This window comes from Phaseolus vulgaris, chromosome 10 (assembly GCF_051622355.1).
Source record: "Phaseolus vulgaris cultivar YP4 chromosome 10, ASM5162235v1, whole genome shotgun sequence".
NCBI classification, from domain to species: domain Eukaryota; kingdom Viridiplantae; phylum Streptophyta; class Magnoliopsida; order Fabales; family Fabaceae; genus Phaseolus; species Phaseolus vulgaris.
The window spans coordinates 7230527-7301591 of record NC_143507.1 but is presented as its reverse complement, the minus strand read 5'-3'; the positions used below and the strand labels follow the sequence as shown (position 1 = coordinate 7301591).

The 71065-nt window shown below is 32.9% G+C and overlaps 6 protein-coding genes and 1 pseudogene across 22 annotated transcripts in view; 3 read left to right on the top strand and 4 right to left on the bottom strand.

Moving 5' to 3' along the window:
- LOC137818985 (alpha/beta-Hydrolases superfamily protein) overlaps positions 1-7323 on the bottom strand; it is a 9473-nt gene extending 2150 nt beyond the window's left edge. Inside the window, exons 1-12 of one of the 4 annotated variants that reach the window (XR_016516370.1) lie at positions 6945-7293; positions 6810-6864; positions 6638-6693; positions 5718-5818; positions 5397-5466; positions 3806-3875; positions 3249-3305; positions 3071-3138; positions 2892-2972; positions 2507-2577; positions 2242-2397; positions 624-776 (exon numbers count right to left, since the gene is read on the bottom strand). Coding sequence is in view for 1 of the 4 variants with exons in the window: in XM_068622666.2 (XP_068478767.1) it covers positions 624-776; positions 2242-2397; positions 2507-2584; positions 2892-2972; positions 3071-3138; positions 3249-3305; positions 3806-3875; positions 5397-5466; positions 5718-5818; positions 6638-6693; positions 6810-6864; positions 6945-7118 (1119 nt within the window). In the remaining 3 variants the exon portion in view is untranslated. Of the gene's footprint in view, positions 1-623; positions 777-2241; positions 2398-2506; positions 2585-2891; positions 2973-3070; positions 3139-3248; positions 3306-3805; positions 3876-5396; positions 5467-5717; positions 5819-6637; positions 6694-6809; positions 6865-6944 lie in introns of those variants that run through there. The other 3 variants (XR_016516371.1, XM_068622666.2, XR_016516372.1) reach the window with 3 other exon arrangements.
- A 1034-nt stretch (positions 7324-8357) lies between these two features.
- Positions 8358-14397, top strand: LOC137818765 (bacterial hemolysin-like protein). Of its 2 annotated transcripts, none has more exons than XM_068622367.2 (9): positions 8358-8585; positions 9995-10076; positions 11185-11264; positions 11546-11648; positions 11743-11899; positions 12041-12169; positions 12401-12487; positions 12930-12974; positions 14027-14397. In XM_068622367.2, exons 1-9 carry the CDS (start codon positions 8477-8479, stop codon positions 14174-14176), a joined length of 942 nt encoding a protein of 313 aa, XP_068478468.1. In that variant the 5' UTR covers positions 8358-8476; the 3' UTR covers positions 14177-14397. The 2 variants fall into 2 exon arrangements, with proteins under 2 accessions (XP_068478468.1, XP_090152830.1); XM_090296704.1 differs by having other exon boundaries at positions 8391-8585; positions 11546-11640.
- Positions 14398-14984: 587 nt separating this feature from the next.
- On the bottom strand, positions 14985-18415 carry ATG10 (autophagocytosis-associated family protein). Its single transcript, XM_068622368.1, has 7 exons — positions 17994-18415; positions 17367-17542; positions 17239-17292; positions 17071-17158; positions 16886-16978; positions 15936-16033; positions 14985-15458 (listed from the first exon to the last, which is right to left on the bottom strand). Exons 2-7 carry the CDS (start codon positions 17538-17540, stop codon positions 15246-15248), a joined length of 720 nt encoding a protein of 239 aa, XP_068478469.1. The 5' UTR covers positions 17541-17542; positions 17994-18415; the 3' UTR covers positions 14985-15245.
- Positions 18416-23169: 4754 nt separating this feature from the next.
- LOC150024190 (uncharacterized) lies at positions 23170-25552 on the top strand (annotated as a pseudogene).
- A 13432-nt stretch (positions 25553-38984) lies between these two features.
- On the top strand, positions 38985-41816 carry LOC137818814 (2-oxoglutarate (2OG) and Fe(II)-dependent oxygenase superfamily protein). The gene is made up of 2 exons (XM_068622430.2): positions 38985-39506; positions 40993-41816. Exons 1-2 carry the CDS (start codon positions 39025-39027, stop codon positions 41573-41575), a joined length of 1065 nt encoding a protein of 354 aa, XP_068478531.1. The 5' UTR covers positions 38985-39024; the 3' UTR covers positions 41576-41816.
- Positions 41817-42458: 642 nt separating this feature from the next.
- LOC137819484 (uncharacterized) lies at positions 42459-46278 on the bottom strand. 10 transcript variants are annotated; one of them, XM_090296202.1, is made up of 9 exons: positions 46083-46271; positions 45906-45991; positions 45621-45655; positions 45350-45413; positions 45242-45254; positions 45017-45123; positions 44725-44922; positions 44236-44363; positions 42459-42664 (listed from the first exon to the last, which is right to left on the bottom strand). In XM_090296202.1, the coding sequence occupies exons 1-7, from the start codon at positions 46092-46094 to the stop codon at positions 44919-44921; spliced, it is 321 nt and encodes a 106-aa protein (XP_090152328.1). In that variant the 5' UTR covers positions 46095-46271; the 3' UTR covers positions 42459-42664; positions 44236-44363; positions 44725-44918. The 10 variants fall into 10 exon arrangements, 8 of the variants coding, with proteins under 8 accessions (XP_090152328.1, XP_090152327.1, XP_090152329.1 ...); XM_090296203.1 differs by lacking the exon at positions 42459-42664 and adding an exon at positions 43882-44038 and having other exon boundaries at positions 45108-45123; XM_090296201.1 differs by having other exon boundaries at positions 45017-45254; positions 46083-46278.
- A 15621-nt stretch (positions 46279-61899) lies between these two features.
- On the bottom strand, positions 61900-68326 carry LOC137818279 (FRIGIDA-like protein 3). Of its 4 annotated transcripts, none has more exons than XM_068621597.2 (6): positions 68087-68326; positions 67898-68003; positions 67655-67703; positions 65317-66380; positions 64464-64636; positions 61900-62491 (listed from the first exon to the last, which is right to left on the bottom strand). In XM_068621597.2, exons 4-6 carry the CDS (start codon positions 66368-66370, stop codon positions 62072-62074), a joined length of 1647 nt encoding a protein of 548 aa, XP_068477698.1. In that variant the 5' UTR covers positions 66371-66380; positions 67655-67703; positions 67898-68003; positions 68087-68326; the 3' UTR covers positions 61900-62071. The 4 variants fall into 4 exon arrangements, with proteins under 4 accessions (XP_068477698.1, XP_068477701.1, XP_068477700.1 ...); XM_068621600.2 differs by having other exon boundaries at positions 67901-68003; positions 68087-68258; XM_068621599.2 differs by having other exon boundaries at positions 67891-68003; positions 68087-68235.
- Between the last annotated feature and the right edge of the window lie 2739 nt (positions 68327-71065).

The window sequence follows — 71065 nt, the reverse complement described above, 5'->3', positions numbered from 1 at the left end:
GTGCAAATCAACATTGTCCTCCAATTTACCATGTGAGAAGCCATTATAAATGCCTATTAAATGAAGACTTTATGTGTTTTGGACCTTCAAGCTCCCTTTTGTTCTCTCCTTAGTTCTCAACTGCTATATATTTAATCTCTGCTTCCTATCATGCATTAATTTTCAAGTTTTCTTCCAACTTATGCTAAATGAACAACACTAAGAATGTACACATAAGCACAAACTTAAATACAATTCATTTAATATTTTTAATGCAAAGATTACAGTCAAGCTAAAACTGAAATTAAATTGTTGACTTGCTGAAATAAAATACCAAAATATCAGATGGAGATCCTTTTTGATGGGGTATTAAATGATTTTGAATATGAAGAGAATACAAGAATCCACACAACATTTCCCATCAATATGGATGCTCTAGAAGTAAGATTTTACAAACATTTATGGATGCATGCTACTTGGCTTTTAAACAAAATAATAGGTTATCAAGCAAATATTTTACAAATATATGCTCACAAAATGTAGCTCACTATACGTAATCATGGAAAAAAAATGTCATCCAATGGCAACAAATGAAAAAAAAAACTAGACAAAGTCAGGCATGTACAAATGAATAGTGTAATTACCGTAGGAACTTCAATGAGTTTATGGTTGGAATCCTTGCTGAAATCCTCCACTCCATCATAGCTCAACCAGCGGTCTCTTTGGCCCCAACATATTGTGGTTTGAACTTTCCAATTTTTGTCCTTAAGTATTCTATGCATATCCTCCACATATCTCTAAAGGAAAAAAGTGAATCAAGCAAACACCACAATCTTATTAAATAGCATAAAAGCAACTATTATTTTATATTTATATTCTATGCACTAGGAATGTAACTTATTACTTGAGTTACTAAGACACTAGAAAAGCTTGGGAAAGTATTTTGGACAGTGCAGTACAATGATCTTTGCATTTGTGAATTTTGAACAAAACTAGTGTAAAATCTCTGCCAGACACAAAGGTCTTGAATCCGTATCATGTAGCTGGTTTTTCATTGATAAATCATCTTAAGTATTAAGTATTGTTGAATTGAACGTAACGGACTTATTCCATAGTTTATGTTATTCTGTTATTCCGTTATTGATTCTGTTATTATTTTTATCTATAAATAAACACCCGTATGTGTGTATTTTATACTATGGATATCAATCTTATATTTACTTTCTTCATTCTTAATATGGTATCTAAAGTCTTGGGTTAGGATTCAATTTTCTTTGGGTGTTCACTGTCAGGCGTCGCCCCACCACCTTGAACTCAATGAGATCAATTGAGACATGTTGCTAGAAATGAGTCAAGCTTGGTTCAACTTGATTCGAGTTTGATATGAGCCTTGTTCAAACTTGATTCGATTTAAGCTTGTGAATGACTCATCCAAAGTTGTTCATTTATTCTTTTAATTAATAAATCAATATGAAATTAGTTATGAAATATAATAATATAAAGTGTATTAATATATATATGGAGCTAGTTCATGAACCTATCCATCGATCAAGTTTACCTCAGTAGGAGCTCAAATTTTCACTCGAATTTAGCTTATTTGGTTCATGAACTTATGAGGTAATCATGGAATTGAGTTTCAAACTTGTTTGAGTTGGTTCAGTTGTCTCCATTCAGTAGAGAGAAAGATACTGCCATATGCATTTGAGGTCTGCTATATCAGACAACATAAGCATAAAGTTTTTAATTTCATTATGAGAAGGTCTATGATGGTATGTATGAGTAGGTACTTTTCTAGATAAGGTTAAGTAAAGGGTATCAAGAAGATGAGCCTGCCAAAAAACATTAGCTTCCATATATATAGGGTATCCAAATTCTGAACTCCTGAGAAAAACCAAACCAAAGAATAAAATTGTTTTAAAACCCAGTGACAGTAAATTTAAAGTGTTAACAAACTTTTAACAGGTTATAGAATTTAGATCCAATCAAAACCTAATGAACACAGAAAGTTATTGCTCTGAAAAGGTAGTTATAGAAATGACCTTATACTTTTCTAGTACTTCATTTCGGCAATTGTTGGTAAAAACTAACAGAAATTAGGGCCAAAGGAATAAAATAAAGCTATACTAATAGAGATGAATATGTTCATTCAATTTAGTGTCAACTAGTTTCCAAACATACCCTTATTCGATGACCATTGTTTCAATACGTTAGAGAAAATACATGTGAATCACTAGAACCGATTCAATAAATGTAAATTTTCACCTTGAGGTCTTTAGACATGTTCCTGCTAATTGCATTTAGTGCAAAGCCTGAGGAACCAGATGTGAGATAGGGACGTCTATAGACCATTGCATCTTCTTCTTTCATTTTATAGGGACCACAGCTTGTTAGAGCTTTGTCACTTGCCCTTAATGGATCCTGATTATGCACAGACTATGTCATTAAAACCTTTAAGGACGAACCAAAATCTTAATTCAAGTAAAAGGCTCATATTAAAACTTCAACAAGATCTATACAGATTTTATACCTGTGAAAATATTTCACCTAGCAGAAAGTTGCTGAATATGGACAATGTTGATGGGAGCTTGGCATGTTGAGCTGTTAGCTTATAAAATAAGAAGGAATTCAAGGTGATAACTGTTAAGAAGTATTTAGGAAGGAACTTCAGATAGATACTGATATAAATAATAGAGTGAAAATGTAAAAGTCGAGAAACAAGTTCCTTTTACAAGACAAAACTAGTACAAAATATAATTGAATTTACAAGTACAAGATTATGTGAAGTTTTTAGAATATGGCAAAAATGAGTTTGTATACACTAAAATAAGAGAAAATTGTCATTTGATTCATGATAACATGGTAGAATGAGTTTTGTAAGACAAAGTTGAATTTGACAGTTAAAACAAACATACAGGTGGATTAAGGAGTATTAAGTTGCTGAGCTTGTCCTGGTGAATGCTGGCATACTTAACTACAACAGGCGAAAAATATCCCTGTGAGCAAAGAAGATTAAAGAACTTCCTATCACATGTCAAAGAACAGATAATTTTGGCAAGAAGATTGATACTTTTTTCAACTATGGCAAACTTACCTGGACAACAAGTGAGACTTTAGTAACAGCCAGTTCATCAATAAGTGACTCCAATGATGACACATATTCTGCAGGGAAGAACAAAAACAACACATTCTAGACACTTTTTTTTGTCAAAACAAGAATTTTCATTAACAGCCAATTCCTATTTGAGATTGTTTGGGACACAAGCAATTACCATCTAGTGTGTAGTCAAACCCATATCTGGGTTGAGGCTTATCAGAAAACCCGAATCCTGAGAGAAAAGAAAGAATTAATGGAGTGATCATTTCCAATGCTGCAGTGGTGAATGAATAAGCTAAGGAAATTTTGGTAAGAATGTTAAAAAGAATGAGAAAAACATGAATCCATCTAATGATAAATTGGTTGAGTAAAAATTTGTAAATGAGATCAGTCATTACGCACAGATTGAAGCACAAGTCTGCTAGTTTAGGGTTAAATCAAAGGCTCCTCATTATGGATAATGACATAATTGAATGGGGAACACATACCAAACAAAATGTAGCCGTCAATAGTTGTTTTTGAAAGAGATTGCATTAGTTGCAATGAAGAGGAGATTTATTAAGGCATTTTTGTGAAATCCTTTCATGATGCTTAACATAAATTAATTTGGTATGTGTAATTAAAAATCCATAGAGTAATCAATGACAAAGCATTTCAGAATGTCACAGAAAGAACCCAACAGATAAAGTAAGAACAATTTTAAATTCAATAAAAAAGAAACTGTGATCTTACCTAGCCAGTCAAAGGCTATGGCATGATAGTCCTTGGAGAGTACTGGAAGAACTTTGCGATAAGAATATGCCTGGCAGCATCATCAATTTGCCAGTAAAAAAATTGAGGTTTCTCAATATATATAACATGTTTGGATAAAATAACTCATGACTCGGATATTAACATTTCCAACCATATGAAAGTGATATATACCCATTCACTTTTATTGGAAAACACATTCCATGAGTACAAACAATCCCATTTTCTGTATGGCAAGAGTTCATCCAGTACAAGAGCTAATCAAGGACTAATTACAGGGGTAATAATGAGTTATGTAAAATAAAGTCATAACTATTAATATTGTAACATGTTTTAGTGAATCCAAACTACTATGCTAATGAATCAGATTATTATTCTGACACTCACCCTCAAGATGATACTTGTTAAGCTTTCAGGATGTTACAAATAAACTCACAGATATATAACAGAGAACATCAAACAAAATATCAACCTATCTCAAACAAAGAACTTTCACTGAATAACACCACTTTCAAGCATGTAATTGACCATTCCATAGGTCTTCAATCTTCCCCCCTAACCTTAAACTACTTCCAACTTCAACCCACATACCAAAGCAGAAAGTACATGCCACTTGTTTAGTAGTCTCAACCTCTAAGCTGGCCCTCACAACCTATGAGTCTCAACTCCTTTTACCCAATTAACAACATAATACATATCACCAAACCAGAACACAATCACCTCTATGATCACTCTATGAATCTCTTTCACTAAGAAAGAATCTTATAACACCTAATAGCAGAAGTTTTATCTCAGAACCAGGGAAAACAAGAAAGAAAAGATGGAAAGGAATAATGGTTTGCCCTGACACAACACAGCATCCCTGTTTGTTGCCATTGCAGCAAATTGCAATAAGTGTCACAATATTACCTCAACTGCAGCTCAACATCATGAGATAACAGTGTTTAGTTCATCTCCTTTATTAATCCATCTCAGAAGCAACCACAACTAACCTCCAAAGTTTAAATATCATATCATAGTCTGACAATGTCGAAAACCAAGGAAACAAGAAGGACAAGGGGCTTTAGCAGATAATTCCAAAGACTAAGACAAACATTTTCCAATTCTGGAAACAATCATAATGTACAACCGCTTAAGGTTTGTAACAGCTATTAACTAAAATCATAACCGTAGTTTACAGATATTCTAACATTTGCTAATGAATCAAGATTGGTCTTGTGATGAATAGACTTTTATTAAAACCACTATTTAATAGCATAAAACACATTCAGGAAGAATTTGTCTATGGCTTTTAGTGTTTGCAGCTTTTCTTTACAATTGTTTCACGCACCTATAGATCATGAACATGCCTTCGATTTCTGATAGAATTCAAATCAGATTATTGTTTGTGGACACAACACAAGCATGCCTGGATTAGAACTATCAGTTAAAAAAATGACCAAGAAAATAAAGCAACCTAATCTGATTCTCATATCATTATAATTTAAAATTAAGAAAGCACGGATTCAAATTTCATATAATAACACAATTCTAGAGGTCCTCTGTTACATTAGTGCTAATTAATGATGCTCACCTGTGAAGGAAAACCATGGATTAGTACCACTGGTGGATTATCCGCACTTCCACTTTCAACACAAAACCATCTATCATTTAAAATGATATTGACAAAACGTGGTTAAATTAGTATTCCAGAAAATAATACAATTTCTCATTTCTACTTGCAACAAAGTCCTACAAATTAAAATAAGTCTTTAGCATTATGTGTTTACTATTATATATTCATGTTACATATCATTTATCAGCCATCTGTTTTCCCATTTGTTTTTTCTTTAATTCTCCTGGTTCTTCAACAAGAAGATGGAAAATCATTGGACCTGTAAAGATAAATCTTTACCTAAACCGATCGCCAGTAGCTTGAGAACCAGCACCCATTGCAAGTCCGAAAATTGGATCTTTTGCCTTTTCACCAGTGCCAGGAATTGAATAGGCTTTAACCTGATAATATAACAGAAACTGATGGTAAATCCACAAGAGTGGCTTTAAAATAACAACAATGCAACCTCAAGGAAGCGAAGCTGAAATAACATAACGAGAATTTCCTCCATATCAGATTGTGTTAGCTCACAATCAATGTAATCATGTTTGAATGAATGTATTCTTGGAAGTAACTGACATTATACTTTGTTGGAGTAATGTGAGTTACACTCACATTGGATGAAATTGAGCAAGAAGAGCAACATATAAGAAGAAAAGACCCACAAATCCAATGATTTAAAGTTCTGGGCCGAAAATAATGTTTTTATGAGTTTGCTCAGGATTTATATGTCCCGAATTTTCCCAAATTGACCAAGCAGACTAACATCTAAGGAGAGAAGACCCACAAACTTATTTTCTTAAACGACTAAACCTTTATTTTCACCATCCAAATATACAAACACAACCACTTTGATCCTCATGATTTTGTCACAAATGGTGTAACACCAGATGTCTTCACTTTGGTTCTTCAAATATTTTGTCATCAATTTAGTCCCAAAAGCAAGCAAAAATGCCATCAAACCAATTCCTAAATTAGGGTTCATTACACTCATTGCTTTCACTCCAGAAAAGTGTGACCAAATCATGACACTTCACATAACTAAGGATTGAATAGATAACATTTCTTTTTTCAAGAAACAAAATAATGATCCTTGAGGTAAGAGAGGTCACTCTAAAAAATAAAATGCATAACATTGTGCTGTAGAATATTACTGTAACCCCCTTTAAGAGAAATTTCGAAATAAAAAAGAAAAGGGTGAAAAATTAATTGATAATTACCATTTTCCCTTGCTTAAACCATTCATCACTTGGACTTGGCCCTTCTGAATACTTTCCTGTCAGAATAGAAGAAACCACAAAACTCAAACAAAATTGTCAGAACCACAGAAGGTATAAGCCTGTGATCTAAAAAGTTTTCCACACATCCATACTCCACCCATTTCTTTTTTACCTCCACTGAAAGAGAATCCATCACCAACAGAAACTGGAGCATCCAGAAGATAATCCTGCACTAGAGCTAACAAACAGTTTGAAACAAAGTTTCAAGAGGCAAATTTGGGAAACCCCATTAACACAAAAAGCATACTTGGCCATCATTGTTGCCACTTGAACTACAATTCAATTTGAGAGATTTTCTTGAAGGGCATGATTGGAACCTCCTTGCAGCAAGGAATGGTGGAGATGCAGTGATGGAAGAAGAAGAGTGATGAAGGTGGGAATGGAAACAACATGCAGAGCCATAAAAAGCTTGAAGGGCCATAAGAATGATAGCATGAAGTAGGTGCAGTGTAGTGGTTGGTCTTGGTTGGAGAATGAAGAAAGAAAAATAACTAACTCAAAGACAGTTAGTAGTTTTGATGCCAACATAAAAATGAAACATAATTTGTTTTGTTTTGTCCATAAATTTAGGAAGAGATAGGGATTCTCTGGTCCTCACTCCACACAACTTCTTTCTGGTCTTAAATAATGTTTGCTAACACCAACTAATTTCTTTAATAGATTAGTAAAAACAATCACATTATTAATCAATTAAAAAAATAATTATTACAAAATATTTATATATTATAAGACATGATTGATGACTAGAAAAGATTTGTATGTTATTGATCAATTCAAATTATTATTATTTTCTTACAAATGTTCAGCAAATTGGAAATAGAATATTCTAGAAAACTAAGAACAATGCCACTAGAAGTAAGAAAAAACCAAATAGTTTAAGGGATCAAAATATTATATTCCCAACAATGATGCTTTTCTCTTTCAAAAGAAAATATCTCATCTTTATTTATTTATATACTAATGGAGACTAAATAAAATGTATAATCAAGAAATTAATTATTTCAAATAAAAATTACTAAAATTTATATTCAAGTATAAAAAATATTTATAATTTTGTGGATGTTTGCAGAGATAATAAAATTAATAAAGTAAAGTTGATTGAGTTTAAAAAGAAGAGTAAAATTGTAAAGAAATATGTAAAAACATATAAAAAAAATCTCTTTATCAATAGTATAAAAAAAATGTACAAAAAATAATTATTAAGATAAATTATTTTTATTAATTTCCATAATCTCGTAATCTATCCAGAGACAGTAAAATTAATAAAGTAAAATTGATTGAGTTTAAAAGAGTAATTTTTTTAAAAAAAAAATACATAAACAAACACTTGACATAGAAAATTAAATTGTATGGCAATCAGCAAAAAAAAAAAAATCAGCTGGAGAGATGATCCTATAATATAGAATTACGAATGTAATAAACCACTTCTATTAAAGAATTTCTATAGCAAAAAATTTAGAGTGGTTTTTATTAAAAAGAAATAACAATAACTAAAAAGTGTATGATTAAATTATACATATATAAATAAATATCTTAAGAAAATGAAATTATCATAAATTTGATTTTCTTATAAGTAGTAAATTTAATATAAAATAAAATAAAAGAAAAATAAGAATGGAGATAGTGAAAATAAAAATGTGTGTAAGTATGTGATAAAATTAGAAAAGACATGCTATTGGTTCCTTCAAGTCCCACATCTTCTAGAATATAAAATCAAAATCTTGAAGCGAAGTAACCACTGTCGCTAGTGAAAGCTTCATTTCATTCATCAGAGAAAACATGGCTTTGCAGTTTCTGAAGCACCCTGTAACCATTTCACGAGGTTTTCACAATGAAACAACGTTAGCTTTTCTTTCTCGGCTTCGAATTCCGAAGCGCCAATTCTTAGGTACACTCTCTATCGGATAACTTCTCAAATTATTGCTGTTGTAATTAGGTCAAAATATAAATTTATTCCCACATCTCTGTTCACTTCATAAGCTCTTTTGAAAGGGAAAATGAATGAAATCTGTAAGTTAAAATTAGTTCATGGATGGATTTTTTATTTTTTAAAATTTGAGTTTTTAACTAGGAGATAAGCTAATTTAATACTCTTAATTTTAGCTTATTGAATCGCCCATTTCATTTTTGTCGTCTTAGTTTTTCTTCTAAAAGTGATTATGGAGAAATTATTCCGAAAATGTCCTAAATTTAATAAGTTTTACTCTCTTCTCTTGAAGTGGGAAGAATGAATTAGATTGGTCCCTTCATCAAAATGGTCTTCCAAAATTTAAGAATTTTAGTTGATTTGTGGCAAATGTCCATATGATGACGTTAGGAAGTTTACAAGGAAAGACCAATTTGGTCCAATAGAGCCATTTTAAGAGATTAAAGAGAACTTGAGGACCCGAATTGAAATTAAGAAAATATAGATGAAGGACCGAAGTTATATTTTAGCTTTAAAGGAGTGTTAGGAACACTCTGTGTGAAGAGAGATGTAGGAGAAAACCATAAATTTCAGCAAATAGTTGGTATTTCTCTTTAGCCTTATTTTTATTAGCAGAAAGACAGACATTTTTTGTGTGTATTTGTTTGGATTTTCATTTATTTTTTTACAACTAAAGGGGAATGGAAGTAATTGATTTATAGCGTACCACTGCTTCAAAAAAATTGAAATAGGGTGTATGAATGGCAGTTAAAGGGTGAAATAAACCATGAAAAGTGTTGTCTTTATATATTCTTATAAAATTATTACTAGTGGAAAGAGACTATGTTCTTGATTTTTATTTTTTTTAAATCTATCACCCGGTGATACTAGTTGATGATGACGACAAATCAATTGATAATTGATGAATGATTAAAAATACAGTTTTAAAAAAAATTACTTATGACTACCTGTCAGATGGCATGGCAGGTCACTGAACTGTCAAAATTGCTGATATAGATGGGAAGGACAAAAAATGTTATCGGAGAGGAAGTTCAGAGACTGAGACCAACTTTTTTATTTCTTATTATAAGATTTGGAGAATGAAAAAAATTAATCTGTAGCGTAACACTACTTTAAAAAGGACGTTAAAATTAAAGAGTGTACAATTACAATGCATCAATAAGACAATAACAAATGAAAGGTAAAATAAGCAAAAATGTGTACACTAAAAGTTGGTATCATGTTATATTGTTGTACATAAATGGGATGCTTCTGTGTTTGTGGACACATTAATTTTGTACAGGATTCACTCTAAATAATAATCATGTATATTGTGAAAAATGTATGGTGCACTGATACTTAACTGTTATTTTTCACGAAATTAACTTTAGTGAGATGGGGCAGAGCTCAGATTCCAACTTCTTTCAGGAGTTATGCTACTGTAAAATCTGGAAAGGTTTTATCAGTGAAGAAGTAAGCTTTCGTATCCAGTTCATTATGTTGATTTTTACGTAATTTGCCTGTTTCCAGAGTCATTTATTAGAACAAAATAGTGTCAGGTTCTAACGATGCTGATGGTTACATCATTATGTCATGGTGTTTGGAATTAACCAAAATGTTAGAGCAAATAACGCAAATTATTTTTGCAGTTATATATTGGTTCCTAAGTGAAGGCTTGTAGGACTTGAGATTGCAGTTCTTGTCAATAATGCTTTCTTTTTTATTTTTTTATTAGTTTGGTTTGGTATGGTTGATAGTATGACTCACATTAAGGGTGTGTTAAGTTAAGAATTTTAATGTGGAAGCATGTAGATTCTAAAAGTTCTGTATTGGAGCCAGAGCTAATAAATAAGACTTATTTGTGGTGTGTACAGCATATTGCAAGAACTTTGGCCGACCAACTTAAATGTTTAAAGGGCATTTTATTTTAACACTGTCAGGTCAGTTTGGATATAACTAAGACAAATGAATTACACTGTCTAGCAGGCATCAGTTTGTTCATAAATGGGGAAGCGATTTGCTTTTTCTTTTAAGGAAAAATGAGGGTCAAATTTATCAATTGCATTCACTGTTGTCCTTTTGACAATACTTTATCCAATTTATTTTACTAAATGATGATGCTTCAAACGATCATGGATGCTGCAGATTGTTAGTCTTAAAGGTACAACAGCAAAGGCCTTCTTCCTCTGATTAGTGGTCTTACGTGTAAAAGTATTTCCTACATGACGTGCTACTGCTTAGTGAAATAATTTGGCTGATGTATCACTAATGGACAAAGTTAGCTTTAGATGTAATTGGAAATTAACAAATTGAGAAAAGTAAGGACTTAAATGAAATGAACACTGGATAAAATAATAATGATTGACCAAGCCTTACTTTGTTTTTTACTTGAATGGGAAAAATTATTAGAAAAAAAAGAGCAAACTGCCACTATGGGAGGATGAAGTATGCTCTATTAGGAGATTGTAATTTGCAAATGCTTTCGGTATCATCAAGAGTCTTTTTAAACATTGTGGATATTTTTTTAATATTGTACTGTTGACACTGATATTTTGTATCTATTTGTGCTTTTACCTTTTAGGAAAAAGCGGCTGGATGAAATATGTCTTGAAAAATATCAGCAATACAGTAGATCTGTCATCCAATCATGGATTTTGCAAGGTAACTAATTTCAGTTTTCATTTTCAATGTTAGTATGTAAGCTATGAAGCACCCACACCAACAAGGTACACTGACACACACGAGAACACAGCTAATGTAAAAAGTTATAGGACACGGCAACAACACTGATATATGTAATTAATGTGACAAATATCTAAATTGAGAATAAAGATTTATATAATTCACATTAAAAAAGCTAATTATGTTACAGTTTTCATGTAATAACATCCTTCATAGTAAAATAAGACACATGTATCTTAGTTAAAACATGTGGGATGCAGGCAAAGTATATGTGGACGGGAAGGTGATAAATAAAGCTGGTACCCCTGTGCCTGAAAAGGCTGTTGTGGAGATAATAGCCGATGTTCCCAAATATGTATGTAGGTGAAGACATTAAGCTCAATATATTTGAAATAATATATCAACTGCTACACAGATGAAATATGTCTTCTTGTTTGGCTCTTTTACATCTATGCAGAGCTGGACATAAGTTGGAAGCTGCCATCGAACAGCTTGGTGTTGATGTTACTGGTAAAGTAGCCCTTGATTCTGGGCTTTCAACTGGAGGATTTACTGACTGCTTACTTCAGTATGGTGCATCACATGTTTATGGAGTTGACGTAGGTTATGGACAGGTAACTTATTAAATCATTCATTTTTATTTTCTATACCTTTCTTAATTGCTATAGCCTTTGCCAACTACATTTCTTCATTGTCATTTGCAAATCAATCATGCATAGTGATTCTCTATTGACAATGATTGTTAACTTAATTAGGTAGCTGACAAAATTCGAAGAGATGAACGTGTATCAGTGATAGAACGGACAAATTTAAGATATCTTACTGATCTCCCACAAAATGTTGATTTGGTGACTTTAGACCTCTCATTCATCTCTATTCTCCTGGTAAGCGCTGAAATCAGGTCAAACATAATACACTCCTATTTCAGTTGAAATGAAAAGTTTATCATCATAATCTTGTTTCCTATTTCTCCTTATCATTAAGAGGTTGGGCATCCTTTGTAGGCAACCAGAGAAGGATAAGAGGAGAAGACATTTTGGATGATTTTCACCGAACTAACTAGCCATATTATTAGCCTTCTTGATCCACTAAATGTTTTTATATTCTTTTAATAGGTCATGCCTGCTGTGGTCAATGTCATGAAGGAAAATGCAGCATTAGTGACTTTGGTTAAACCACAATTTGAAGCTCGTAGATCTCAAGTGAGGAATACATACTCCTATTTATATAATTTCACTGTTTGTTTGGTTATTGTCTGCAATAATACTGTACATTTAACTATTCTCTACTTGGCCTCTTTGATTCTCAGCTAATGAATTTTACTTGGGATTTCCAATGATATTATTTTTCAAATAAATTGCTAAGATACACTCTTTTCAAATTTCAAAGCATATCACCAATGTGACGTTGAGTTATTCATTTTGATGCATAGATTGTTTGTCAAGTGAATGTAATCCATGAAAAGAGAATGTTTGTCCCAATATACCTGTTAATGAAATAATATTTGGCAATGTATCATTGAATGCAAGTGGGATTATACTCATTTTAGTTTTGTATTAAATAATCATCATTGTTGTCCCAGTCTCTTGTAAATTAAGAACAAATAAATACTATTTCTAACTTTTTGATGTAATTTATGTTCAGGTAGGAAAAGGAGGGATAGTGAAAGATCCCATTGTCCATCAAGAGGTGCGTGATCTTTTTGCTCAGTGATTTTTGTTCTGAAAATCTAATTAGTAGAAATAGAACTATCTGAGCACAGGTGTGGAACCAAACGGGCAAACACAGTGCTTCTTTATATTAGGCCCCATATTCAATTTTATCCCTTCTAACACCATTTAATTAAAATTAGCTAAGTTAAGCAAGAAATCACACCTTATGAGACAGAGTAGTCTTTACAGACGGCAATATCTCTCTCTATGGGTTTCTAACTTTCTGCTTATGGTGTTTTAAGTGGGGCTCTCAAATTGATCTGCAAAGGGGTTGAAGAACTCCAAGTTTGAGCTAATAATAATATTTTCGATCAGTTTTTTTGCTTCATATGCCACTCTTTGGTTTTTGTAGGAGAACTCCTTGTTCTTTTTTGTATTTTTCACTCTCAATACATTCTTCTGTTGTATACTAAATACATTAGCCTTGTTAAGTTAAAAATCAAGCAACGAACAACCTTTTGAAAAAATTGTAATTCTAGGCAAGATCAACTTTTACCTTTTTACCTTACCACACATCCTATATTGTGATTCATATGTGGGGGATTCTGTTTTTTTATCTATTCTTTTACAATAATGTTTTATAATAACCTGAAAGAAGGATGCGACTCAGAAAATTTGAGCAACAAATCAAGTTTAGATCTCTGGTTTCTCTGTTTTGTTAGTATGAAACTCAAGTCTCAACTCCATTATGTTTTACAAATAAATTTCGAGATTTGTTTCATGATGATTGCAATGCCTAGCAGCAATCTTGGGTGAGGTCCCTGCTTTAATTGCAGTGTAGTGAGGATTATTAACGACACATTGCAAAATGTTGAAACTACATTAATGTATTCATGAATCTTAACTCTATAAACAAAGAAAAAAAAGGGAAATATATTTATAGTGCACGAGGGCAAACATCTGAGAGCTTATCTGTCTCAATGTATCCATCTGTGTTTGCTAAAACTACTAAAAGTTTCTGATATTTGTAGCTTTGTTTAAACACCAATATTTGGCTTAATCTGAAAGTGGTTGATTTCTGCAATTCAGGTCCTTGAGAGAATTATAACGGGAGTAGAGAAATTTGGTTTCTGTTGTAAAGGTTCGATTGAGTCTCCTCTGAAAGGTGCCGAGGGTAATACAGAATTCCTTGTTCACTTCAACAGAATCCAAATTAAAGGTTCTGAAGATCTGGAGTAAATTATAAAATGCATTTTTTAAACTTAGGAAAAGATTGTCATTTTGGAAGATGTAGTATGCAGGTGAGCTGTATTCTTGTATAGTTGCGCCATTGAATGATAGTGGTAAAATTTTGTATCAACCATTTAAAGAAATGACTGATGATTAGTGAATGTGGTGGGTAATATAAACATGGTATCTTTACCATGGAAATGCATTTACCAAAGATGCATCTGTTAACATTTCATATTTGCCTATTTGATGAACACGTATTTCCTTTTGATTACTGTTACTTATCGTTATGAACACATGGTGACATGAAAATATGGCGAGGAACTGCATACACTTGCAATGTTAACACGTGATGAGCTTGGTAATAATTCCAGAGATTTATGCATAAATTTTTTTTATCTTGATTGAAATATTAATTATCGATGCACATTAAAAATACAGTGTACACTTAGCTCTAATGTATACATCGAAAACATTTTGAATTAAATCGAAATTTCAGACAAAGTTCTCATTGGGAGTTAAATTTATACTCAGGGAACTGAAACATAAAAAACCATTTCATCAATCACAATTGAGCGTGCTCCCTTATTATACGATTTACAGCATTGATCGTTGCATATTAGGATATGAACGTGAATGATAAAACTAACTAAAATGCTAGTTAAAGCTTGTAAATTATTAAACTCAAACCAAAAAATATACAAGTTAACTGATTGCACCAAAAGAGTCCCTAAATGAATTTTAAAAAAAATGAAAGAGATTTAGAAAATATACAAAGCGTATAAAAGTAAGATAGAGAACCTACTAAAAACACTCGTTGCAAATAAGTCATTTGATTGTACCAAATTGTAAGCAAATCAAACAATAATATAGAGTGAATTCCCAAGCAGATTCCAACTGCATAGCCCATTTACCAGTAAAAAGCATGTAAAAATGTATATATCTCACCATTCATTTAATGCTGGAGAAACATTGCTATGTAAAAATGGCAACTGCAGCAGTAATGGTAAGTGGCGTGCAGAAACTTTCTTTCCCCTCTTTTCATTTATATTGCTTTTGTGCAAGCATGAACAGGCGTCTAAGAAGCGTTAGAAACTACAGTATCCAGCATTTCCAAAGGAATTTTAAGACCAACTACTTGTCCAATGACCGAGAACCAGGAAACCAAATAGTGTTCAATAATAAAACCATTTCTGTTCAAAGATGAATCACCTTCATAGAGTAGCTTCATCCATTCACTCGTACCACATGGATGTAATTTGTACCATGGCCTGTTCAAATATGGATGCTCCTACAAGATATACACTAACACCATTTAATGTATTGTACAGGGGTTAACAAATCAAATGACAGTTTGTAGATTATTGTTACTTTTAATATAAGATGCAGTTAAAAACTAGTAAATTCATTTTTGCTAACATCAACCCATCTGGAAGTAATCCTTCATTTCTCTTGTGTGTTTCAAAAGTAATCCACAGATTATAGAAGCAAAAGTTAATGCCATTTGCATTTACAGACCAAATTTAATGACCCTCTACTAATGAAACCTGTATCATCCTTAGTTTCAGCATTTTCCTTTCCATATCTAATTATAAAACTTATTATTTCATTAAAGAAATAATCGTAAGGAGAAGGCCGGGTAGACCAAATATTAATATACTTTTTGTATATTTTCAACAGAAGAGAAATCTTAGTACACCATAATCATGAAAAATTGAGAAAATATTGACTAAAAAAACAAAAGAAAACATGGAAACCAATGATTTACCTCATGAGTTATAAATGTCCATTTGGATTCTGATAGTATCTTTGCAGAGTGACCGGGAAGGTCCTTTTCAATTTCATTGAGCGGCAATAGTTGCCCATCTACATAATCAAACAGCATCACATATATAGTCAATATTATTGATTTCAATAAAAGAAATTATATGATACACTGAAATATACAAATGCAGATGTAAATAAATGAGATAGAATAATTCAACATACAGAAATAGAAACAGTTTTTTTTTTTTATAGCTAAACGATGATAAGATCAGAAAAGTTTAGAGACCTAATTCTAAAATCATCTATATTCAAAATTGTTTAAGTGGATGGCTTAAGAGACCTCCTTATAGTTTACTTCCCTCCATATTTCTAATTAGATATCCTTTGCAACCACAAGATAGTTCAAATCTTACCACAGCTACATGGCATTGTGGTATAACCTTAAGCCATCCAACCTGACAAAGATATATACTCTGCAGGATTAATGATGCAGCCAGCATTTCTAATATCCACATCTAACAACATAAACATTGAATAGAACCACAGGATCACTTTCACGTAACAAGTTTTCTAATAATACAACCACAAGATGGTCTTGGTTTTCAAAATTGTTTAAATGAAAAGCTGAGATCCATAATTAATAATTATGTATCTTGTTGGAGATTTCACATGGAGTAGATATATGATCAAATTATATTATATAAATAGGTGCAAATCTTATCTTACAAGCCAGTATAGTTTTATAGGGTTGAAATGGACTTAAAGCTTACTTTCTAAAATAATATTAAAACATATCCTATCAAAGTTAGTTGGACCTATCGTGGGTGAAGTGTTAAGTTAGATTTAAAGTCCATTTTCTATGATATGAACCAAAATACAAAAATGCAACCCGTATATGAAGAACAAGATGTTTATCATACATAAACTCCATAGTTTGAAACGAAAACATACCACTATGGTATGAACGAAAATACAAGACTGGAACCCTATATGAAGAACTGTAGATGATGTGAAAATCATAGTGGTTTACTTCATGCTCTGGACCTAGTAAAGAGGGGAAAATGCCTTGTTGTTAGTAACCAAATTTATGGTGTAAGATTAATGAAGTTAGATTATAAACATCAATTAGGTCATACATACTAAAGTGCCACAATCAAAGGGCTCTTCTCTCTGTGAATTGTTGCTCTCTTCTTTCGATGTCAGACTTCTATTACTCTCTTCTTCCTGTGATGACAATCACAATCCAGTGAATTACATTTAACCCATCATTAACAATGGACTAGTAAACTAAATTGCTGGCTGACCTCACATGATTTTTTGATATGGCACATGTTGTCCAGGGACAAGTATCCTTCCACCTGACAGACAAAAAATCAAGAAAGCTGATAAGCATAGAGCACCGAAATTCATAAATCTAATGACAAAATCCCACCTTATGAGAAGCAACCAAATGATGTTTTGAACACGGGATCCAGTGCCATGGGGGAAAGGAAGGATTGAACATTTTCCACTTCTCAGAAAATGTACGAGCAGAAAGGAGGAAATCAGTTGAAGATAGAGTTCCATCCCAAGGGATTATCTCCTTAACAGCACCTTTTAAGTCCATATCTACAAAAAGGAAATGTGTTTCTTATCATCAAATATACATTACTAGCGCTATGCTTTTCTTTTTTGCATTGGTGGGGCAGGGACATGATCTTTATTTCTATAATTATCACTTTTTACATCCATATTACTGCAAGAAACACTTCTGCTAGGCATAAGTTCAGGTTTCACCTTCATGAAATTAAAAACACTTTTTTTTCCTAGTCTATCCACACTTTAGAACTCCTAAAAATTTGGAATAAAAGGATTCATTCCAATAAATCTTTTAATGCAATTATGGAATGGGTGTAAAATTTGAACTAGCAAATATAGTACACAAATCAATTTCGGATTACACTACATAAATCAATTGTAGTATAGAAATACAAATATATTTAACCCAATTTTAAAAGATCTTCGAGGCTCCTAAAATCAAACAAAACAAAATGTTTAAAAAAAACAGAGGGCTTCTCACCGTGGTTCAGCCGCGATGAAACTCAACTCAACTCAGTTCGCATTGGATCTTCGTTCTTGAAATCGCGTTCAATAACAAATCGCGTTTGATCACAATCGCGTTCAATTACAATCGCGTTCAATTACAATCGCGTTCGACTACAACTTGCGTTAGACAACGGGAGGTTTTAGTTATCTTTCTAACTGATAGAAAGAAAATCAGAAACAACAACTTAATTTACAAAAGAAATAAAAATATAAATTAATATATTAACGTCAGTTAGTATAAAAATCATTTTAAAGAAAAAGGGGTTATAGTAGTTTATTATGAAAATAATTTATCTTTTTTAATTTCATACTTTAAAATAATTTTTTAAATATTAAATCTAAAATCTGCTCTTGCATACTACTGTATTTTTTGGTTCATCTTTGTATTTAAATGACAAGAGAAAATTGTTGAAGATGATGCTTAATATTATTGTGGTGTGCTTATTGGTACTTTACCTAACAAGATTTTCCAGGCAGAGTAAGTGGATTAGGCAGTGTATTAATAGACTAGAGGGTATCCATTACTGGGCAGTTTTCATAATTGTGAGATTTTTATAGAACAGCATAAGCTGACTTGACTGTGTAAGCCCCATCCTGATCAGCCTGCCATTGCCACAAATCTTGTGAGTCTCTATGCACATGAACACTGTTTATCTCATTCAGAAGTTGAGACAGTTGTTCCCTTTTCCATTCAAAATGTTTGCCTTTCCATTGAAGATTCCATTCCCACCCATCCTCAGCTCAAATTCAAGCCTGTTGTACTGTTTTCATTTTACTATTAGATATAGAGTAGTGCCAAGGTACTTAAGTTTGAGAGTATTAACCAACTGTCCTTACAAGGACGAGTTTCTCTTAGAGTGACACCTTCTGTCTTTGTCTTTCGGTCTTCAAGGCCTCCAGACGTGTTGGTCTTTGGCTGGTTCTTCTTTTTCCCGAGATGAGTGGAGGAAACCTACAAAGGCACTCCGACGATCAAGTTAGTATGAGTACAATATGCAAGTGAGTTGAGAGAGTGAAAAATTACCTTTGACGTTGAGTCTCCTATGATATTTATACCTTTTGGATGGACCTCAACTGCCATGGGCCTGCTCGTCAGTCCAACAAAAGGCCCAATCATGATTTAGCACTTACCTAGCTTAATTATGGTTAATTGTGGGTTTACGAGCTATATTTGGATTAAGAGTCATTCGGCCTTCTCGGCTATCCGGTAGTACATTTGTCCCCCATGCTCAAGTGGAGCGATTTGATTTTCATGTAGAGTCTGTGTAAAAGAAGAATTGATTTATCTTTAGCGATGTTCATCCCGAGTCATATGCCTCCCAAGTCCTAGTAGAGGAACTCTATGCAGGGTCTTATATGGCCAATAGACCGGGTAGCCACTTCTCTGTGTGACTGGCATCTCCACATGATTGCTATACCGTGCGACTGCATATGCGCTGAAAGCCGAGTAGGGGAGCTCATTGGGGGCGTTCGAGGTGTGTGGATGTGACGTGCTTTCAGGAAGCGCAAAGTCGCGTGATCTAGACCGTTGATGTTGAGTTGATCCAACGGTGGAGATCAAGCGTGACAGTTCGTATTTGCCCTTTCCTCCACCTATAAATAAGAGTGGTGGTAGGTTCCATTTTTCACGCGTTAACCGTGAATTTGCTCCGAGAATCCGAGAGTCGAGTGAGTTATCCTTATAATTTGTGTGTACCGGTTGAAGAGTCTTTGGAGGTAACCATGTGTTCCCTTTCCGTCACCACTTCATTTTCATCTATGTTTGGGGGGTCTGAGTAAGGGAAGACCAATGGTCGTAGATGTTAGTTCTAGTGATACCGAGAGCACTTAGAAATCCTCTCGGGGTTGTCGGTCCTGTGAGTAGGAAGAACTTAGAGCCTGCAGTGTCATCTTCTTCTTCCCTGAGTGAGGCTTATCTACGTAACATCAAATTTGTAAGGCTGACATTTATTTCTATCATGATGCATAATTTCATTCTTTTCAAACTTTTTATCATGATGCTTTACACAATAGTAAACCACAATATTTATTATAAAAAATTTATTAAATAGAAATTAATTTTAAATATCAAAATAATTAATTAGATATTAATGATTGAAATATAGACTATTTTATAAATTAAAAAAATTTATTGGTATCTAAAGTAATTTTTATTATTAATAAAATTTTATAAAGTAGTTTTTAAGTTGATATCTAATCATTAGTTACCAAGATTTTAATTACTAACTACTTTATATTCTAAATTAGTTTCTAAAACTTTGATAACTAATTAGATTCCAATTTAGAAACCATTTCATAAATTTTTATTCATAATAGAAATAACTTTAAATACCAATATTTTTTTAGTCTATAAAATAATATCTAATTTAATCAATATAATGACTAATTATTTTTTGTCTCTAAATTTAGTTACTATTTAATGATTTTCTTGTAGTGATTTACTAGCCCTGTTTTCTAAAAATGTTCTTTCCAAGTGTATGCTACCAATAATGAGCTTAAAATTATAACTAAGTAGACAATATTTGGCCATGTGATGGTGAGGTAAATGAGTCTTCCAACTAACCTGTGATATTTAGTTGGGTCATGTAATAAATCATCATTAGTAAGAGTGAGTTTTAAATTTTGCTCCATGGGGAACTTCTCAAATTTTTCCCCAGTTAGACCTATAATGTCCAAAATGTCCAACGTAAATTTTCTTTGAGACAAAAAAAACCGTGTTTAGACCGAGAAAATTCAATTCTCAAAAAACATTTATGGTGCCAAGATCCTTGATTCAGAAATGTTGGAGCAGAAATACCTTGAGATGTCTGATTTTGACATCATTATTTCCTGTTAAAAGTATATCATCGACATAGAGAAAGACAGTTGTGAAAGATGATCCAACAGTCTTGGTAAATAAAGAGTACTCTACTTTTGATTGAATATATCTTGCCTTTTGAATAACCTTTAAGAAAGTATCAAACCAGTTTTTGAACGCTTGTTTTAATCTGTACAAGAACTTATGAAGCTGACAAACCAGGTTTTTCCAGAGTTGCTGAAAAATTCATTTAAGTCTTGTTGTGGACACGGTTCTACTTCACAAACTTCACCATCTCCTTCTCCCATAACATACAAGTCTCATGGTTTCAAATGGACAGCAATTGACCATTCTTTATTCACCTCATCATCTACATAATATACCATTTCAGTCTGTGAAGCTTCAATGTATGGATCATGCTTCTCACGATCTCCCGTGTGAATTAACCTTGAAAAATTAATACAAGTGAAACCCTAAGGATCCCTCCTCAACCCCCAGTCCCTTGTGGTGTCAGTCAATTTACATTTGAACAAGATAACCTTAAAATGACCATAGTAATTAAGCTCAATTATATCTTCTAATTTGCCATAATATGCCAAATCTGCTTGTCTAATATTTTGATCCACACGACTTGCAACACATGATGTTGAAGAAGTTAAGAACACTCCACAGTTTTGGGTTTTTAAGTCATGTTCTCGACTTTCAGTTCTAAATTTGAAACCATTTACATTAAAGGCAGAAATTCTTCTAGCATGTGTTGTTGAACCTTGAGCTAGATACTTAAGATCATTTGCAACTGTACCTGAAATGTCTGGGCTATTAATCTACAAAAATAATGCTTGTTGTCAGTATATCTTTGAAATTGACATTTTTAACTTGTAAAAACGTATTGTACCTACCCTTTGAGGAAACCAATTCATGAAATCCTTATTGAAAATCTTTTCTAGCTCTGTATTTGGAATTCTTCTCCCTCTAGACCTTCTTCGTAAACGTTGTCTAAATTCCCTAAAAAAAAAATTTGAAACCAATATATTACTAATAATTCCATAAAGAACAACTTTTCAACATAATTAACATAATTAGATTTATATTGAGTGTTAATACTCACTCAATGTAAGGATGTAAGGTTGAACTTGAGGGCAATTAAATAACACATATCGATGTGTTTGCGTTCTGTCAATAGTTGACATCTCAAAAGTTGAAGCAGCACTTCACAATCACACATGCCCACGGGAATCTAATCAATTACCACTACCTATTTTCCTACCAAATGTTACCATCTTTGTTACCAACTACATTGTAACCCTACACAAATTCTAACACTTTCCTCAATTAGTTTACTTCAATTCACAAAAATTCCTTCTGGAATAGCCACAAAGAAAGACTATAAACAATACTCTAGAAGTTAGATAAGGGTGAAAATATATAAAATCAAAGCCTTTTTTCTTTACTGCAAGCATGTACTAACAAATCAATTCAAATCAAACCAATCATTAATCAAAAATGGTGATCAGTGCAACAAATAGGTGAGGGGTTTGAAGGCACTTACTACTTCCAAACAGGTAGGAGCTAGTCTTCTTGTAATAGCGAGCAAGACGGTGGATTCTGCTCTCCACGAGAATCAACCTAAACTTGGAGTCCTTGTCCTTTCTGTTCCTCTCCAAATGCTTCCTAATTGAAACTGTCTTCTTAATCAAATGGTACAGATCCTCTGGAATTTCAGGCGCAAGTGCTGAAAACAAATACCAAAACACTTTTCATCATCAATTGAAAAGTGAGGAACAGATTAAGGAGTTCCGTCACCGGAGAAGTGAGGCACCGGAGAAGAAGAAGGGAGAAGATCAGAAAAAAGATTATTTGGTAAAGTTTCTGAATCAATCTCTTTAAAAAAGCTGAATCATTGAGCCACTTTCTCAACTTCTCAGAAAACCTGAATTTTTAGAAAACATCAGGAACTTTCAAAAAAACCTAACCTCAACCATATTTTTAAGTTTCTATTTTTTTATTTTATTGTATTTTTTTTAAATTGTATTTTAAAATAAAAACAGTTTATATTATTTTTAATTTTTTATAAATAATTATTTAAATTTCTGTTTTTTATTTTATTATATATTTTTTAAAGACTGTATTTTAAAATAAAATTTGTTTATGTTATTTTGAACTTTTTATTAATAATTATTTAAATTTCTGTTTCTTTTATTTTATTATATTTTTTAAAAACTGTATTTTAAAATAAAAATTGTTTATGCTATTTTTTATAAACAATTATTTACGTTTCTTTTTCTTTTATTTTAAATAAATTCTTATATTTGTTTATTTATGTTACTTTTGATTTTGCTAGTAGAGAAAGACGATGAGTCAAGCAAAGCGAAAGAAAGAAACAAATCTTACCTGGAATCATTGTGAGAGTGTTCCTCCTCATAGACTTCTAGTTAAATGTAAGTATTGTTCACATACTTGTTGGGGTGATGTTGCAAGAATAAAGCATCATCTTGCTGGTACAAAGGAGAACGTCATTGTGTGTACATCAGTTCCAGATGATGTTAAAGACATGTTTATGAAGTTATTAGAAGATAAAGAGAAAGTCAAAGAAGCTAACTGTCAAGATTATTTTGAAGAGGTGGATATCAAAGATAAGAAAGGGACGTTGGAGTCATTTTCCAAGAAAGAAAAACAAAAAAACCATGAATGAAATGTTTAAAGATAGAGAGTTGGTGATTATAGACATTTGCAAATGCATATATGGTAATGCTTTACCATTTAATTTGGTAAGAAGTTCCTTATTTGTTCAAATGTTAAAATTTGTTGCTGAATATGGAAACGGTCTAAAGCCTCCTACTTATCATGAAGTTAGGGTGCCTTATTTGAAGAAGTCAGTTGACAAAATCCAAGTTAGTTTAGAGAAATATAGGGTTGAATGGAAGAAATGTGGGTGTACCTTGATGTGTAATGGTTGGACCGATGGAAAAGGAAGGTCTCTTACCAATTTTTTGGTGAATAGTCCAAGTGGAACAATTTTCTTAAAATCTATTGATACTAGTAATGTGGTCAAGGATGCCAAACAAATGTTTGAGCTATTAGATTTTGTGGTAGAAGAAATTGGGGAGGATAATGTTGCGCAAGTTGTGACTGATGGTGCTTCTAATTTTGTGGCAATAGGACAAATGTTAGAGGAAAAGAGAACAAAATTATTTTGGTCTCCTTGTGCAGCTCATTGCCTTGATTTGATTCTTGAAGACATTGGTCAGCTCCCAGTATTTTATAATACCATTGCAAATGCAAAAAAGATCACAACTTTCATTTATAGGCACACATGGGTCCTAAACTTATATAGGAAGTATTCCAAAGGAAAAGAATTAACTCGACCAGTAGTCACAAGATTTGCAACTGCTTTTCTTACCCTACAATCCATAGCACAACAGAAAAATGATATTCGAGGTATGTTTGTTTCACAAGAATGGACAACAAGTAATTATGCTAGTAAAAATGAAGGTAAACAAGCTGTGAACATTTGTTTAAGTGATGATAGATTCTGAAAATCCATCCAATATTCTTTGAAGTGTGTAACTCCACTTGTGAAAGTATTAAGGCTTGTAGATGGAGACTCAAAACCGGTTATGCCATATATATATATGAAGCTATGGATAGAGCTAAAGAACAAATAGCCTCAAATTTCAAGAATGAAGACTCTCGATACAAAAAGGTGTGGAAAATAACTGATACTCGTTGGAATTTGCAATTACATAGGCCTCTTCATGCTGCTGCTTACTACCTTAATCCTAAGTAAGTAGCTACTAATACTATTATTAATTTATTATTACCTTAATCATTATTGCAAATTAATAATTATTTCTATTTCAATATTTTTTTGTTTCTTTTGATCAAATTTCATTATGACAAAAATTTCAATGCGGATAGTGAAGTTTTATATGGTTTATACGAGACCATTGAAAAAAATGATCCTGGATAGAAGGATTAGATTTCAACTTGATCAACAACTTGACAAATTCAAAAGAGCACAAGGATTATTTGGAAGAAGCATGGCAATAGATACCAGGGATAAGAAGCATCTTGGTAAAGCATTTAATTAATCCTAAATAGTTTCATAAAAAGCATAACAATTTGGATCATGATTTATTGATGTTAGCTTTTTGTTCGAAATTGCAGCTCTTTGGTGGGAAAGTTATGGTGGAAAGGGTAAAGAGCTACAAAATTTAGCAATAAGAGTTTTAAGTCTAACTTGTAGTGCTACTGGGTGCGAAAGAAATTGGAGCATATTTGATCAAGTGCATACTAAAAGAATGAATCACTTAGAACAACAAAGATTAAATGCCCTTGTCTTTGTTAAGTATAATCTTCAACTTGAGATGAGACAAAAGGTTAGAGAGGAAAAATGAGATACTTATGATCCTATATGTTTATCTAATATGGAATCAGATGATGAGTGGATTACTGAAAAGGAAGATCCTTGCCTACCAAATGATGTTTCATGAATGGATATACATGAATCTTTTACTCTTGAAGAGGGAGCTCCAAGCAGCAAAAGGAAGAGAGGTCCAAGAAATTTAACTACTAAAGTTGATAGAAAGGGAAAATCTACTGTAATTGCAAATGATAATGAGATTGAAGATATAGTTGAAGATGTGGAGGAAGAGGATGAAAATGAGCTCCAAGAGAATGTTATATTAGAGGAAGAAGATGATCTAAGTGACCTTGATCTCAGAAATGATGATTAGGATGTAGGATTTAAATATAAAATATAAAGTATTTATGTTTTGTGATTGTGTGGATTGAACATTTTAACTTCATATTTTTTATTTTTTATTTAAAAATATATCATATTTTATCTATTATGTATCCTACGATTCATAATAAGATTCGATTCATGATTCAAAAGAATCGAAAAACGATTCACGATTCGAATCTCGATTCTATAACATATACTCATTTTTCTTCCTTTCTCACTGTTTTTTACCATTCACATCACTCAACATCTATCACTTTGTTTCATTTTCTTTCTTTTTCCTTCTATCTCTCTTCCTTACAACTATCCAGTAGCATTCTCTATATTACAATCACATAAAAAAAATGAAGGATCCAGAAAGCGTGTTAAGAGAATAATGGATCAGACCAATTGCGAGAGCCTTAACATGGAACGTGAAAGAAGGTCCAAGATAACTCAAATGTTCACTCAGCTTCAAACCTCGGTCTTTGGTCTCTTACCTCAGGTTCACATGCATGTACCATACTCAATCAAATACACAGAATATAGCAAATCAGAATAGTCACTCAATCAGGAGAGCATAGTCACCATCACCAAAGCATCAAGAGGGAGCAAGTATGGGCATCACAGTGAAAACTGAATTCTTAAAAATAATCTCAGCACATTGTTTTCCTCTAGTGGTAGGTGAAAGAGACATATCTTGCCCTTCTATTAATATCACAAATAATTAACGAACATCACATGATAATTCCAAAACAATGATTTTAAATTTTTGAGAAATGAGAATTAAATAGAAAACTAAAAAAATTAAAATATAAACTCACTTTTATATAATCTTTTAGTCATGATTAAGGACTTAATAAAATCCCTTGACTTGACTTCTTTAACAATTTCCATAGATCCAATGCTTAATACAGAAAAGCAGTTTCTACAGCAAACCAAATCCTTATCTTGGTAAGTTTCTCTCTCAACTATTGGGTCTTATTCATGGAACATTCAACTGCTTCTGTAGAATGCTTAATAACCTTAGATTTTATTTTATTTATTACTTTCTAAACATCATCCAATTAATATAAATAAATAGTTCTACAACAAGTGAAAACTCAAAGAGATGGATATGATGGGAAAATTCAAAATAGAAAAAGTTAACAAAGACTTCTTTATTAGTTAACTTTCCTAACACCTTCTCCATAATGATTCTTTTACCCAATTCACACACTGTCGAAGGTGCATCATACAACACCAGTTACCAGAAGAGAATACCACCAGAGAATTATACCTTGGAATTTTAGGTTGCTCCAATTTGATAACTTGCTTCAATTGCTCTCCCTTGCCTCTGTGATAACTTCTTTCAACTCTTTAGCTACCTAGTAAAAAGATGCGGATATACAAATAGAACCACATGACAAATCCTAAACATCAAACAAAGCACGAAACATTAAAAAAAAAATATACGAAGCAAGCACATCCAAAACATCAATGAAGCCGATGGTCGGCATTTATAAGAGAATGCGCGAGCATTTAATTACCTTCAAATCGGGCCTCTTAACATCAGAGGCGTAATTTGAACTTCTGAAGGCGATAGGGTTGGTCACTGGCAGCTGATTGTGTTGAATCCTTGTGCGTAGGTGGCGATGACGAACACGAGAGTAGGGTTTCCTGACAATAAACGTGTGGATGCAGAGAGCGCTAGGGTTCGTGTAGAGGCATAGAACGCTAGGGTTTGTGAGGAGGCAGAGAGCAATAGGGTTCGAGTGGAGGCAGAGAGCGCTAGGGTTCGTGAGGAGGCAGAGAGCGCTATCTGTGATAACTTGCTTCAATTGTTCTTTAGCTACCTAGTAACCACATGACAAATCCTAAACACAAAACAAAACACGAAACATTAAAAAAAAAAATCTATGAAGCAAGCAGATAAAAACCATCAATTAAACTGATGGTCGGCATTTATAAGAGAACGCGTGAGCATTAAATTACCTTCAAATCGAGCCTCTTCACATCGGAGGCGTAATTTGAACTTTTGAAGGCGATAGGGTTGGTCACTGGCAGCTGATTGTGTTGAATCCTTGTGCGGAGGTGGCGATGGCGAACGCGAGAGTAGGGTTTCGTGACAATAAACGTGTGGAGGCAGAGGACGTTATGGTTCGTGTGGAGGCAGTGAGCGCTAAGGTTCGTGAGAAGGTATAGAGAACTAGGGTTCGTGAGGAGGCAGAAAGCGCTATCTGTGATAACTTGCTTCAATTGTTCTTTAGGTACCTAGTAAAAAGATGCGGTTACACAAATAAAACCACATGACAAATCCTAAACATCAAACAAATCACGAAACATTAAAAAAAAATCTACGAAACAAGCACATCCAAAACATCAATGAAGCCGATAGTCGACATTTATAAGAGAACGCGCGAGCATTTAATTACCTTCAAATCGAGCATCCTCACATCGGAGGCGTAATTTGAACTTTTGAAGGCGATAGGGTTGGTCACTGGCAGCTGATTGTGTTGAATCCTTGTGCGGAGGTGGCGATGGCGGACGCGAGAGTAGGGTTTCGTGACCATAAACGTGTGGAGGCAGAGGACGTTAGGGTTCGTGTGGAGGCAGTGAGCGCTAAGGTTCGCGAGAAGGTATATAGAACTAGGGTTCGTGAGGAGGCAGAGAGCGCTATCTGTGATAACTTGCTTCAATCGCTATTTAGCTACCTAGTAAAAAGATGCGGATACACAAATAGAACCACATGACAAATCCTAAACATCAAAGAAAGCACGAAACATTAAAAAAAAAAATCTATGAGTCAAGCACATCCAAAACTTCAATGAAGCCGATGTCAACATTTATAAGAGAATGCGCCATCATTTAATTACCTTCAAATCAGACCTCTTCACATCGAAGGCGTAATTTGAACTTCTGAAGGCGATAGGGTTTGTCACTGGCAACTGATTGTGTTGAATCCTTGTGCAGAGGTGGCGATGGCGAACGCGAGAGTAGGGTTTCGTGACAATAAACGTGTGGAGGCAGAGAGTGCTAGGGTTTGTGAGGAGGCAGAAAGTGCTAGGGTTCGTGTGGAGGCAGAGAGCGCTATCTGTGATAACTTGCTTCAATTGCTATTTAGCTACCTAGTAAAAAGATGTGGATACACAAATAAAACCACATGACAATTCCTAAACATCAAACAAAGCACGAAACATTAAAAAAAATATACAAAGCAACACATCGAAAACATCAATGAAGCCGATGGTCAACATTTATAAGAGAACGCAGGATCATTTAATTACCTTCAATTCAGACCTCCTCACATCAAAGGCGTAATTTGAACTTTTGAAGGCGATAGGGTTGGTCACTGACAGCTGAATTTTTTGAATCCTTGTGAGGAAGTGGCGATGACGGACGCGAGAGTAGGGTTTCGTGACAATTAACGTGTGGAGGCAGACAGCGCTAGGGTTCGTGTGGAGGCAGAGAGCGTTAGGGTTTGTGAGGAGGCAGAAAGCGTTAGGGTTCGTGAGGAGGCAAAGAGTGTTATATGTGATAACTTGCTTCAATTGCTCTTTAGCTACCTAGTAAAAAGATGCGGATACACAAATAGAACCGCATGATAAATCCTAAACATCAAACAAAGCACGAAACATTCAAAAAAAAAAATCTACGAAGCAAGCATATCCAAAACATCAATGAATCCAATAGTCGGCATTTATAAGAGAACGCGCGAGCATTTAATTACCTTCAAATCGGGCCTCCTCACATCGGAGGCGTAATTTGAACTTCTGAAGGCGATAGGGTTGGTCACTTGCAACTGATTGTGTTGAATCCTTGTGCGGAGGTGGCGATGGCGGACGCGAGAGTAGGGCTTCGTGACTATAAACGTGTGGAGGCAGATAGTGCTAGGGTTCGTGAGGAGGCAGAAAGTGCTAGGGTTCGTGTGGAGGCAGAGAGCGCTATCTGTGATAACTTGCTTCAATTGTTCTTTAGCTACCTAGTAAAAAGATGTGGATACACAAATAAAACCACATGACAAATCCTAAACATTAAACAAAGCACGAAACATTAAAAAAAAATATACGAAGCAAGCACATCCAAAACATCAATGAAGCCGATGGTCGACAATTATAAGAGAACACACGTGCATTTAATTACCTTCAAATCGGGCTTCTTCACATCGGAGGCGTAATTTGAACTTCTGAAGGCGATAGGGTTGGTCATTGGCAGTTGATTGTGTTGAATCCTTGTGCAGAGGTAGCGTTGGCGGACGCGAGACTAGTGTTTCGTGACTATAAACGTGTGGAGGAAGAGAGAGCTAGGGTTCGTGTGGAGGCATAGAGCGTTAGGGTTCGTGAGGAGGCAGAAAGCGTTAGGGTTCGTGAGGAGGCAAAGAGTGCTATATGTGATAAATTGCTTCAATTGCTCTTTACCTACCTAGTAAAATGATGCGGATACACAAATAGAACCGCATGACAAATCCTAAACATCAAACAAAGCACGTATCATTAAAAAAATAATCTATGAAGCAGGTATATCCAAAACATCAATGAATCTGATAGTCGACATTTATAAGTGAATGCGCGAGCATTTAATTACCTTCAAATCGGGCCTCTTTACATCGAAGGTGTAATTTGAACTGCTGAATGCGATAGGGTTGGTCACTGGCAACTGATTATGTTGAGTCCTTGTACGGAGGTGGCGATGGCGGACGCGAGAGTAGGGTTTCGTGACTATAAACGTGTGCAGGCAGGTAGTGCTAGGGTTCGTGAGGAGGCAGAAAGTGCTAGGGTTCGTGTGGAGGAAGAGAGTGCTATCTGTGATAACTTGCTTCAATTGTTCTTTAGCTACCTAGTAAAAAGATGTGGATACACAAATAAAACCACATGACAAATCCTAAACATTAAACAAAGCACGAAACATTAAAAAAAAATCTATGAAGCAAGCACATAAAAAACATCAATGAAGCCGATGGTCGACATTTATAAGAGAACGCGCGATCATTTAATTACCTTCAAATCGGACCTCTTCACATCGAAAGCGTAATTTGATCTTCTGAAGGCTATAGAGTTGGTCATTGGCAACTAATTGTTTTGAATCCTTGTGCGGAGGTGGCGATGACGGACGCGAGAGTGGAGTTTCGTGAGAATAAACGTGTGGAGGCAGAGAGCGCTAGGGTTCGTGAGGAGGGAAAGACCGCTAGAGTTCGTGAGAAGGCAGAAAGTGTTAGGGTTCGTGAGGAGGCAAAGAGTGCTATATGTGATAACTCGCTTCAATTGCTCTTTAGCTACCTAGTAAAAAGATGCGGATACACAAGTAGAAACGCATGACAAATCCTAAACATCAAACAAAGCACGAAACATGAAAAAAAAAAATCTATGAAGCAAGCATATCCAAAACATCAACGAATCCGATAGTTGGCATTTATAAAAGAACGCGCAAGCATTTAATTACCTTCAAATCGGGCCTCTTCACATCGGAGGCGAAATTTCAACTTCTGAAGGTGATAGGGTTGGTCACTGGCAACTAATTGTGTTGAATCCTTGTGCGAAGGTGGTGATGGCGGACGCGAGTGTAGTGTTTTGTGACAATAAACGTATGAAGGAAGAGAGAGCCAGGGTTCGTGTGGAGGCAGAGAGCGCTAGGGTTCGTGAGAAGGCAGAAAGCGTTAGGGTTCGTGAGGAGGAAAGAGTATGTGATAACTTGCTTCAATTGCTCTTTAGCTACCTAGTAAAAAGATGTGGATACACAAATAGAATCGCATGACAAATCCTAAACATCAAACAAAGCACGAAACATCCAAAAAAAAATCTATGAAGCAAGCATATCCAAAACATCAATGAATCTGATAGTCGGCATTTATAAGAGAATGCGCGAGCATTTAATTACCTTCATATCGGGCCTCTTCACATCGAAGGCGTAATTTGAACTTCTGAAGGCGATAGGGTTGGTCACTTGCATCTGATTGTGTTGAATCCTTGTGTGGAGGTGGCGATGTCGGACGCGAGAGTAGAGTTTCGTGACAATAAACGTGTGGAGTCAGAGAGTGTTACGGTTCGTGAGGAGGCAGAAAGTGCTAGGGTTCGTGTGGAGGGAGAGAGCGCTATCTGTGATAACTAGCTTCAATTGCTCTTTAGCTATCTAGTAAAAAGATGTTGGTACACAAATAAAACCACATGACAAATCCTAAACATGAAACAAAGCACGAAACATTAAAAAAAAAATCTATGAAGCAAGCACATAAAAAACATCAATGAAGCCGATGGTCGACATTTATAAGAGAACGCGCGATCATTTAATTACCTTCAAATCGGACCTCTTCACATCGAAAGCGTAATTTGATCTTCTGAAGGCTATAGCGTTGGTCATTGGCAACTGATTGTTTTGAATCCTTGTGCGGAGTTTCGTGAGGATAAACGTGTGGAGGCAGAGAGCGCTAGGGTTCGTGAGGAGGGAGAGACCGCTAGAGTTCGTGAGAAGGCAAAAAGCGTTAGGGTTCGTGAGGAGGCAAAGAATGCTATATGTGATAACTTGCTTCAATTGCTTTTTAGCTACCTAGTAAAAAGATGCAGATACACAAATAGAAACGCATGACAAATCCTAAACATCAAACAAAGCACGAAACATTAAAAAAAAAAAAACGAAGCAAGCATATCCAAAACTTCAATGAATCCGATAGTCGGCTTTTAAAAGAGAACGCGCAAGCATTTAATTACATTCAAATCGAGCCTCTTCACATCGGAGGCGAAATTTGAACTTCTGAAGGCGATAGGGTTGGTCACTAGCAACTAATTGTGTTGAATCCTTGTGCGAAGGTGGTGATGGCGGAACGAGAGTAGGGTTTCGTGACAATAAACGTATGGAGGAAGAGAGAGCTAGGGTTCATGTGGAGGCAGAGAGCGCTAGGGTTCGTGAGGAGGCAGGGAGCGCGATCTTTGATAACTTGCTTCAATTAATCTTTAGCTACCTAGTAAAAAGATGTGGATACATAAATAAAACCACATGAAAAATCCTAAACATCAAACAAAGAACGAAACATTAAAAAAAATCTACGAAGCAAGCACATCCAAAACATCAATGAAGCCAATGGTCGGCATTTATAAGAGAACACACGAGCTTTTAGTTACCTTCAAAATGGACCTCTTCACATCGAAAGCGTAATTTGAACTTCTGCAGGCGATAGGGTTGGTCATTGGCAGCAGAATGTGTTGAATCCTTGTGCGGAGATGGCGATGGCGGACGCGAGAGTAGGGTTTCGTGACAATAAACGTGTGTAGGAAGAGAGAGCTAGGGTTCGTGTGCATGCAAAGAGCGCTAGGGTTCGTGAAGAGGTAGAAAGCGTTAGGGTTCGTGAGGAGGCAAAAAATGCTATATGTGATAACTTGCTTTAATTGCTCTTTAGCTACCTAGTAAAAAGATGCGGATACACAAATAGAACCACATGACAAATCCTATACATCAAACAAAGCACGAAACATTCAAAAAAAAATCTATGAAGCAAGCATATCCAAAACATCAATGAATCTGATAGTCGGCATTTATAAGAGAACGCGCGAGCATTTATTTACCTTGAAATCTGGCCTCTTCACATCGGGGGCAAAATTTGAACTTCTGAAGGCGATAGGGTTGGTCACTGGCAACTGATTGTGTTGAATCCTTGTGCGGAGGTAGTGATGGCGGACGTGGGAGTAGGGTTTCATGACAATAAACGTGTGGAGGCAGAGAGTGCTAAGGTTCGTGAGGAGGCAGAAAGTGCTAGGGTTCGTGTGGAGGCAGAGAGCGTTATCTGTGATAACTTGCTTCAATTGCTCTTTAGCTACCTAGTAAAAAGATGTGGATACACAAATAAAACCACATGACAAATCCTAAACATCAAACAAAGCACGAAACATTCAAAAACAATCTACGAAGCAAGCACTTCAAAAACATCAATGAAGCCGATGGTCAGCATTTATAAGAGAACGCGCGATCATTTAATTACCTTCAAAATCTGACCTCTTCACATTGAAAGCGTAATTTGAACTTCTGAAGGCGATAGGGTTGGTCACTGGCAGCTGATTGTGTTGAATCCTTGTGCGGAGGTGGAGATGGCGGACGCGAGAGTAAGGTTTCTTGACAATAAACGTGTGAAGGCAAAGAGAGCTAGGGTTCGTGTGGAGGCAGAGAGCGTTAGGGTTCGTGAGGAGGCAGAAAGCGTTAGGGTTCATGAGAAGGAAAAAAGTGCTATATGTGATAACTTGTTTCAATTGCTCCTTAGCTACCTAGTAAAAAGATGCGGAAACACAAATAGAATCGCATGACAAATCCTAAACATCAAACAAAGCACGAAACATTCAAAAAAAAAATCTATGAACCAAGCATATCCAAAACATCAATGAATCTGATTGTCAACATTTATAAGAGAACGCGCGAGCATTTAATTACCTTCAAATCGGGCCTCTTCACATCAGAGGCGTAATTTGAACTTTTGAAGGCGATAGGGTTGGTCATTGGCAGCTGGTTATGTTGAATCCTTGTGCGGAGGTGGCGATGGCGGACGCGAGAGTAGGGTTTCGTGACAATAAACGTGTGGAGGAAAAGAGAGCTAGGGTTCGTGTGCATGCAAAGAGCGCTAGGGTTCGTGAGGAGGCAGAAAGCCTTAGGGTTCGTGAGGAGGCAAAGAGTGCTATATGTGATAACTTGCTTCAATTGCTCTTTAGCTACCTAGTAAAAAGATGTGGATACACAAATATAACCACATGTCATATCCTAAACTTCAAACAAAGCACGAAATATTCAAAAATAAAAATCTACGAAACAAGCATATCCAAAACATCAATGAATCCGATAGTCGGCATTTATAAGAGAACGCGCGAGCATTTCATTACCTTCATATCGAGCCTCTTCACATCGGAGGCGTAATTTGAACTTCTGAAGGCGATAGGGTTGGTCACTGGCAACTGATTGTGTTGAATCCTTGTGCAGAGGTGGTGATGGCGGACGCGAGAGTAGGGTTTCGTGACAATAAACGTTTGGATGCAGAAAATGCTAGGATTCGTGAGGAGGCAGAAAGTGCTAGGGTTCGTGTGGAGGCAGAGAGCGTTATCTGTGATAACTTGCTTCAATTGCTCTTTAGCTACTTAGTAAAAAGATGTGGATACATAAATAAAACCACATGACAAATCCTAAACATCAAACAAAGCACGAAACATTAAAAAAAATTTCCGAAGCAAGCACATCCAAAACATCGATGAAGCCGATGGTCGGCATTTATAAGAGAACGCGCGATCAATAAATTACCTTCAAATCGGACCTCTTCACATCGAAAGCGTAATTTGAACTTCTGAAAGCGATAGGGTTGGTCACTGGCAGCTGATTGTGTTGAATCCTTGTGCGGAGGTGGCGATGGCGGACGCGAGAGTAGGGTTTCGTGACAATAAACATGTGGAGGTAGAGAGAGCTAGGGTTCGTGTGGAGGTAGAGAGCGTTAGGATTCGTGAGGAGGCAGAAAGCGTTAGGGTTCGTGAGGAGGCAGAGAGGGCTATATGTGATAACTTGCTTCAATTGCTCTTTAGCTACCTAGTAAAAAGATGCGGATACACAAATAGAACCACATGACAAATCCTAAACATCAAACAAAGCACGAAACATTAAAAAAAAAAATCTACGAAGCAAGCATATCCAAAACATCAATGAATCTGATAGTCGACATTTATAAGAGAACGCGCGATCATTTAATTACCTTCAAATCAGACCTCTTCACATCGGAGGTGTAATTTGAACTTCTGAAGGCGATAGGGTTGGTCATTGGCAACTGATTGTGTTGAATCTTTGTGCGGAGGTGGCGATGGCGGACGCGAGAGTAGGGTTTCGTGACAATAAACGTGTGGAGGCAGATAGTGCTAGGGTTCAAAAGGAGGCAGAAAGTGCTAGGGTTCGTGTGGAGGCAGAGGGCGCTATCTGTGATAACTTGCTTCGATTGTTCTTTAGCTACCTAGTAAAAAGATGTGGATACACAAATAAAACCACATGACAAATCCTAAACATCAAACAAAGCACGAAACATTAAAAAAAAATCTACGAAGCAAGCACATCCAAAACATCAATGAAGCCGATGGTCGGCATTTATAAGAGAACACACGAGCATTTAATTACCTTCAAATCGGGCTTCTTCACATCGGAGGCGTAATTTGAACTTCTGAAGGCGATAGTGTTGGTCACTGGTAGCTGATTATGTTGAATCCTTGTGCGGAGGTGGCGATGGCGGACGCGAGAGTAGGGTTTCGTGACAATAAACGTGTGGAGGCAGAGAGCGTTAGGGTTCGTGAGGAGGCAGAGAGCGGTAGGGTTTGTGTGGAGGCAGAGGGACGAGAGTGAAGAGTGTTAGGTTCACTCTGGTTTCCAAATTGAAATTCAAAAAAAAATTATTTTCTTAAGTTTTAAAAAAATATTCAATTTTCAATTTTCAAAATTCAATTCAATTAGTTTTCGTGAAAGTAAGTTTTAAAAAAATGGAATAAAGTAAGTTTTAAAAAAAAAATCCATTTTCAAGTGAAAAGTTTTCAATTCTGAATGATAATTATGACAGTTAAAAATGACATAATTTGAAAGATAATTGTGGCGGTTAATGAAATGACGTATTATATTGAAATTTGTGGCGATTATATTAAAATCGCCATTTTTTAAACATTTTTTTTTAGTGTTATAGCATATGAAGATGGAGTTGTGGCTCTTGTAAATCAATATGTTATTTATATGTATGTTCTATTTTATGCAGAGAGTCAGAAATCTCTTTTTAAAAAATGTATAGCAATTGAGGCAACAAAATATTTATGAGGATTCTGCACTGTGTTGATAATGATGGAAGAGGATACAGATAAGGACAAATGGCTTCACTACAAGAAAAACACAAATTATATACAAATTATTACGTATAAAATTTACAATGAATGGGATTCAAAATCAAATTCCACCAAAGAAAATTTAACCACTACCCAAACAAATTCTTTATTATTATTATGATTTTTATTATACTTATTATTATTAACAATATTAATAACAATATTAATATTAATAATATGAATATAGTATTAATAATATGAATATAATATTAATAATATTAATATAATATTAATAATATGAATATAATATTAATAATATGAATATAATTTATATTATTATTAATATAATTATATTAATAATAATAAGTATAATAAAAATATAATATGACTAAAGAACTTGTATAGTCTAGTCATAGTCACTTGAAATAGAAACTAATTTTTAGAGACCAAAATAATTAGTTACAATAGTAACTAAATTAGAGACCATTTTAGAAACTAAATAAAAAATTTGTTTCTAAATTAGTTTCTATTATTGTTAAATAGTTTCTAAATTGATATCTAATTAACAACCAGAGTTTTTAGAGACCAAATTTAGAAACTAAATAATTGGTAGTTAAAATTTTGGTTGCTAATTAGATACCAATTTAGAAATTATTTAACAATAATAAAAATTAATTTACAAACCAATTTTTTATTTAGTTTTTAAAATGGTCTCTAATTTATTTACTATTACAACTAATTATTTTGGTCTCTAAAAATTAATTTTCATTTCACGATTTTTTTTAACAAGTGATTAATGCTTTCTTAATTACTGAAATGATTTGGATTTGAGTCTACCTACTGCGGTTTGTTTTGGTATATTGATCAAAGAAAAAATAGTTTTTTTCTTGAACTCTTAAACATTCGCCTTTTATCTGGAAAGAATGAACGGATTAGATCAAGGTGATTGAGTCAAAGGTGTTTGTGACTCCGTTTGATTCAAATCTTTATTAAATTGCCACCGAACCAAATATAATTTTAATTTAATATACAATATAAACCTAATAAAAAACAATGTTTGGATTGAGTTTTCTAAAAAAATGTAAAACATAAAAAAAAAACATTTTTGTACATAAGTCCACGTGTCCTTTCCTTGAAGAGGTTGATGGTGACACAACAGCTTTTGTCTACAGCTGTTATCATCCCCTGCTCCTATTTAAATTGAGGCAGTTAACTCCTCAGCACGTGTAAGCCTTTCATCTGCACGTGTAACCTTTCTTGCATCATAACATTAAAATTTAAACTCTGTGAATGTGTGTGGAGTTCTGTGTGAGGAAGAGGAATTGTGAGAAAAATAATCACTCATATTTTTCATGTTTTTTTTATTATTTTACTGTAAAGTAACAACAACAAATATCATAATCTTTATTTCTTTATATTTTTATATGAGCCACAGTTTTTCAATTCTTTAAAAAAAATAATAGAAGTCAATATCTGAAGCAGAACTTTTTAAAAATAAATTATTCTTCCACTTTAAGTCTCTGAAGATAATATTTCATTTTGTTTTTAAAAAATTCTTGATAAAATTTAAGTGAAGAATATGTATAGACCTATCAAAATGTGATATTTATTTAAAATTTGGAACTCTATTACAATTTTATATTTTTTAGACATAACGAGAAATTAAGAAAAAAAAATATATTTAAAGTAACTTGACTCTTAAAATATGAGACTCTTGGAGTACCAAACATAATTTAAAATATGATTTGAATAAAAGATATCTATTTGAGGACGATTATGAAATGCTGGTTTACAATATATTTTCAAAATTTAACTTAAATTTTAAAATATGATTTTAATACTATTAAAGAACTAAAGTGATATTTTGAAACACACAGAAATTGTATTTCAAACACAACTTCTCTGTATTCTGTAATTTAAAAAAATATATATTTACTTTAGTAATTATTTTTAATTATCCCTGAAAGTAAAAAAAAAATGGTATTAGAAATTTATGTTCCCAGCATGTCTCTCACTGTTTGCTATTTCTCCAAACTCAACAACATGTAGCATGCTGGTTTTGTTATAGGTTTATATTAACAAAATCACATGTGACATGCCATTTGAGTTGGTAAGCAACTTATTATACATATTAATTATTTTATCTTCAGTTATTTTCGGACATGTTTGGATCAGTTTATCTGTAGGTTAAGAGACAAAAAAAAATGTATTTTTTAATAAATTAAAATTAATTTATGTACAAAGGTCTGAATATATACACCCATTCTACGTTTAATTAAAAAAAATTATAATATACAAAAACAAAATAAAGATTATTCATCTATATAAAAAGATAGATAAAATAAAGATTATTCACCTCTATAAAGAGAAAAATAAAATAAAAGTTATTCATCCCTACAGAGAGAGAAACAACTGATAATTACAAAGACATTCAATTATTTTTTTTTACAAGAGAAACCACATGATTAGACAGAAACAACTGATAATTAGAAAAGACACTCTGTAATTAATATTAGGATATCGACTTTTAATAGTTTATACGTAGATTAAGAGAGAAAAATGTAATTTATAATAAATTAAAATTAATTTATGTACAAATTGAAAACAAATTTGAGGGTCCATTGTTGCATATAAATAGATGTTGATGGCATGCATTTGGCAGACAGCAAATACAGTTAAGAAAAGATCCAAAATTTGGAAGATGGCAGCAGCAATCCCTTCAGATCTGAGTGAATTTGTGATGGTAAAGGGAAATGGAGTAAAGGGTCTGTCTGAAATGGGTCTGAAGAGTGTTCCAAGAGAGTACATCCAACCTTTGGAAGAGAGGATGATGAAGGTTGTGAGTGGAGAGTTCATTCCCATCATTGACATGGCCAACTGTGATGAGCCTAAAGTGCAGGATGCAATCTGTGATGCAGCTCAGAAATGGGGTTTCTTCCAAATCATCAACCATGGTGTTCCTCTCCATGTGTTGGAGAATGTGAAGGATGCAACTCACAGGTTCTATCAGATGCCACCTCAAGAGAAGGTCAAGTTCACAAAGGAAAATTCACCATCAAACCATGTTAGGTATGGCTCTAGCTTTAGCCCTGAAGCTGAGAAAGCCCTAGAATGGAAGGACTATCTAAGTCTCTTCTATGTTTCTGACCATGAAGCTCAAACAACATGGCCCTCTGCATGCAGGTAACTCAATTTCAACCTATTACACTTTCTCCACAAACACTTATTAAAATAAAAGAAAAAAAAATAACATTAACTTGTATATAAACCACTTTATATTTTTCTTTATATAATTTCTCTAAATTTTATTTTTTAACAATACATATATTATTGGAGAGATAAACTTATGTGTTTTCCTTTTTCTTAATTTTCTGTACATGTACATGAAATGTTTAGGGAAAAGTTTTTCACCTTATTAGTAGGAATTATATCATAATATAGTTAAATATGTTTTTTTTTTTTTTTTATAATACAAATTTTACACCTTCTAATAAGAAAATTATTATAATGAGTCATTGTCAGTTTTTTACATGATAAAGAGATCTCTAGTATGAACTAGGATCTTAAAATATTTTATATTTAGTTATTATTGACGTGAGTGTTATAATATTATAATAGAGTTTAAGCTGAAAATTGGTCTGTTACAACAGAAAATGGTGATAATGATATATTCTAATAGTTTCTTTATTACAAATGTATTCAAGAGGTTTAAAGTTTGTAATAGAAAAAAAATTAATTTTCTAAAAATAGTAAAAGTTAATCAATCTTAATGCTTATAACTCTATTATACCTCCAAAATATATTGATTTTAATATAGTTTTTCAACTAGTCGTTATCATGAATGGTATGATAATATTACAGCCATTTTCTAAAAAAAATTAAAAGTTACTGAATCTTAATAAAAAAAATATGCAAGTATTAGAAAATACGAACATATATAAAGCTTAAGTTAAGAGCAATGTGATAGATATAAAACTTTATGCATACTAGTCTGCAAAAGAAAGTTGAATTTGAAGTTTGTATTGGTGTTGAGCCTCTTCTGTAACTCCAAAATATATTTATTTTAATATTTTAAAATATATTATAAAATTTAATAGATTAAAATATCAGTATATATAATTTAAGGATATAGTATAGAGATAACACACAAACCTTTAAGATACAATAGAGAAACAATACAAAAACTTAATAGAAATCTGGATTAAAAGAAATTCAAGAATAAAACCTATAAAAACTTTTTCATGAACAAACACTTCATGCACCCATCGCAAAAAAAAAACAGTCATCTTCAATAGTACACATTTTTTTATTTATTTTAAGTATTGATTATAAAAGAAAAAGTTCCAACAAATAACTTAACAATGATTATTACAAAGTGAACTTTAAGTTCAACTCAACCCCATAAAACCAGTTCATAAATACCACAAAGTGGACTTTAAGGCTAACTCAACCCCATAAAACTGGTTCATGAGATTGAGGTTTGCATCCAGTTATATACAATGAAATGTCATCATCTCTAGTCGATATGGGATCTCCAACAATGATAAAATTTAGATTACTATTCTTTTTTAACAAAAGAGAATTCATCTCCCATACATAATTTTTTTTGGTGGAATTTTAAATTTGATATTTATTTTTTCTAACCAAAGAGAGGAACATTTATTTGTAGGGATGAAGCCCTAGAATACATGAAGAGATCTGAAATCTTGATCAAACAACTTTTAAATGTGTTAGTGAAGAGGTTAAATGTGAGTAAAATTGATGAGACAAATGAAGCACTATTCATGGGTTCAAAGAGGATCAATCTCAACTATTATCCTGTTTGCCCTAACCATGAAGAAACCATAGCAATAGGGCGACATTCAGATGTCTCAACCCTTACTATTCTCCTTCAAGATGAGATCGGTGGCCTCCACGTGCGGGCACCGAACCACCGCGACTGGATTCACGTGCCGCCGATCTCCGGTGCTCTGGTTATCAACATAGGTGATGCACTCCAAGTGATGAGCAATGGAAGATACAAGAGCATTGAGCATCGTGTGTCAGCTAATGGAAGCAAAATTAGGGTTTCAGTGCCTATTTTTGTGAACCCTAGACCTTCAGATGTGATTGGCCCTTTGCCTCAAGTTCTTGCCAGTGGAGAGAAAGCCATGTATAGAGATGTGTTGTATTCGGATTATGTGAAGCATTTCTTCAGAAAATCTCATGATGGGAAGATGACAGTTGAATATGCCAAGATACATTCACTTTGATTCCTTCATGAGCTGTTCTTTCAAAATGCAACTGTTTTAATGTAATTTAGATGTACGTGTTTTCACAATAAAGAGGCTTTTAGGGTTTTTTTACACCAAGGTGGTGAAAATCCCTAGAGTCAAGGTTTATTTGTACTATAAACCAAGTTTTAAAGTTCCTTTTTATTATTTAAATGTACTTTGTAATTGTTGTAATATTTCATTTATATATATATAAAAATTATAAGAGATATTTGCAATCAATTTTGGTTTATTGTAAGATCTAGAAGTTATAGACTACAACTTTTTTTCTCACCACATGGATATATGTGAAAAATTATGTTGTGAAATCATTGGATTTGGACAACACTTATTAGATAAATCACTACAAGAAAATCATGACACAAAAACCAATTTTTAGAAACCAAAATAATTAGTTACACACTACAAAAAAAAGTGTATATTGTGACGGTTATTTTTGTATAAACTGACGTTTATAACCGTCACAATATACGGTTGTGGCGGTTTCCCAAACCGCCATAGAACTGGCCGCCACAAAGTTTAATGTGGCGGTTTTACGCTACCCGCCGCAACACCCGCCACTTTAAACATAGTGTAAATAGTGGCGGTTTTTATATGTAAGTAGTGTGAGTTATAACTGTCGCAATTTACATTCATTGAAGAAGATTTTGGCACCATAATATACGTAAGTAGTGACATTTTTAACTGACGTAATTTTAATTCTGAATAAATAAAATTTAACCACCAATTTTTTATAATATTTTTTATAATCTATTTTATACAATTATAATATTTAACCACCAATTTTACATAATAAAATAAAATAATGTATAAAGTTATAATCATTCAATTCATTTCATTGAAAATTAAAGCATACATGTTCAAAATTTTATATATAATTGAAAATTAAAATAGAAAAAGTTCATACATCCCTAATCAAATTTAAAATTACAACACATAATTGTTCAAAAGTTCATACATTTCTAATCAAGTTAAAAATTAAAACACACATCCCTAATCAATTTTGCTTCCAACACTTGATCATATTACTTGATTAGGTGATGGAACACCACTTCCATAATTTGATGCCTGAAATAAATAATTTCAACATTAGTTCATCAATAAATATTTATAATATAAATATAGACTTTTATTTTTTATTCATTTAAAATTTATTTTTAAATAAAACTCATGCCATACCATTTATATAATTTAAAGAGATAAAGTAGGTTGTGACCTTCGTAGTACGCGTTAGAGTACCAATATTTGTGGTATTAATACAGACCATTTTTTTTTTGCCCAGGAGTTTGAATTAATCAAAAGTTAATGCAAATTCAATGCAAGGTAGGATATTCCTATATGGGAAAAGTGGTTCTTGTTAAGTCACTTGTTCAATCCATGATCCATAATGAACTCACATCATGCTTATTTGCCAAAATTAAATCACCCTATCATACGTTCAATCAATTCAATTATAATATTTTCATATATTGTTGAATGATTTGATAGCTTTATGTTGAGGAGAAAAAAAATATAGTTTATTAAATGAAAAGTCATTAAGTATTAATTCACTAACTAAATTTAATAAAGAAATAAACTTTTATTTTCTTTTTGATATTACCATATCACATCACATGATTTAATAATTTAAGAGGATCTACATCTAAATCCAAATAAATTAGTTTGATGTAGTACTGGATTTCTTTAAATTTAATCTCAGATTTCTAGGTGTTAATCTAAGTTGTTCTTTTTATATTTGTCTGCAATCTGCAAATTTTCTTCAAATCCTACTGCTTATGCAACAACTTTGTTATCAACTAAGAACCTTAACTCTTAATTAAAAATGAATAAACCTTAATAAATTTTGGAAGACATACAAATTTAACATATCCAAAAATGACAAAGGTGAAAAGGACACCTGCAATTTCCATCGTACCATGGAGCAGGCTTGCTTGCCAAACTTACCAACCAATGACCTGCTCCACTCACTATTCACTATGCTTTTAGAGACAAGAACCAAATACTTGTTAGTCTAAAGCAAAAATCACAGTTTATGTCTATTTGTTCTTCTCATCCTCATACCCAGATGCTCTTCCTCTTCTTGCAATGAGGTATGGCTCTGGGGAGGCGTTATCACTGGGCATATATTAGCCCCTGATAAGATCTATTTGCTAAAAAACTCTGCTTCTGATCTAGCATTTCCTTTCATTAGAGCATTAGAGTGTGCTGACAATAAAGTTTCGTGAAATGGAATAAAATATGTACTAACTAATGTCTGAATATAAAGAGAAAATAGTGTTTAACTATAAATTGAATACTGTTGACATGTCTTTAATAACCAGCTACGAACTGATACTTCTCTCTTGTATTTAAAGAATAAATCCTTTTTCACTACCAAAACAATGGATACAAATCAAAAGACCAGTGATTCTCTTCTTGATGAACTTTTAGCTTGGTTTTGACCTAGATGAAAACAAATTAAACAAGAAAAAAGGTAAATGCCATTTTTAAAAAAATACCAACAATGCATGAAACCAAAACTGATATCTTTATGCAAAGTGAGTGGGAGGGGGGAGGAGAGGCTAATATCAATTTTTAAAATTCACTAATTTATGAAACTTAACCGACAGCTATAATCTTTATTATGAATTGAATACTACCTCATCCACTTGAACATTATAGATTTGTATGGAAGAGTCATCCATGCCAATGGCAATAATATTGTTGTCTTGAGGATGAAATACAAGAAATGTAGTGCTGGTGGAGGCGGCATGAAAGTTGTCATTGTCTGCAGTTAATATTCACAAAAATTAATACGCCCGCAATATACAATTGCAACAAAAAGTGAAAGAAAGGGGTCATGGAGTGCTAAAATAAACCATCAAAGGGATGCTTAGCAAAATAATTTATATAGATTATAGTCTGTCCATTTTGGCAGTACTGCTAAAAGGTAAAAAATGATAGGGAGTATCATAAGCACCATATGTTGTCTCTCAAAACAACGATATTAGGACAAACTTATGATATCAACAAAATTAACCACTTTCCTTGATTATGATGAATTAGGTAATTAAATCTTACAAATAAGAGTGAAATCCAGAATTGTTGATGAAGTCACATGATATTGACCATTTAATTGTCCATTTTACCTTTTTTAGCATTGAGCGTGTAGGGATCCACCCTCAATTATCTAAATCAAGCATCTCAACATCTGAAAAGCAATCAACTCCATTGCCGCCACCGACAACAAATTTTTCAATCTAAAGCAGTACCAGACAAGCTTCCTTTCTTCTGGTTCAAAGAAGGGTGCATGGTCCAGTTATCATGAACAGGGTTGTATGATTCAACTGCACAGATAGAAGATAAAAGGGTTATCAAAACTTCATCTCATTCCAAAATATAACTAATTGAAAAGCACAGCTACTCATACTTGTGTCATACCAAATATAACCATTTCCACCACCAAAAACATAAATTCCACCATTCAACCGCACAACTGAAGCATATGAACGAACTAAGTTCATAGGCTTACAAGGTTTGATCACACTCTGAGAAGTACAATACAAATCCATAGTTGCCAACCATGATTTTCCATCTAAATCTCCAATTAAAGCCAGAACAAATGTGTTCACAAGAGGCAAAGGTGACAGAGAACAGAGAATCTACCTCTGGTTTGACCCTACAACTCAATACCACATATATTCAGTGCTATGGAACATGTACCAGATTATGTATATTAAAGTCAGAACTAAATCTATGCAACCAGAACTTCACCTGGTTGTAATTCTCCTAAGCAGAGAATTCCTGTGAGCTTGACCTCTGCTTCTATTTTTCCATCCTGCAAGAAAATAAAGAATTAAAGGGACAACCTCCATTCTTTATCTGTTGTTGAATACCAAGGATTCTTCAATACCTTAGTTACTTAATCTTCCACACAGTTTGTGCTATCTGCATTGTCTTCTATGTAATGCATTTGTTATGATTATTTCGATTGAAGCACATACTTGTTATCAATTACATGGTGTGCTTTGAGATGGTGAATTACCTGATAGTTCTGGTTCTTTTGATGGGTAGTGGCAGCTAAACAAAACCTCAATCATAATAGAAGCGTCAGAGTATATCCAAGAGTTAAAGCAAAAGGTGGAAGAATTGAATCAAGACATAGCTAATGCAAAGACTTCAAGTGACCAAAATTTTTTGCCTATGGTATTTTCTCAATCACTGTAAAAATTAACAGCTTCCACATATGTATGTGTTCATTTAAAAGTTGATATGTTATATAAATGGATTTGATTGATATCGTTGAATGCAAGGAAAAAATCTAAGATACCTTGAGATAGGTCTGAATCTCCTCTCGCTCGTGGTCGTTAGCAATTCGCACGACATCTTTGATCCTCTTTTTGACGGAAGAAGTGCCTGATTGGAATAAGAACAAACGAAATGAAATTGAATTGAACAAAAATAGAATCGTGCAATTCAATTGGGAATAAAGGGAGAGAACAAAGACCTGGTTGAGCATTGATGTGGCGCGTGAGAAGAGGTTGACGAAAAACGGGTTATGGTGAAGCGGGTAAGGACTTAGTTAAACGAAGAAAGAAATTTAGAGATTTGGAATGAGGAAGAAGCAAAAGATTTTGGGAAGAGGATATCAACGGGTTTTGAAAAATTGAAACTCTGAACAAGCGTGGGAAATGAATTTTTTTAGGGGGAAAATTAAAGTAAATCTGATGGAGGGAGAAAAACGTGAAAGTAAAAATAAGGCACGTTGTATAAAATGACAGTTGAAAATGTCATATTTTAAATATGAAATGTGACGGTTATTTAAATGTCGTATTATACTGTTAATTATGATGGTTTTTAATAACTGACATATTAAAACTGTCATTATTTACATAATTTTTTGTAGTGTTACAATAGTAACTAAATTAGAGACCATCTTATAAACTAAAAAAAAAAAATTGGTTTCTATATTAGTTTCTATTGTTGTTAAATAGTTTCTAAATTGGTATCTAATTAGCAACCACTGTTTAATTACCAATTGTTTAGTTTCTAAATTTGGTAACAAAAATAATGGTTGCTAATTAGATACCAATTTAAAAACTGTATAACAATAATAGAAACTAATTTAGAAACCAAAATTTTGTTTAGTTTCTAAAATGGTCTCTAATTTAGTTACTATTGCAACTAATTATTTTGGTCTCTAAAAATTAGTTTTTATTTCATGATTTTCTTGTAGTGAATCTAATGGATACATTTTGAAATGTGTTCTAAGAATCCTCTATTTGTACTTTTAAAGCTTAAAAAGATAAAATTAACCTATCTCCTACTTCTTAATGTTCAAATAGAAATGAACAAAAAATAAATTGGTTTATTTTTTATATTTATTTTAAATTATGAGTTAAAAAGGAAAAAAAAACATTGGGCTTGTTAACAGGAAAAAAATATTACCAAAGCTAACCTATCATCCACACATATTTTATAAACTAACACTTGTTCTTCAAACATAGTTCCATCAACCTCCAACTACACCATTAAAATTTCATCAATAACATGACAAAGCCATTTGTCCTGCCTTATCTGTATCCTCTGACAAAGCATGGGGATTCACATTCCAAGTATTATCACTCTGTTATTAGGTGGAGGAAGCTCAGGAACGAAGTCAAACGTGTTGAAATAGATAATCAGTGGTGCGAAGAACCGAAAGCTGTGCGTAGGGAAGCGAAACGTGTGTTTGAACAGAGGTTCAAGGCCACTCCTGATCATGGTGTTAGGCTTGGTCTTGTGGATTTCATGACTCTTCCAGAGGTGGCTAGCTTGAAAATGGTAGAGGATTTCTCTGAGGAGGAGGTCAGGGCTGCAGTGTGGATGTGTGAGGGATCAAAAAGTCCGGGTCCAGATGGCTATAATTTTAATTTTATCAAGAGTAATTGGGAGACTCTAAAGGAGGATATTTTGGAAGCAGTGTACATGTTTCAAGAATCTGGGAGCTTTTCAAAGGGCTGCAATGCGTCGTTTATTGCTCTTATCCCTAAAATGAAGAATCCTGTCTTGATTGAGCACTTCAGACCTATATCTCTAGTGGGAGCTATTTATAAGATAATGACTAAGGTTTTCTCATGCCGTATCAAGGAAGTCATGCATTTGGTTATAGATGATGTTCAGTCAGCTTTCTTGGAAGATAGGGGTATGCTAGACAATGTCATGATGGCAAATGAGGTAATTGAAGAGGTTCGAAGAAATCGGAAGAGTGGAGTGTGCCTGAAGGTAGACTTTGAAAAGGCCTATGATTCGGTTAGGTGGACTTTTCTGCTGGACATGTTACAAAGGATGGGGTTTCATAGCAAGTGGATTAAGTGGGTGAAAGGATGTTTGGAGACGGCTACAGTGTCAATCCTGGTTAATGGTAGTCCAACAGAGGAGTTCAGACCTACGAGGGGGTTGAGGCAAGGAGATCCTCTGACACCGTTTTTGTTTCTCATTGTAGCAGAAGAGCTGGTGGGTTTAGTTCGTAAAGCTGTAAAGGAGGACTTGTTAAGAGGTATCAAGGTGGGGAGAGACGAGGTAGACTGCTGCTTGTTGCAATTTGCAGATGATACCTTATTCTCGTGTGAAAACTCCTTTTCCAATGTCTTTACAATTAAGGCGATTCTCAAGGTCTTTGAGATGGCTTATGGGCTCAAAGTTAACTTTTATAAATCAAAGATAGCAGGGCTAAAGGTAGATCAAAGCAATCTTGAGCTATATGCGAAAACTCTCAATTGTGATGTCATGCAAATACCTTTTATCTATTTGGGAATGCAAGTTGGTGGTAACCCAAGGAGGATTCAGTTTTGGGAACCAGTGGTGGAGAAAGTTAAAGCCAGACTTAGCGCGTGGAAGGGAAAATGTCTATCGTTTGCCGGTAGGTTATGTTTGATTAAGTCGGTTTTAACCTCTATACCTCTGTTTTATTTGTCTTTCTACAAAGCGCCAACTTCAGTCTATGATAAGATTTCTAGTATTCAGAGGAGGTTTCTTTGGGCATGGGGCAAAGATAGCAATTATATAGCCTGGGTTCGGTGGGAAAATGTATGCAAATCAAATGAGGAAGGGGGACTGGGGGTCAAGGATATTAAGAAGTTTATTCGGGATTTGCTAGCAAAATGGAAGTGGAGGATGATGAGTGAAGAAGAAGGGAAATGGAAAGAGATCTTGGTATCTAAGTACTATAATGGTACGGTAAGTATTCAAGGTTGTGGTAAAAATCATTCCTGGTGGTGGAGTGACCTTGGAAAGGTATGCGAAGAAGGAGAAGGTGAGGGTTGGTTCCGTAATCATGTTTCATGGAAAGTGGGAAACGGGGACAAAATTAGGTTTTGGGAAGATACATGGTTGGGCAATAACAAGCTCAAATTTATGTTTCCTAGACTGTATACCATATCCTTAGAGCAAGGAAAATTGGTGGGTGAGGTAGGCTCGTGGGGGGAGTTAGGATGGTCTTGGAGGTTAGGGTGGAGAAGGACTAGATTTCAATGGGAAAATAGTGTAGAGGAAGAAATGATGAACCTCATTACAAGAACGACTTTGAATAATGATTCTGAGGATATTATTGAATGGAGTGGGGATCCTAAAGGTGTGTTTTCTGTCAAATCTGCATATCTAACTCTGTGTAATTATCCCAATGACAGCTCGACTAATGTTTTTCCGCTGCTGTGGCAAGCCAAAGCGGTACCCAAGGATGTGTGTACGGCATGGAGGGTTCTAATTGGGAGGTTACCAACGTATGATAACCTCATAAGGAAAGGCCTTGCTGTCAATTCCTCTGTGTGTGTTTTTTGTAAGGCAGCTGAAGAATCGACTCAACATATTTTTTTGACATGTTTGTATGCACAACGGATCTGGGTACTTTGCCTACGGGATGGGTATAGTGTCTGTTCAGCACAAGGATCTCTCAGTTCATTTTGAGAGTTTCCATCTCCCTCACTTAACCAATAAGCAGAATCAAGTCTGCAAGGGCCTTTGGATCGCAATCATTAGGAGCATATGGGATCAGAGAAATCTGATTGTGTTCAAATAAGGGATTCCGAACGCTGAAGAAATTTTCCACTCAGCTCTATTGGCCATGTGGTTATGTTTGAAGTTTGGTGCGACTCCTTTTAGTTTTTCTTATTCGGATTGGATTCTTAGTCCAAACATTTGTCTGCAGGGTTATTGATATGAAGGTAGGTGATGAGATGATCTTGTATCTCTGCGTCAAGTATAAGGTATCTGTGTTAGCTGGATGGTTGGTAGGTGCGGTGGAAATGATGTCAAAATTCTAGGAATTAGGTTTAAGGAGAAACAGGGTGCTGCAGGGTGGAATATGTGATGGTTGTGTGTTTATTCAGTAAAGGAAAATATAACTCTTGTTGGAGGTTGTTTCTTTTTCCTTTCTTTTTGCAGGTTTTTAGTGGATGAGTGGTTAGGATTTAAGGTGCTCCTGGTTTAGAGAAGGAGCGGGTTCAAGGGCTGCCATAAGGATGTTTGGGTGAGTGAGGTGGTTTGCACGAAATTCTGGTACTGTGGTCAGTGCAAGAAGCCGTGTGGAGGTATATCAGTTTGCTGGTGTTCCTGATTTCTACACATTAAGGGCCGGGCCTTAAAAGAAAGTTGTGTTGGGGGTAGCATATGAAGACACGTAACAGAAGAGGCCAGGTGGTCAAGATCTGTTTTTGTTGAAGATATGGTTAAATAGGTGGATGAGGGGTTGTGTGGAGCAAATGGAAAAGTCTTGTTAAGCTAGGATATGTTTGTTCTGCTTATCTTATTAAAATGTATACTTGCCTCTGTCTTGTGTTACTTGGTCTTTTGTATATGGGTTGGGGTACCCTTGAAGTACCCCTTTTATTCTATTATTTTCTTGTAGTAATTTACCAGCCCTGTTTTCTAAAAATGTTCCTTCAAAGTGTATGCTACCAATAATGAGCTTAAAGTTATAACTAGGTAGACAATATTTGGCCATGTGACGGTTAGGTAAATGAGTCTTCCAACTAACCTGCGATATTTAGTTGAGTTATGTAATAAATCACCATGAGTAAGAGTGAGTTTTAAATTTTGCTCCATGGAGAACTTTTCTAATTTTTCCCCAGTTAGACCTGTAATGTCCAAAATATCCAACGTATATTTTATTTGAGACATAAAAAACTATGTTTTGATCGAGAAAAATCAATTCCCATAAAATATTTTACGGTGCCAAGATCCTTGATTCAAAAATGTTGGAGCAAAAATACCTTATGTTTGATTTCGACATCATCATTTTCTATTAAAAGTATATCATCGACATAGAGAAAGACAGTTGTGAAATATGATCCAACAGTCTTGGTAAATAAAGAGTAGTATTCTTTTGATTGAATATATCCTGCCTTTTGAATAACCTTAGAGAAAGTAGCAAACCAGTTTTTGGATGCTTGTTTTAATTTGTACAAGAACTTATGAAGCCGACAAACCAGGTTTTTCCTTTGTCAATAAAATCCAAGAGAAAGCTTCATGTAAACTGTTTCATGAAAGTCACCGTGCAAAAATGCATTTTGTACGTCAAGATGGTAGGTGAACCAGTTTCTAGCAGTTGAAACAGTCAAAAGACAACGTAATATCGTAAGTTTAGCAGTAGGAGAAAAAGTCATAATATTTCTTTTTTATATATAAAAATTATAAAAGATATCATTGCAATCATTTTGTGTTCATTGTAAGATATAGAAGTTATAGACTATAACTTTTTCTCACCATATAGATATAGTGAAAAATTATGTTGTGAATTCAATGGGTTTGGAGAACACTTATTAGATAAATCTAATGGATCGATTTTGAAATGTGTTCTAGGAATCCTCTATTTTGACCTAAACCTCATTTGTACTTTTAGAGCTTAAAAAGATAAAATTAACCTATTTCCTACTTCTTAATGTTCAAATAGAAATGAACAAAAAATAATTTGCTTTATTTTTTATATTTATTTTAAATTATGAGTTAAAAAGGAAAAAAAAAATCATTGGTTGTTAAAAGGAAAACAATATTTCCAAAGCTAACCTATCATCCACACATATTTTATAAACTAACACTTGAACCCAAGTCCTTCCACTATTGAATTCTTCACAGGTTCTCTAAAGATTAATCATTTCTCAATCTTTCAACATAGCTAAACTAGATTGAACATACGTCAATTTGATTCAAGTGAAACTCATCAGTAAAACATGCATCTATAGGTTTAATCAGTACCCACTTTGTTCCATGTGTATACTCCATGGGAATGTTTATCTCCTGAACAATGTGAACTAACTAAGAAATCAAAAATTTAAAATAAGGAAGACTCTCCATCATGCGTTCAAGTATAATCTCTTACAAAAACCAGTTTTCCAAGAGATTAGAATATTAAAACAACTATAGAGAATTAAAAAACAAAACTTTTATTGATCAAAACTTCATAACTCAATGGGAATTACAAAGAAATCAACTAAAAAGATTTATATTGTGGAACAATCTGGGCGCGAGCAAGAAAATAGGGTAAAAACTATATTACATTGGTTCTTCGTAACAACCGGTGTAATTATAAATTTTTTACTCATAAATTATATATAACATTGGTTGTATCATTAGAAGAAAATAACAATTTAGTCACCGAATTTAGCGACCGAAAATAAGTGGTCGTAATTTGCGACCGAAATAGCTATCGAATGCCTGTAGTGTCAAATTTACGACCGAAATAGCGACCGACTAAATTATTAATGATGTTAGTTAGTTTTGCGATTGAATTTGCAACCGAACATGAGAGTGACAAAACCGTCGGTCGCTAAAGTGATGACTGCTTTGATTAAATTGGAAAATATATATCTGCGACTGAATTAGAGACCGAATATGTTTATTTTTTAGCCACCGATTTTATTTCAATCGCTACATATTATTGCTTATTTTCTGCCACCGAATATGTTTATTTTTTAGCCACCGATTTTCTTTTAGTCGCTAAATATAATTGTTTATTTTTACCACTGAATCAGCCAGCAAATTTGTTTATTTTTTAGCCACCAATTTTATTTTGGTCGCTAAATATAATTGCTTATTTTTGCCACTGAATTAGCCACCAAATTTGTTTATTTTTTAGCCACCAATTTTGTTTTGGTCGCTAAATATAATTATTTATTTTCGCTACCGAATCAACCACCAAATACGTTTATTTTTTAGCCACCAAATTTCTTTTGATAATTAAATATAATTATTTATTTTAATAATAATAATAATATAACTTTAATCTATAACTCCCCTCTACAAGAAAGATCTTGCTCAATATAAAAAAGTGTAGATAAAATATCACAAACATAAAAAAACTAAAACTAGAATAACATATTAAATTAGGAAATATAATATATTTGAAAAATATCTGAAATATTTTCCTAAAAAGAGAAAAGAAAAAAAGGGGAGAAGAAACAGGCGCGAGAACTTTAAAAACCCTAACGAAGTGAATATATTTCTTAAACCCTTAAACCCATTTTGCTCCTAATTCACCTTCTCTTTCTCTCCTTTCTCTTACTTTTTCTCTGCACGCCGTTCCTGTTAATGGAATCACCAATGGAGTTTTAGTGTAGAATTTTCTATTCCCTTATTCTTTGCTTCATTTTTTATCTTTCAATTTTGGCAATACTCTAAATCTGATCGATTATTCTTGTTTGAACCTGCCGATTAAAGTTTCGTGTGCTAATGTTTATGTGTGGGTTTGCGGAATTGGTGAATAAATTTGGCGATGTGATGTTAATGTTATGTGTTGGTTTGAAATTTAGGCATTGAGGTTAAGGTTGGGCAAACTGTGAAGGTTGATCCCATGGATCCAGTGAGTTTATACATACACATTTTCCAAGTTGCCCTTGGAGAAGTGAAAATGGAAAAGGCAAATGAAATTGTGGTCCTGTACTTGAAAGTTGATGGCAAGAAGATTGTTTTGGGAACCCAGGATGACATCCCCCACCTTTCGATGGATTTCGTTCTTGACTTTGAGTCGGAGCTTTCGCACTTTGAGTCGGAGCTTTCGCACTAATTCGGTGGCTAAATGGAGATACCTATAGCGACAGAAATTAATTTCAGTGACTAAATATTTTTTTTAATTACAGTGACCAATTTTGTTTTGGTCACTAAACAACAAGTTTGTAGATATATTCACCAAATTAGTTTTGGTGACTATTTTTATATATATTATTAATATTTATTTAAAATGTAAAAGAAATGTGAAAGTTTACTTAGAATGCATTTGGATTGGTGAAATCGGTGACTAAATTGTTATTTTCTTGTAGTGTTCGTTTAATCGACTTAATATGTCGTTGTAAAATGCGTTTTTGACACTAATGTTAACAAAACTGGAAAAAAAAATATTGTTGAAAAGATACTTCGATCTTTAGCATCAAAATTTAATTTTGTTGTATGTATTATAGAAGAATCCAAAGACATCAATGTCTTTCACTTGATGAATGACAAAGGTCAAATGGGTGCAAGAACAAAATATTAAACAGTTAAAATTTGAGAAGCAACCATTGAAAGCTTCTACTAATACTCTTTCCAACAATTTAAGAGGATGAGGTAGATGTAAAGGTAGAGACAAAAGACTAGAGAGACAAGGTGCTCTAGAGATTTGAACAAAATTTTCAAAAATAATAATGATCTAAGGTAGACTGTTTTAGATTTCATAAATTTGATCATTATGCTTCTAAATAGAAAAATGGGGAAATTTCAAATCTAGCAAAGATGAGATTAAAGGATGAGACTTTGCCAATGGTTATTCAAGACATAAAAAGTGATGAATCAAATTTATGGTATGTGGATACAGGATGTAATAACCATTTGAGTGGAAGTAAGTCTTCTTTTTCATTTCTAAATGAAAATTTGGGAATTGTTCTAAACCACGGGCAATGAGAAATAAAACCTCGTTCAACAATTCTTAATATTTTATATGTTCCTAATTTGAAAAGTAATTTGTAAAGTGTTGTACAATTATTATTACCATTAATAAAGGTGCTTGTGAAATTTATGATCCTATTAAAGGTGCTATGGTTATAGTAAAAGTGAGGTCAAATGCATTATTCCGTTTAAATATTTTAAGCATTCAATTTAGTTCAATGACCAAAGGAAAAGATCCTTCTTGGCTTTGGCATTACTTTAATGGGAATTTGAATTTTGGAGGATTAAAGACCTTCAAACTTAAAGAAATGGTAACAGGTCTTCTACAAACAATAGTTTTTTTCTCAATTTGTGAAGAATGTGTTGTTAGAAAACAATATAACTCTCAATTTCCTAGTGGAAAATCATGGAGAGTAATTAATGATTTGGAGTTGATGCCTTTAGACTTATGTAGTCCAATAAAACCTTTATCCAATGAAGGTAAAAGGTATTTAATTATTTTTATTGATGATTATTCTAGAAAAGTATGAGTTCATTTCTTTTATAGGAAAAATAAAAAACCTTTAGTGCATTTAAAACTTTCAAGGCAAAAGTTGAAGACGAATTAGGAAAGTGGTCTATAAAACTCTCTGAACAGATCGTATTGGAGAATACAACTCAAATGAGTTTGGTGGTTTTTGTGAAGAACATGGCATTAGAAAAGATCTTACAAATGCTTGTACACCACAAAAAATTGTGTATCAAAGAGGGAAAACAAAACAATTCTTAACATGGTGACGAGTTTGCTTGCACAAGTGAGTTTCAAAGACATTTTGGTTAAAAGCTATAAATTGAAGTGTTCATATTTTAAACAGAAGCCCAAATTTTGTTGTTCAAAATAGGGCACTTGAGGAGACTTGGATTGGAAGGAAACTGACTACAGATTGTTTATAAAAATTTTGGTGAGTTGCTTGTGCCCATATACCAAATTGTGAAAAAAACATGTCAAAATACACAAGAAGAAAGAGTTGAATAATGTATTAAAATATTTTGAAATTTTTACAAATCTCTGTCTAATTGACATAGTTAGATGAAGCTTATACTTGATTAACACATTGTCATGTAGTTTCCCAAAGTACTGCATTCAATGAAAGACATCAAATAAAGCTTTAAGTTTGACAAATGCACTCTTAGAAACACTTTTCAAAATTTTCTTTTGCAAATCTCTCGTTCTTAGATTAGTTACAATTAAATAATATGCAATATAAAAAAGAGTAGAAAGATGAAAGATTTTACTCTTTATGTTTTCATGCTGGTTCTTCTATAAAAACCAGAATGTGTCTACTTTTCAGTCAACTTGATTGAGCTCTAGTAAGCATACTAACACTATAAAAGCAAGTATTGTTTAGACCTCAATCACTCTTGGCTAAACACAACCTGAGTATTATTTGGACACACAGTCGCTTTTGGCTAAAAACTCAAGTATTATTTGGAATGCAACCACTCTTGGCTAAAATCCTGAGTATTATTTGCAATGCAGTCACTTTTACCTAAACCACTAAGTATTATTTAAAACTCAATGACTTTGGGCTAAACCAATGAGTATTATTTGAAACCCAACCATTCTTAACTAAACCACTAAGTAGTTTTGAAATGAAACCACTCTTGGCTAAACCTAAGTGCTCTTTGGAGCCAACCACTCATGGCTAAAGCATAATGGTTTACAAATAAAGTAATGTAATAGATCACACTCATTAGAAAGAGAGGTTACGAGTTACAACATATAAAAAGCTTAGTCACTCATCTAGATAACTTTGAACACAAACAATGTTCTTCCTCACAACTACAATGTTAAGGATTGCTTAGGAAAACAAGAGTTTGTTCTCATTCTTATTGCAAGGTTTTCGTCAAACTTCCTTATTCATAGGGATCTTTATATAGATTTTGAGAAGAAAAGAACCATTGGAAATCCTTTGGATCCATTGTGAGGTTATTCTTCTTCTACTAAATCTCCTTGAGTCTAACCACATTTAAAGCTCTGAGATTCATTAAAAGCTCTTACCTTTAGCATTAAAAGTGTATGACTTCTTTGGCAACACCTTGAGAACATGACAAAGCTAAACAAGCTTAGGCAGGTAGCTTCTTTCATCTTTAGCGAAAAGCAAAGGGCCTAACGCAGTTGGTTGACTCTTGTGACACTTATTTCACCTTTTCCATTAAAGTTGCTTGTGTGAAGTAACTTTCAACATGTTCTTCAATGAATTTTGATGTTGACAAAACATTGTGAGATCCTCTTGAAAGAATGAAAAAGTGAGCATTCCCTATAAGCATAAAATAAGAATTTAAAAGTTTGATGTGTACCATAAAATGCTAGAGGCATACAATAAATAACGATTGCATATGTTCAACCACGTAACTTGTGTTTGTTAGGCTAAACTAAACACTTACATATGACACGATCCATTTCTTAAAAGAATTATGTTTTAACATTTTGTTATTTAAGAACATAATCAAAATCAACCAAAGGGATGGAACCATAGCTTTATTTGTTGGGGCGCTGAGATATTATAATCCTTAAATGCATTAATTCCCTGTCATCTAAAATCCAACTACCCCATGTGCTTTGCATTTTCAATTCATTGGCTTGATCATCATCTTTCATTGCCTACTATTAATGTCATCATCTTTTCATAATATGCATATTTAATTATGGAACTTATAATAGATAAATCTTTATGTCTATATATAAAGTTTTCATTTATGATTTTATTATTTTGTTACTGATTTAAGGATGGAAACTCTTCACAGGTACCACTTGCATATCCAAAAAGGAAATTCGTTGATAACAATAAAATATCTGCAGAATTCTTAAAAGTACAAAATCTTAGTGAAAATTTACTATTGCTATAATGTTGTTCTTGCTTGAACCTTGCATAGTTTGGGTTCTCAATTGTGATCACCATGACCAAAGGGGCACTACTTGAATTCAGTGAGAGTAATTGAAAGTGTTTAACGTCAACCAAATGGATGAATACAGCGGGATTATGGGTAACAAGGCTAATAGGGATTAAAGCCTTTTAAAACTTGCTTTTGCACAAAAGCAAGATTGGTGAACATAAAATATATTGTGATCTCATCGTGATCAAAGACTTGTTTCTAATAGTAAGAATTAAGAAAACATATAGAAATTATATCTAATAACAAGAATTAAGAAAATAGAAATTGAGAATCATGTAAACCAAAAACTGAAATGAATTAAAAACAAAATCTATACCGAAATTAAAAAATAAACAGAAACAAAAAAATAGTAATTGAAAGCTGAAATTGAAACCAAAATCAAAAAATAGAAAAACTTTGTTTGCATTTGAAACCAATTTTGAAAATAGAAGGCAGGTACTCACCAATTCTAGGATCGTTGATGCAAGCTTCTCAAATTAGAAACATACTCAAAGGGAAGTTCACCCCTTAAACCCTAAATGGATTCAAATTCCAAATTTCATAATAAAACCCTTAACCCGTGAGAAAACTGAAAGAAGGAATATGACTTACACCTTGTTTCTTCACAATATTTTGATTCTGAGAGTGACACGATGATGTGAGGGTGAACAGAGTGTTGGACAAAGTGAACAAAGTGTTGGACGAAGTTTAACGGATTACTGGACACGATGAGGTATGAGCAGAATGAGGTGAGTATGAATGAGTAATGGAGAGTGAGGTATCTGCTATGGTAATTTCGCAGTCAACTACAATTTTAGAATGTTTCTCTAAGCATCTTTAAATATCCCATAAACAAAAAACTACCACATTTTTCAAGAGTACCAAATAAATGCGCATAAAATTTATTTTGTATTAAAAATTAATTAATATAATATATTATTTATTAATTTAATTTAATAAATTAAAAGTTAATGTATAATTATATGTTAATTTTTTCACAATAATAAATATATAATTTCATGTAACGAAAAAAGATAAATGTATAATTTGATATAACAAAAAGATATATTTGTTTAATAGTTTATGTTGTTGAATGGCAACAAGTTAGTAAAAGAGATTTATATTTTTAAAATAAAGTAATATTTTTTTATTTTTTTATTTATAAATAGTAACAAATTTTATAAATGTGTGCGTGCGTGTGTATGCGCGTGCGTGAGCGTGTGTGCGTGTATGTATGTGTGTGCACGTGCATGTGTGTGAGGTAAGTGTGGATGCGTGTGTGTGCGTTTGTGTGCGTGTGCGTGGACATTTGCGTACGCGTATGCGTGTGCTTGTGCGTGCGTGTGCGTGGTCTAGTGGGAGTAATAAAGTTATCTCATTAAAGGGTCATGAATTCAAACATGAAGTAAAACAATTTTTTTTTTTTAACTTTTTGTCATAAATGTACAAATAGTGAAAAAATTTATATTTATCACTCTTAATTTCATATTTGTTAATTGGTTTTACTATAAAAAAAATTGTACAAACTCAAATACAACAATCAACTATTGAACGCCTTCAAGACAATATCAATCTTCAAGACACATAAGAATGAATTGATTTTAATGTGGTATAGTGAGAGTGATAAAATTATCTCATTAAAGGGTCATGAATTCAAACCTAAAACAAATCTGCTTTTTTAAATTTTTGTCATAAATAATATATAAATAGTGAAAAAAATTATATTTATGACTCTTAATTTCATTTATGTTAATTGGTTTCACTATAAAAAATATTTTTGTACAAAAGCAACCTGCAATTACAAACTCAAATACAACAATCAACTATTGAACATCTTCAAGACAATATCAATCTTCAAGAGGATATCAACCTCTATCATCTCTTAATTAAAGAGGATATATACCTATCAACTATTGAACAATTTCAGGAATAACTCAACCTTATCAACTCTTTATCATCCGAGAAAATGTATTATCAACTATTACTACAACAAAACACCAGTGAAACACTAAAAAAAAAAAAAAAAAAAAGTTTACCAAGATTTAATGACAAGGATTTCTATCACAATATAACCTTTGATTTTAAACTTTGTAATCACACTTGAAAGTATGAAAACAACTTTTGAGAGTATGAAAACAACTTTAGAAAATCTCTTGTTCTTATTGTTCTTATGATTGCAAAAGTTCATATTAAGATTGAGATTATCTCTATTTATAGTATTTTAAAAACATTGTTCTAAAACATATATGTTAATGTATTTAATCAATTATTTTAAGTTGCTAATTGATTATTCTAATAGAATTTTGAAAAAAATTACAATAATTTTTGTTTTAATTGATTATGACATGTGTTAATTAATTAAAATTACTTTTCAATTAATGTGCAAAACACATTTAATCGATGTAAAAGATAGTAATGATTATCTCTTAAAACTTAGAAACAGTTAAATTATTCTCTAATTTATTCAATTAATAAAAATTATTATCGATACAAACCAATTATATTATTATAAACCTCCTAAATAGTTTAATTGACTATTTAAAAACTTAATCCATTAATAAAGTTTTTTTTTTAAAAAGAACCTTTTACTCACAATTTTGACTTTATTAATACATTACTCTTTTAATTATTTTTAATATAGACTATGTGTTAGATTAAAATACCTTGTGAACGTTTTGTGTAAAAGACTGAAACAACACTTAATGAAAGCAAAACATATAACACATCTTTAACATCTTCTTTCTTTAATTATCATAAAAACATCCTCACTTGTGACTTGACTCTCCTCTTCAAGTTCGACAAAAGGGAAATGTGAACACATATTGTTCAAAATGTTATCTCTGACAACTAAGATCTATTTAATAGTTAATTTTTGTTATTGTCATAATATTTTACATGTTAATAATTACTTAATAATGTTCAAAAGAAATTGACGAAAATTTAAAGAAAATTTTTACGAGGTGGTAAGGAATACATCAGGAAGATTCATTAAGGTTAGTTGAGAAAAATTGTGTAATCTAAAGGAATGGAAGGGGTAAAGCACTTTAAGGAAAGTGAAGATGACATTTTCAAATAGAAAACAATTCATGAATATATGAAAAGTGTTTAAGTCAATATTTCATTAATTTCTATAACTCTAGAATAACTAATGAATAATATATAAATTTAAGTAATATGTTATGCTTCTAATGTATAGAAATTAGATAAATATGAATATATATTGATGTTTGTAATTATTTTATTAATATATATATATATATATATATATATTTTGATGTTTGTAATTATTTTATTAATATATATATATATATATATAATTTCATTATTTGAAAGAGTGTGTATGTGGCTGAATTTTAAAATGAACAGGTTAATTAAAACAATAAAACGTATAAGATAATTTGAATTAAAAAAATATCATAATGTAGACTGGGATTGTTGTCAAAAATCGCTATAACATACTATAAACAACGATTTTGTCCAATAATCGTCATTATACCCTTCTCTAGTATACTTTGACCCTTATTTACTGTAGTTTATAATCAACGGTTGGTCAAAATAATCGTCGTCTAAATATGCTTTGTAGACTTTGATTTTGAACCATTGTTTATAAGTTAAAGGTATAGACTATATGTTGATAGAGTACTATTTCTCTAAGAGCTTTAAAAACCATTGTCTAAGAATTTTTTTTCACTAGTATCATCAAATGTATGGTTTGTTAACATGATGCACATAGGGATAGAAAACGGGAAAAAACACAAAAATTCTAGATTGGTAATAGAAAGGGGACAATATAATGGGAGCAACATATAGTAGATTTTATTCAGTTTCAGATCAATAATCATAAGTTGTGGGCAAGATGGGAGTTTGGATGAGAGATGTATGGCAATGGAGTTTTCAATGGTGGAAAGTTATTTTTGTGTGAGAAATTTCTTATACTATTGATATATATATTCCTTTTTTCTTTTTCTTATAGTAGGCTTCTTTTTTTCTTTTTCTTATAGTAGGCTCTGTCATTCTTAACAGACCTTAAAACAATACACCTCTAATGTGCAAAGGAAGTTACTGCCTTAAGCCTTAAGCTATAGGCCTTTTTTAATTTAAGAATAATACAAATTTTATTTAAACTTGTATAAACAGTGTCTAGTTAAAATTTTGAACAGTTAACATAGCACCGAAATAAATAAAATTAGGTACAAGTATGCAATGATAAAGATACATGAATTAAAATTGTTCTCCACACTGAATCTGTTCTGTTTCCCGTTCTACCAAAAGAAGGGACATTGTAATCAATCTACCGAAAGACCAAAAAAATGTTTAGAAACAGTTGCTCGACAGCACATACTACTACCAGTAACTCTCTTTCAAAAATAAATCTACCAAAATTAGAATAGAAAATCATGAAATGAGAAACCTCCAAAATTGGTGGTTTTTAATCAATTCTCTTACTAAATTTAAAACAAAAAACAAACAGAGATGGAAGCCAAGAAAGATATAGTAGAAAGGCATCAAAGCAAGAGTGTACAAAACGAGAACAGAGTTCATACATTAGAGGATCAGAATATGTTGTGCTACAAAAGTTAAATTTTAGCATGACATTTTACCTCTACTTTTGAGGAAGTGCAACAATACAACAGCTTAATTAAAGGTTAAGACTAGATATTAAACAAAAGGATCATAATTAACCCGTTCTTAGTGGAGATAAGTGGCTTGGTACTGATACCCATTTCCAAAGTAGTTGCCAAGGTTGGGAGAGATGTTATAGGTTGCAGTGCTCATGAGAGGGGGACAATGATTATCAGTTGGTGCAGGGTACATGTACGGTGGTCGGTCATATACATACTGTGGGTACCTGTCAGCAACTCTAGCATAGGAAGTTTTATCAAAGGGGATGTTAGTGACACGTGGACCGTATCCCGCACCATTTGCACGGGGTCTCTTGGGTTGAGGTTTTGTTGCTTCAGTTTCTCTCTTCTTGTCAGCTTTCGCCTTCTCTAGCTGTACTAATCGTTTCTGCAGAGGATCCAGAGGATACTTCTCATCAAGTTTATGTTCTTCAATGCACTTTATTACAGCCTTAAGAGCAACTAGCTCTCGTTCATTAACCTCAATCTGAGACAAAAGTCGGTAGGAATATTAAAAAGAAAGTAAACACAGTGTATTACCGCAAATAGCCACTTAAGAACCAAACAAAGATGCATTTCATCAGATGTATGCAAGATATACTTGTGCCATGCCATGTATAGATGCAGTTAGACAGAACCATTAGGTACCCAAAGAAGCAGTGAATGTCTTCCATCAATGTTTTCTTGATTACTTGTATTTGAATCCCTTTAATTTTCAGAATCAAACAGTTTTTTTTCCGCTCATTATTTCAATACCCGAATGCCACGCTTCATATATTTGAACAGGAGTAATAAAGTAAAAGTTCTTACAGCCATTACATCTACATGAGGAACAGGATGACAAGTCCATTTATCATGATTTAGCTTGACAGAACCTGACTCCGGTAACCAAACAACAACTAGAATTTTATCCATCTGATCCCATCAGGCGTCACCATCCCCAGCCATCCACATCCTGGCCATCCCATACTTCAGCCAAGAGATTCTATAAGCCACTAGCACGGGCATTATTGGAAGATTCATGATTATGATGAAGTTAAAGAAAGAATGTTGTTATCCATGTACACTGACGTTTATCTTCCTCGGCCAAGGCAAGTACTAAACAAATTGCCTATCCACCTAAATTATTCCCAACTGTGATTACACTATTCAAATTACTGGTGTCAAATCTTACATGTTTCTTTGTGAACTAGAAAGCCACCACACTTCGATGCACGGCCACTAATTGTAAAGATTTCCTTACTAAATAAATATTCAAATATATTGGAGGGCTTGTTGCATATTTTAGCCACGTTGGCTAATAAGAAAAAACTAGCATTTTAAACTAGGCATTGCACAAAATAAATACTTGTTTTATAATATAATTCATAATAAATAAATGCTTTTAATATATAAATTATATAAAATCAAAATCATCATAAAAAAATATATTTCAATATATAAATTATTTTGGATTTTTACAATGCAGAAATATAAATTGTGATATAAAGCTAATTTTAATTATTGACAATTTTTTTTAAAAAATCATAGAAATTCAATTAGACAGAGATAAAAAGAGTTTAGATTTAAAGGAAGAATAAGGATCAGGAATACACTTAAACTAAATCACTGACCAACCATAAGTCAAATAACAAACCAAAAGCTCTGTGAGAATCAATAACTTCAAGAGCTTTCACGACAAGCATATCCTTTAGGTCCTAAACATCTAAGAAAGCAAGCTCTAAAATCAAGTTATTTTTGTATTACATTTAGACTTTCACGAGGCTTTGGCACCAAATTGCTTTTTTAACCTAAATATATTTGTTGCTGCTATATAGATTTAAGCAAAAAATTCATTTCTCATAGAAGAGTCCTTGTTGTCTAAATTTTTTTCCTTAAACAACGATGAATGGAGTATAAAGGCCTTCCAGCTCATCAGTTTTACCAACAGGCCTCATAAAATTTTAAGAGTAGTGTTTCTATCTGCTAAGAAACTGATAGGAACCAGATTGAATAGAAACACAAAACATAATTATTGGTAACAAAATCCATTATATAGGATGATCCCAGTAATCCTAGACCTAATCTCTTCAGAACACAAATGAGTCCCTTGGCACAGCCCTCAACTCTCTCATAGAAAAGACTCCTCCTGATGACCACACTCCTTCCCCCTCTCCAAATAATCACTCATATTCAAACTAACTGCCACATCAGTAGCCCTTCTCTAACTCCCATATTCAGCTTAAACAAGTGTCCTATCAGAAACTCTTCTAGCGTTTAAGAGGCACAGCTTTTATATGCTGTCTTGTTCTAGCAAAATGGCACAAGTTGCATTGCATGTGATTATGACCCTAAGCAAAAACAATATTAGGAAAAACACAAAAGCTAGGCAGTATTTCAGATAACTAGCTCAAACAGTGAAAAGAAGACAATGGATGGAATAATTACTTAAATAGCAGAAATACAAGTCAACAACATACCTGTGCCGTGGGAGATGAGTTAACACTTTTAACAGGAGAAGAAGTTTTTCTTGCATCTTTCAAGTAAGATTTCAGTAAAGAAACGGGAGAAAATTGTTCAGTAAGATCAAATGCAAAAGCCAAGTTAACAGCATCAATTTGCCGCCCACTGTTCACCAAAACCTCAATTACACCTGCATATCCAAAAGGTAAAATGAAACACAAAAAACAAATGGATGCAAAAGTTCTGTTCCGTGACTCGGTAATTGATAAAAATATCAGATTCATGCATAAGATTGCATGTTAAAAATTTGAAATGCTTCCAAGAAACAAAGGTATAGGGTTCTCATTAAAAGGTTTAGTACACCACATTCTAAGATGTCAGGATCTAAAAACTCTCACCGCATATTTTATATCACATTAGATAACTTGCATCCTCAGTTTTAAGTGGACGTCCTAGCATACTAATACACACCATTCAATTGTCCTAATTCATGTTTCCCTTTGCTTTTCCTTTCAATAATTTAACAAGAACAAGCAAGTAGGGACATCCAAGAAGACTGGCAAAATACAAACAAAAATATTATACATAGAACACAGGACCTTTAAAATTGCTGCTACTGATATAATTAGTTTTGGCAGGCACTGAATACTTCTAAAAAAACATATTAACCACAATGAAAATTAAGGAAACGTCATTTTGTAAATGAAAAAAAAAAATAAGAGAAATAACACGTAGTGCAATCAAAGAAAAGTTTTCCATGGAATAAACAGAATAATTAAAACTTGTTCCTTGTATAAATATAGCTTAATAATCAGATAGCTTTTATAAAGTTTTAATTCACGTCAAACATAATAAAGATCAAATACACACCAGACATCTTTTCTGACAGCCCAAGGAAACGACATAAATCAGCAGTTTGGCGGCGGCGAGATACCATTGGAATCAATCTGGATAACTCCTCCTCATCAAAATCAGAGGCAATACCAAAACTAGCAACAAGTTGTAAAAATGCATGAGCCTCCAAGGAATTCCCATTGCTAGCATCCATGTCAAGAGCGTCCAATCTGGGTTTCCATTCTTCAGCAACTGCCTTTGCCCTGTCTCTGATATCTTCTGAAGTTACATTAGAAACACAATCTGAGTTGCTCAGGAAATCACAGAGACATTCCATCAGCATAATACAACTTCGGCGAAGACCCAATAAGTTACCATCCTTCTTTACATCCTGATTTGACACTTCTGTACAGTAAAATCCTTCCAGAGAATCTAAAACTAAACGGGCAGCATTAGGAGCAGCTCTTAATGCATTTGGTATTTCATCCCTTACAGCTGCCAGGTTCTTACGGTTATCAGATATGAATTTGTGAATTCCAGCAGCATCCATCTCCTTGCATAATTTCACCAACTCTGGATAAGATATCAACTCCACATTTCTGTTTTCAGGAAGTTTTACATCTTCCACATTACCTTCTGCTGCAGTGGACACAGTATCCACAGGTTTCTCCTCCACAACTAGTATCCCTCCTTTATCACCATTTATGACAGTAGCCAATTCACGTGATGAAATCTTCCTGTGTTTTTCTCGAGCATTTACAATGGCAAATACAGCAGCATCTCTTTTCTCTTGAATCCTCTGGAATGAATCTTGCTCCTTGGCAAAAACAGCTGCTTCCCGCTTCTCCAACAGTTCACGAGCTTTCATTGTCTTGTTTTCAAACTCTTTCTCCTGGTCTTCCAATTCATGAAAGCGTCTCTTCAAGGATTTCTCAAGACCATGGAAATGTTCCTCTAGTTCTTTCCATTTCATGTTAAGAGTAACAGCCCGATAACTTTCAAGTTCAGCAAATGCCTTCTGCAGCTGCTGTATCTTAGAAGTTGTAGAATCTATCAGTGTAGATGTAGCCATGGAATCTGACTCTTCCATAGCGAAGAAGCTGAATATAAATAATGAAACAAAAACCAAATTTAGAATTATGTACACACAAACCATGTGCAGTAGTATGAACCAAACGTATACCATCAATGAAAATACTCATCGTCTTGATAAGAGAATAGTCATACATGCACCATATGAGAAAAACAATATTTGTACTATCCAGATGAAAGAACAAAAACAGTAAAAAACAGATAAAAGTTTCCATTGAGAACATCATTGTAATGATGAAGGTTAAGAGAAAAAGCTACTATGACTTGGGGGTTTTAGGGATATTATAATGCATAATCAATTACCTAAAATAGGATTTTGACAGACATGAGTATTTGGTGGCAATGTTTTGAACACACAAACTATGAAGTATATATTTTAGGGTGTAAGTTTGAAGTTTCTAACTTCTTATACATTTCAGAACGAAGTAGCTAGCAATTTTTGTAATGAAGACTGGCAATTAATAACGTGTGCTCCTCCAAAACTCCCTCCTCAATAAAGTGTGTGCTTAATTCAGCTTATTATGAAGAAATAATTGGTTATTATAGCAAGATTTAGATCATGACCAGATTTTAAGATTTTCCAGTTAAACACTGACTGCACATTTTATTGCAAACAATCAACTATTTCTGTAACAGAGTATTAATGACATATTATAGATATTCACACAAAATAAATACTACGTTCATATAGTGAAGTTTGCTTACAGATTTAGAAATGAAAATTATTTGTATGAACACAAAAATTATCAGCATTCGGTAAAATTATGCTCCAATTTTCAATGACATTTGCACATTAGGATTACGATTCTCCAGGGTTAAGAAATAACCGAATAGTGGTGCAATTCCCATTCAACAATTTCATATTTACTCGAAATAAACCAAGAAAGCTTATTAGAAGATTGTCCACTATTAATCATTAACTATACTCAGCAAAGTATAATTTGAACGCCAGAGCATGCAGTTCCTTAAACAATAATAGCAATAATCTACAGCTAAAGTCAATACTACAAGTGAAAAAGAAAAGAGAATCTAGCACATCTTCCCACACAGACAACTCAAGTACAAAGGGCGAAGCTAGCCTTATTACATCATAAAAAAGCTCCAGCTAAAATTGCAAAACAACCGAGTTCAATCCAGTTCACTATTTTTGCCATCAAATTTAACCCTCCACGGAATCCTCACCTGTCCATTTCTCTAAAATTCGTCGGTCAGCTTATTTAGTTACTAAAACCACCTTCAGACTTCAAAAACAACGATAAAAAATAAATGTAAAAAAACTTACCAAAGAAGATGTCCAGATCCAAACCTTCAGAATCACGCCAACAAAAACCCTAAAATAGAAACAGAGGCAAATCAGCACAACATTTATACTCATCAGTTAAGACAAGGCAATTTCAACCATAAAAAGACAACACAAAAAAAATTAACAAAACATATCAAAAGACAACACTAAAAATTTACTAAAAATCACAGAATAAAATCACAAATTCAGCTGAGCATATAACAAAAAATCATCACAATTCACCACAGTGCAGTTACGATAGCAGATTTCGACCACAATGCCCCGAAAATCTCTCAATCGACGAAAGTAGTAAGCGGATTCTTGCTCCGCATAAGCAGACAAGGCCGATCTAAACCGACAGCAAGAAAACAAAATCACGAAAATATATGCATACATATAAATATAGAAAGAGAGAGAAAAAAAAAGAGTTACCTAATTGACGTGAAAGAAAATAAAAAAAAAAAGAGAGAGAGAGAGAGAGAGAGAGAGAAAGAGAGATATTCTCAATCCATTTTCACACAGAAACGTGAAACCCTAGGAGAGAGAGAGAAGTGAGAGGAAGAAGACGAAGAAAAGAATATGTGGTGCTAGTGTTTGTTTAATTAATAGAGTGTATCTCTGACACTCTTTCTTCACTATTCTTTCTTCTACTGTTTTTTTTTTCCTTACAATTTTTTTAAAATTAAATTACAAGATTTATATAAAAAATATTCATTTAATATTTTTACATTTACACAAAATTAACTTTTATTCTCTGTATTTAATACATTTTAATCTTTTTAATTTATCTGCATATATATTTTTAGTTTTTCCTGTCTGAAATAAAAAATTAATTGTATTAATCACATCATTCAATATGAAAAGTTAACCGATTGAATAAATTGATTAAAGACACGTCATAAATTAAATAATATGCTTGATAAATATGTATAAATTAGATAATATTATTTTAGTAGATATGATCATGAAATAGTTTATTATTAATATTATAAAAATAAAATACGTTTTTATCAATATATCTTTACTTTTTACCACAAAATACTTGATTGTTGAAAATTAATTTTTTTATTAATTTTTTTCAATCGAGTATAAGAGAATGAATAAAAAATAAATAATTATTTATATTTCTAAATCCCGTATAAGGAGACTAACATATATTAAATCCATGCATAAAGTTTTAAAAAGTAAATTTAAAATATAAAAGTAAATATAATTTTAGGTATTTTAATTGTTGTATTTAATGCGAATTTGTATGTTTTGAGAGTTCCGTTTTGGATTTAGCGTTATCCGTAACAGGTGAGTGTGAGTGTGGAGTGAATGGGACGGCGTTTTGGACAAAGATAACAAACAGATATTCTTCTTGGGAGCTGTTACGGTCACGCGTTTGTTCTGTTTTACACTGTCGAAGTTTCAAGAATGTCTGCAACAATTATTAATTATTTCACATTAGTTTATAATACTCCATTAATACTTCAACAGTAAGGAATCATTATTCAAAATGAATATTGGGAAATGTGAATTTTTTTTAAATCAGATATAAAAAATAGTAGCTATGTTTTCAATTATTAATATGCGACAATGTATTTTTTAACTATTAAAATCATTTTAGTTAAATTTGCATTCGTTTCACTTTCAACTATTTATAAGTTCAATAATTAGGACAACTTACATTTTTTAAAATAATAAATATATTATTTATTTAAACAATTTTGTTACTATAATTTCACATTTTTTTGAAAACACTTTTAACATTTTTATATTATCAATTAATTAAAAATACTTAAAAAAATAATTTTGGCCTCCTTATTTTACTCCATTCTTAATTTTGGTCTTCCTATTATAAAGTGTCTCAAATTTTAATTCAATCCTTAATTTTTTCATATGTTTTATTTTTTTATTTTGGTTTAATTAGGCTTAGAGCTAACAAGTTCATTTAAAGCACCATAAAAGAGCATTTAATTAATTAAAGTGTAAGAAGTTGAAAAAATAAAAGTAGATGAAATTGAAGAATAGGCCAAATTTGTATTTTTTTTAAAAAAAATAGGGACCCACATGTTTCTTTTTAAAAACCAAAATTGTAGGTTGATCAATATAGAAGAGTAAAATTATATTTAAGCCAATTAAGAATAACCAGTTAGTTTTAAAGCAATTATTATAAAAGCAAAATTTAATTTTTTATTATTAATCACATTAATGCAATCACTAAAATGATCAATATGTGTGGTCTCCTATGCACTGTTGGTAAGCAGCAAGTTTTGACTTGACTTATTATAAATTAAAAAAAGAAAATCAAGTTTCTTATTTTATATCACTAACTCAAATTGACGAAGTTAATTAAAGAATAGTTTAGCCTAAGTTTGAATAAAAAAAAAAGCCTACAAGAAGAAAATTGATTTTATAAAATAAATTAAATATGTATTTTTAATAGCACTATAAACTTAAAATCTATCCACCATATTGAATCTATGATTTTTCATGACATTAAACATTTTTCTCTAAAAAAATAAAAATAAAGAGAGAATAAAGGAATGAAGTGTTTTTTACTTCAAACTTTAAAGTCGAAATCAATAATATTTTAAATATATTTTTTTTTCTTTAATTTATTAAAATTTACGATTTTTTAAAAATAAAATTATAACTAAATTCTAAAACGAACAATATATCACATATAATAATTTCTATGTCGATAAATTAAAGGTTAAAACATAAAGTATAAAAGCAAATTTGAGAATGCAAGTAAATTTCTGCTGCATAAAATATTATTTAATTGATTGAAAACTTTCCATGTCCTACTTATCAATTTACCTTTGTTACTTTTATGTTTGGTTTTTCAGTACATACCAATCAAAGACCTTATTTATCCCTTAGTAAGATATTTTAGTAGTGATAAAAAAAATCACTGGAAAAAAATGCCTTTATTAAAGAAATTGAGTGAATTGTTCTTATCATTTGAACTTATTAACTGAAATAAGATAAACAAACTTTTTTTTGTTTATTCATTTAGAGGTTTAACTTTATAAGATTGCTTGCATGTTGAATTCCTAATTTGCTACGTCAATTTTATTTTATTATATGCAATTATGACTATTCATGTTGAAGCTTTAGATGTATCTGGGGCAGTAGTAAAAGACTATGAAGTTTTTAAATTACTTGAAAAGCCAATGGTTGTCCCGAATAAATAAATACATAAATAGAAAGATAAAAAAAAAAAAGCTAAAACTAAAAATTATTCTTTGTTGTATTGAAAATTATTTTTACAGTAATTATAAACTTTTAAGTTTTCCGAAAGGATTTCAGATTATCTAAAATTAAGATATAAAGGTTGTGAAATAACTAAAAGTATGTAATTGCTTAACTTAGACAAAATTTCAGTGTGTACAACATAAAAATAAAATAAAAAATTAAAGGTTA

Bases quoted from the DNA above. Each gene is read 5' to 3' on its own strand.
- LOC137818765 (XM_068622367.2), top strand. From the start codon at position 8,477: ATGGCTTTGCAGTTTCTGAAGCACCCTGTAACCATTTCACGAGGTTTT. The intron at 11,265-11,545 runs GTAACTAATTTC...TGTGGGATGCAG, and splicing joins CCAATCATGGATTTTGCAAG to GCAAAGTATATGTGGACGGG. The intron at 12,170-12,400 runs GTAAGCGCTGAA...TTCTTTTAATAG, and splicing joins CATTCATCTCTATTCTCCTG to GTCATGCCTGCTGTGGTCAA.
- LOC137819484 (XM_090296201.1), bottom strand. The intron at 45,414-45,620 runs GTAATTCACCAT...ATTTTCTTGCAG, and splicing joins AAAAGAACCAGAACTATCAG to GATGGAAAAATAGAAGCAGA. The intron at 45,255-45,349 runs GTGAAGTTCTGG...ATTGAGTTGTAG, and splicing joins CTTAGGAGAATTACAACCAG to GGTCAAACCAGAGGTAGATT.
- ATG10 (XM_068622368.1), bottom strand. From the start codon at position 17,540: ATGGACTTAAAAGGTGCTGTTAAGGAGATAATCCCTTGGGATGGAACT. The intron at 17,293-17,366 runs GTGGGATTTTGT...TTTGTCTGTCAG, and splicing joins ATTTGGTTGCTTCTCATAAG to GTGGAAGGATACTTGTCCCT. The intron at 15,459-15,935 runs GTAAATCATTGG...TATATCTTGTAG, and splicing joins GGACATTTATAACTCATGAG to GAGCATCCATATTTGAACAG.
- LOC137818814 (XM_068622430.2), top strand. From the start codon at position 39,025: ATGGCAGCAGCAATCCCTTCAGATCTGAGTGAATTTGTGATGGTAAAG. The intron at 39,507-40,992 runs GTAACTCAATTT...ATTTATTTGTAG, and splicing joins ACATGGCCCTCTGCATGCAG to GGATGAAGCCCTAGAATACA.
- LOC137818279 (XM_068621597.2), bottom strand. From the start codon at position 66,370: ATGGAAGAGTCAGATTCCATGGCTACATCTACACTGATAGATTCTACA. The intron at 64,637-65,316 runs GTGTGTATTTGA...TTGGATATGCAG, and splicing joins GCTGTCAGAAAAGATGTCTG to GTGTAATTGAGGTTTTGGTG. The intron at 62,492-64,463 runs GTATGTTGTTGA...CTTTTGTCTCAG, and splicing joins ACTCATCTCCCACGGCACAG to ATTGAGGTTAATGAACGAGA.